At 45.4% G+C, this 54,006-nt stretch overlaps 3 protein-coding genes across 4 annotated transcripts; all 3 read right to left on the reverse strand.

The window, feature by feature from the left end:
- Positions 1 to 2,570: 2,570 nt before the first annotated feature.
- LOC108930352 (OTU domain-containing protein 7B-like) lies at positions 2,571 to 26,924 on the reverse strand. The gene is made up of 12 exons (XM_018745564.2): positions 26,720 to 26,924; positions 8,821 to 9,054; positions 8,195 to 8,365; positions 7,817 to 8,038; positions 7,592 to 7,693; positions 7,071 to 7,198; positions 6,571 to 6,686; positions 6,117 to 6,244; positions 5,586 to 5,735; positions 5,372 to 5,486; positions 4,662 to 4,746; positions 2,571 to 4,294 (listed from the first exon to the last, which is right to left on the reverse strand). Exons 2-12 carry the CDS (start codon positions 8,903 to 8,905, stop codon positions 2,804 to 2,806), a joined length of 2,793 nt encoding a protein of 930 aa, XP_018601080.1. The 5' UTR covers positions 8,906 to 9,054; positions 26,720 to 26,924; the 3' UTR covers positions 2,571 to 2,803.
- Positions 26,925 to 28,437: 1,513 nt separating this feature from the next.
- Positions 28,438 to 31,970, reverse strand: LOC108930384 (RNA-binding protein 8A). Of its 2 annotated transcripts, none has more exons than XM_018745593.2 (6): positions 31,851 to 31,970; positions 31,245 to 31,304; positions 30,837 to 30,914; positions 29,969 to 30,105; positions 29,399 to 29,535; positions 28,438 to 29,178 (listed from the first exon to the last, which is right to left on the reverse strand). In XM_018745593.2, the coding sequence occupies exons 1-6, from the start codon at positions 31,915 to 31,917 to the stop codon at positions 29,133 to 29,135; spliced, it is 525 nt and encodes a 174-aa protein (XP_018601109.1). In that variant the 5' UTR covers positions 31,918 to 31,970; the 3' UTR covers positions 28,438 to 29,132. The 2 variants fall into 2 exon arrangements, with proteins under 2 accessions (XP_018601109.1, XP_018601110.1); XM_018745594.2 differs by having other exon boundaries at positions 31,857 to 31,969.
- Positions 31,971 to 32,867: 897 nt separating this feature from the next.
- Positions 32,868 to 46,926, reverse strand: lix1l (limb and CNS expressed 1 like). Its single transcript, XM_029248527.1, has 6 exons — positions 46,129 to 46,926; positions 43,850 to 44,013; positions 40,141 to 40,281; positions 39,896 to 39,991; positions 38,661 to 38,738; positions 32,868 to 34,064 (listed from the first exon to the last, which is right to left on the reverse strand). The coding sequence occupies exons 1-6, from the start codon at positions 46,478 to 46,480 to the stop codon at positions 33,810 to 33,812; spliced, it is 1,086 nt and encodes a 361-aa protein (XP_029104360.1). The 5' UTR covers positions 46,481 to 46,926; the 3' UTR covers positions 32,868 to 33,809.
- Between the last annotated feature and the right edge of the window lie 7,080 nt (positions 46,927 to 54,006).

The following is a 54,006-nucleotide window of genomic DNA, read 5'->3' on the forward strand; positions in this document are numbered from 1 at the left end:
AGATCTGATTTCATCTTACCCAGCACGTACTTAAATTTGAGAAACTCTCAAATGCAAAAAAGAGGCCTTTCAGCACAGCCTCCTCATGTCCCAGGCTTAAAAACATGAGCCTGTCCTGCACAGACATAGCCACCTGTCCACCCTGTCCAAATGGCTTCAGACATTTGATTGATCTAGTAGGTTTGAGGGGGGAAACAGGACCTCATTAATCTGATGGGGGGGATGGGGTGTCCACAATGTAGAGCCCACACAATAGCGAAACACTGCGACAAGTCTCAGATTGGTCACATCTCTCTCTCTCTCTCACTCTCTCACTCACACACACACACACACACACACACACACACACACACACACACACGAACTACAGCAACAGCTTTATCATGCATCACATACGGCTGGTCGCACGCCAACTGTTCCTCCGAATTTCTGTCCAGCTGAATCAGATTTCCCAGCCAGCAGGCAACTCGAGAGACATCCATAACATACCATCAGGACCTGTACAGCTTCTCAAAGACGCCCCGCCATATATTTGACGTGACAGATTCCTCATGGGCTGGATACAGGTTCACCAGGACAAAACAAAAACTAGTTTAAAAATTAAATAAAGTAATAAATAAAAAAAAAAAAGGTGTGGGGCAACTATTCATGGATTTGGGGCTAATTAGAGAAGTACAGGTCTAATGTCAAACTCTTGATGTCTCCATTGACACATTTTGGGAGTAACAACTTGTATTTAAACTCCGCCCTGTGAAACACACTGGGATTTTCAGTGTAGAGTTGCAACAATAGGAGGGGCTGGGATTACATCAGCGGCATCCAGTGCGGATTAGGATTACATGGCTACAAAAAAAGGGGCGAGTTGCTAGGTAGGTAAAACCCGACACCCTACGCCTTGTGAGGAATTCGACCCAGCTGTGCGGGAACCAGCAGGTACGCATCTAAGACCACACACACATTCAACATTAATGTTCACGCAATGCAGAGCCTGCGAAGAGCGTTAGTCAGCTGCTGAGAATTAGTGTCTCTTAACCGGCACTTGTTCATCTACAAGTTATGTCTCGAACGCAGAATACAGTAGAGATCCTGAACATGATCCACATCAGTTTCACACAGAGAAACAAAGCAAAACCAAAAACTGTCACAAAGGCGTCTTGTGTGAGGAAAAACACAAAGGAGACCTCGATGCACAACGACAGAACCGTGCTTTATCCTGAAGTTCGACTTACAAGTTTGTTCAAAATGCATTGTTTGTCTTTAAATTGCAAAATGTTTCACAGGATAGTACAAAATGCAAAACATGAGGTTAAGCCTGACCCCCCCCCACCCCGTGAGTAATCACTTAGGAAATGTTTATTAGCGATCCTGATAGCTCTGATACTCATTCCTCAGTTACTCTTCCTCCTCCAGCTCCTCCCCTTTGTTACACCTTGAATAGAGCTGCAGTTGTACCTTAAACAGAAAGGAACCCAAACCCCAGATGAAATGAACACCCTTCCCTCCCTGCTGAGCACAGACTGAGGAAAGTGAAATACTGCCTCCACATACCAAGAGAAACACTATGCATTTGTTAAGATGGGGGGGTGGGGAGAGGGGGGGAGGAAGAAAAAAAAAAAAAAAAAAAAAAGTAGAAACTGGTTTGTTTAAAGTGGATATTTAAAAGAAAAGAAAAAGGAAAAAAAAATTTAGCAATCCAGACCAAGACCAATAAAAAGGGTCAATGACCAAAGGCTTGAAATGAGGTTACCTATTGTGCTTTGAATTAATTCACTCCATTTTCCATTAAGAATGGAGTTGCAGTTTTTGTTGACAGGTCTGAGAAAGGAAATCACACAACTCTTCTCAGCAGATGAGACGCAGGGTGCCGACACTGACAGCAGCCCACCTGACATATTAAGACTTACAGTAATGCTGGGGATTGGAATTACTATTCGGCACAGGAAAATGAAAATGTGAGTTCCCTGGGCTGAAACTGCGTGATAGCAGAATATTCAAGACCGGTAATGCGATTCCACATGGTTTACCTCAGCAGGTAATCATACTGTACACCTATGGAGTTGTATGGGAAGGGTTGGGGGGTAATCTAATTTACAGTGTTTGTACATTACACTGACTGCACTTTATTTTTCTGCTTTACAGAAATCCCAACATGATGATTTCAGCACCATCTTGTCTTTAATACTGTGCTTTAAAATATTGGAACCCTGTTTGATTTCTGAAAAGTTTTGAATGTTTCGGTATGCAAGTACGTGGAGTGCGTGTGTCGTGTCTGACATGTCTGCAATTAACATTTCCTTCCACAAGATGGGGCATGTAGCACACCTCAGAGGATTAAAAAAAGCCTTTCGAAAAACACAAAAAATGAAAACATGGAGAGAGCTTTAGGCTGAAATGTTAGAGGCCATCTCAGTTAAGAACTTGTACCGAGTGAGAATCACGAAGGGGGTTCAAAAAAAAAAAAAAAACACTTTAGCTCATTACAGAGATGTTTAACTACCAAGAAGCTTACTGATTTTAAAGGGCCCAAGGTTACCACTGAATAACAAAAAAAAAAAAAAAAAAAAAAAAAAAAAAAAAAAAAAAAAAGCTGCCCAGGAATTGTGCAACAGGGGTGCAGGCCTCTCTGTTTTCACCAGCCCCACCTCCTCCTGGACAAAAGACCCTTTAATTATTACATTGTTATTGCATTCCAATAAAAACATTGCAATGATCTTTCTTCCTTTATGTTTTTAACTGGATGGGGGGTACAGAGGGAGGAGTTCAGGCAAGGGGAACCACCCCGAGAGAGAGCGGGCCCATCCACTCAGAACCTGTGGATGGCGCTCTCCTCCCTCCTCTTCAGCTCCTCCCGGTAGCAGTAGGAGCAGTAGTGGCCTGTCTCTGGGTGCCCGTAGTAGCTGCAGCCTGGCGTTTTGCACTTGGTGGGCTGCAGCGCTGCCAGGCCCCCGGCACTGCCCAGGGAATAGTGGCGCACGGGATGCGGCACACAGCGGCTGTCCGAGCCCGAGCGGGTCTCCCGGAACCCGTTGCAGTAGACTCCTATCTCGCCCGGAGACTCCCCCAGGAAGTCTGGGAGATCCCGGTCGGACGGGTAAGGGGAAAAGCAGCGGCCGCCACGGGAGGGGCTGCCCAGGGAGGGCAGGGCGTGGAGTGGAGGGTTTGGAGGACCCTGTGACAGAGGGCAGTGGCGAGGGAGGGTGGCATAAGAGGGCAGCCCAGGGTAGGTGGAAGGGGAGCCCCCAGCTAGCTGCCGTCGTGATTCCAGGTAGGAGGGAGGCGGCAGATGTGTCGGCAGCGGAGCAGGACCAGGGTCAATGAGAGTGGGCCGGGGAATGGTGTAGGGGGAGGGGGCAAAGGCCGAAGGTGTGAGGTGGGTGAAAGATGGCGGTGGTGATGCATCACCGGGCTCCTCCTTAGCCTCATAAGCTCGGTAACCGAGCTCTGGCCCCTCTTTCTTGACGGGTGTCCCGTTGGACGTTGGCAGCCCCATACTGCCCTTGCGCTCTGCCTCCCGTCGCTGCTCTTGTTCAGCCCGGAAGCGTTCCTCAGCGTCAGCCAGATACCGCTGGATCATCTCCTCCTGGAAGGGCTGTCGGTTGCTGGTGGTGAGGAGGCTGGCAAAGATGAACTTCCTCTCACCTTGCATGGCAGCACGCAGGATGCCAAGACTTAGCTTCACATCTGTACCATACTTATAGGACTCACCGACACCTCCCCCATTCTGCCGCTCGCTGCCCGAGGATGGGGAACCCTTCCCGGAGTCTCCGCTCCCTGCTGGGCCAGAGGGCGAGCCGTCCTTGCTGCCCTTGCGTCCTTTCAGGGAGCCCTTCTTCTTCTTCTCCTGACCCTCCCCACTTTGCTTTCCCCCACCAGTGGTCTTGCCTGTCATCAGTCCACCCATGTTCTTCTTCAGCTTGCTTCCCAGGTTCTTGCCAAAGCTGCCCAGCTTGTTGGCCACAGAATCAGCCCGCTTCTTGTCCTTGTCCTTCTCCTTTTCCCTCTCCTTCTCTTTGTCCTTGTCCTTGCTGGACTTCTCCTTTCCACCCATGCTCCCACCCTCCTTCCCAGAGCTGGAGCTTGATGAACTAGAAGAGGAACTTGAGGAACTGGAAGAGCCACCGCCAGTCTTGGAAGACCCTCCCCCGTTGCCACTAGTCCCACCTCCTCCTCCCCCAGCACCCACCCCATTGGAGCTGCTGCAGACAGACTCCTTGTCAGACTCGCCTGAGTCCGGGGGGGTGCGGGCATCGTCTCCGGGTGACGCGGTGGGAGACTCTGGCTGCGCTAGTGGAGCCTGCAGGGCAGAGAGATGGACCATGAGGAAGGCTCAATGGCAGAGCAAGACCAGAGTCACTGTGACCTTTTACTGATAGTCTGTCCAGGACACAACCAGTAGAAGCATTTTAACTTTGCGCGACCAATGTGATCATTGCGTTTCTGGCATGTGCTGTCGATCACTAGACAGGGACACCGAACTGCATCAGATAGTCAAAAACAACCATTCAAAATGCAGTGATCAGAAGCTTGAGGCACTCTGGAGGGTAAAGTAGATGTCTATGGGAATGGGACAGGACAAGTCAGGTCGCAGTGACTGCACTCCTTCGGGAACAGGATCGGACAGCCCTTCTCCAGTGACCATGAAGGCATGTACTGCAGCTGACCTGTGCGTCACATGGCAGCGGCAACCAGGTGACGGTCATGTAGCTATGCAGCAGATGTAGCTTTGCCTCTAGGGATAGGGTGACACTAACAAAAAGGAACAAGAGACAAATTCAAAACAATGACATTAGCCTTTCCATTTTACATCACACCAAACCAACAGGTTCCTTTTTGTAACCAGACTACAGTCACACAGTGAGCTCAATGGCATGAGTACCTTTTACATTTGTGCTGAGAGCTGAGACACTTGAACATGTAAACAGTCACTCATGTATTATATTCAAATATTTAGTACTTGGGGGGAAAAAAAAAAATCTGTAATCATGTATGACTTATGAGAAACAAAGATGTTTCGTGTTATTTAAAACAAGCGAGACTGGTCGTTTCTAGAATGGTCCAGAATACACCAGGATCAGATTTAAAAAAAAAACTAAAATCCTCTTTTCCACCCACTGATCAGAGTTATATTTAGCCTGGCGTCCATTCACAAAGCTCAATTAGCGATAATCCCCCGATCGTTATCGGACATCAACAGGGCTAATCTGACAGGGCGGGTCTGTCCTAACCAACAGCACTGAACCCTTGTACAGTTACTGAAAAGCTGTATGTAGGGCCACTAACAGTAAGTGACAGACTGGGCATGCTCAGTGGAGCTGCTCACAGCTACAGAGAACGAGTCTTATCTTGAAGGGCTGACCATGTAACAGTGTACCTGGCTAGCTTCACATTGTCTGTGTCGTCTTTCCCCCACTCCCAGTCTCGACCTGGATCCACGGCGAAATGGACAGGAAGCAGCTTGTGCTCCGAGTCAGTCAAGGGGATCACAGCTGGCGAGAGGACAGAGGTCACCGGTGCTTGGCACACTAATTCCTGACACTAGGTTTTAAAATTGTATTGAACTCCTAAAAAGTTGAGTTGAGCCTCACCTTGTTCTTTAGAACTGTCCTGCTGCTCCATAGACACCAGGGCTGAAAAGTGGGCCTGGTCGTAGGCCAGCACCAGGGGTGAGCGGTGGCACTTGACAGCTGGCACTTCCAGGGGGAGGTAGATCCCCCCAAATGGGATGGGTGCAAATGCTGGGGAGGAGGAGGTAAATTACAAGGCTATCTGTACCAGCTTTCCTTATTTGAGTAAAGTCCCTCAGCTCAGTTCATTTGCTTGTACATATTGAGCACTGAATACATGAAATTTAAGCACTTGAAGTGTCTCACTCTGAACATTTTATACTGTCGTCATAAATTAGACTGGTCAGACCCATGGACAGAGCTGGACTTGTGACTGGGAGGTAATGGGGTCTCAGAAGAACCAGAGCTCTTGTACATTTACTGTATGCCATCAGTATAGGACTTCACCAAAAAATCTGCAGTGCATTGAGTTCCAAGGCATCAAACTCAGAAACTTTTGCAACTGCTAAGGACACAGACAGCCAATGACTGAAGTCAGTAGCAGAGTCTCACCTTCCCCTCCAGAATCCCTCAGCATGGTGTCAGCTACCACCACAATGGGCCTCCTCAGGACATGGGCCAGCACAAACACATGGAACTCCTCCAGGCTCTCATACACAGGCTCCTCTGAGGTCTCCAGCCTGCATTTACAACATATACAGACCAACTTAAGGCCAGGAACCCTGGTCCATGTTAACTCCTCTTCTGGCTGTGTTGCTTCTTGCCATGTACAAGAACTTGAACTCCGAAATAATCAAGTCTGCATCATGCTGCCCCTGCTGAGGCTTCTATATCCTGGATTTAGATCCTTGAAAGAGCTCTGCTCCATGCGAGGACATAGCTCACATTACACACTAATAGTAAACAGTTTGTATATGTTGATAATAAGCACTAAGTACAAAACTGTATCACTAAGAGCCGAAAATGGCAGTAGGTTGTGTAGGAAATTCTCCCCGACCCTCTGTACCCAGAGCTGCCGTTGCTACTGTTGGTGCTGTAGTGTATCCTGGGTTCACTGGAAGCCAGCTTCAGCAGCTCGTTCCATTCCTTCTGCCACTCATCCTCAGTGTAGACAAGGCCAGACTGTGGACACAAACACATGCCCAGGCATTCACATTTATTCATTTAGCAGACACTTTTCTCCAAAGTGACATAGAGCTCAGAGAAAATACAATTCGCACATTACATTAGGAGAAAGAGACAGTTGCAGACATGTGATTAAGTAAGCCAGGTTTGTTTCTTTCCACTTTATGCACCGATGTTCATCGCTCGAGTAGGTGAACAAAACTCAGGATAGACTAATCCTGATCACCTTCCTGCAATTTTTTTTTTTTTTTTTAAACATACAATACAGAACTAGCAGCTAAAACACACAGATAAGCAGCCAGTGAGCTTATGTGCAGCTGAACCAAACCTGAAAGGCTGCTCTGAGATGCTTTCCTGGATTGGTGCCACCACACCTCTTACCTCTTTGTTCTGCTGGGTCTGCTGCCACCTCCACCTACGCATCAGAGCTTCTCGCTCCTGACCATGGTCCATAAGGGCATAAAGGGACTTCCGCAACATCAGGTCTCGGTCATGGAAACCCCACATGCCTGCAGAGATAACCCGGAGAATAGGGATATAGATCAGAGACTTAGAGCAGAGTGCAGGGTACAGCTGTCCCGTCCATCTCTTGCCCATTTCATAACTTTGATATAACTGATCAGCAAAGGAGAAGCTTTCACAGGGGGGACAACACTACAAGCTACTTGTGCCCTAAGGTTCGATCTATACAAAACACTTAACAAAACCTTACTGCTGTTACCAGTAGAGTGAAATTGACTTGCTGTACATTATCTACCAAAGGAACCTTTTAACGCTGCAGGACATGCCATTATTCCAAAGAACTCAAGGACTTGATGTAGCAGAAATTGTTTCGACTGACCACCCGCATTTGAGGCCCACAGTCTAATAGATGCCTAGGAGAGAGGGACTTTGTGACTCACCCAGTGAGGCTGCATGCAACAGGCAGTTTCCATCCCCACTCGTTGCTAGGGGCAACAGACTCTGGCAGCTGGCTCCCACCCGGGTCCACCAGTTCAGTCGGCCTGAATGGAGCAGAAAACAGCATTGCATATAAATACGCACATCCCTAAGTTTCTGAACATAATGGGGTCAACGGACTGTAAAAGTCCTATCTTGTTGCCAGAAAGGGGATTAACCAAACACACCTGCATGTTCCAGGGCCACCATCATGGACTGCTCGATGAGGTCCCTTTCAATGAAGCTGCGGAAGTCGTCACGGTACACGGTGAGGTCAGGCAGCTGGAAGGTGCAGAGCGGGGTGTCCAGGAGAGGCTCTGTGCTGCCTGACCCTGTGCTGGAGACATGGGAGCGGGCCAGGGATACAATGGTGGAGCTAGCATGGGAGATGCCTCGCGAGAGACGCTTTTCTGCAGGATGTGGGGAGGATAAAGTACAAAGAAATGGAAAGGGATGTTAGAAACGGGGACTAGGCAAAGGAGAACAACTGAAAAGACACCGTAAACATGTGTGGGGTAGACAATACTGACTTAATATGAGCCCTTAGTTCATCCAGTCTCTCCTACCTTGTACCACATCATCTTGTCGGTGCAGGAGGGGACGTCCCACCCTGGCCATCTCTTTCTCCGGGGTACGAAATTCCCTCTCATCTCCAAAAGTGTATGACAAGTTCCCAGCATGCACCTGCCGTAGCTGTTCAAAGTCACTCAAAGCAGCAGTGAGATCCCAGTTCTTCCCTATAAACCAAAAGGTAAGTCATACATGAGTCAAATACATATAAAACCAGCAATATGACTACGGTTAACATGCTTGTAATAAATATCCCTCATTCTGCTACAGGTTTAAAGCTCTTGAACTTAAAATTTTGGGATATTATGGTAAATGCTACTGAGGTGACATTTACCCTTGGCAATCACCCATGCAGTTTTCAAGGTTGAGGAGGATACAGAAGTGGTTTACCATTCCTTTGTTCCATACATGTCTTTGGAATGCAGGAGGAAACTCAAACACAAGGGAGAACACGCAAACTCCACACAGACAGAACCAGATTCAAACCCAGGTCCAAAACCACAACCAAGGACCAACGAGACATGAGCGCTACCAACTGAGCCACCACATACTTAATGGTGTATCAGTTAAAAATTAAGTTGTGTCGCTTCGTTTACCTAGAAATCACACTGTTCAGACTCACCCTCTAGCAGGTCTCTGGCCAGACCTGGTTCGGCCCCAGTGGAGCGGACAAAGTCGGACAGGACTGCGTCCATATCCACGGTCATGTGATCATGAATTCACGAAGTGGTGGGGGCAGCAGGACAGAGAAAAACACAGGGACTCAAATTTCCCTGACAAACCTGAGAAGGAAAAAGGGGGTGGGGAAGGGGACGAAGAGATTGCCTCCTCTTGGGGTCAGTCGTCACAGCCACACCTGCAGAAAGGGGGGGGGAATCATATCCCTTAATAAAAGGCTACATTACATACACACAATCAATCCACAAAACCATCCCTAATCAACAACCGTGGTGTTCAGTTCTGTGCCGGTTTTTAAAAAGGATCTCTTGAGCACCCATGTCCAGTCTCCTCACCCCAAAGCGACGTGACCCCGGTGGTCACACATCAACCCTCGTGACCACAGTAAATTGAGGAAAGTGCTATGAATCATTTGGTGACGACTGCAGCGAAGAACAGTGCCCTGTGTCGGAAGAGCACAACTTTGGATGATTGCTCTGGTTTCAGGGGCCTCGCTCTAATAACACTGCAGTGAAAAGTGCACATTATAGTAACTGGCTTTAATACGTTTTGACCAGGGTAATGTTTTCAGGAGAACCCACTGTGAACCATGCATACGTCACAACTGAAAAACATACATTTGAAAGACTTAAAAAAAAAAAAAAAAAACTGACATCACGACAAGTTCCTTAATGTTGCTAAATCGACAGATTGATCAGCTCATTGCTCATAACTTTTGTGCACCTTGGTGAGGCAGAAAAGTATAATTAAAACAGCCATTCCTAATGGGACCAATTATCAAGTAAATAAATTTGTTCATGAAACAAATTTTCTTGGACACCATTCAACACTCTTGAGAGCTCAGAATTAGGTCTTTATGGGAAGTAATTAAAATTGAGCGGCTCCTGTAAATCACTCTGTCGAACTCCTAAATTTGGCATGAACTGCCATATCATTTCATGGCCAATTCAATGAACTATACTCTAAAGGATGTTGTAGTCACCTATTCCACCTGTCGGTCAAACTAAAGCAAAATCAGGTTTCAGCAAAACACACTCGGGGGGGGGGGGGGGGGGGGGGGGAGGAAGGGGGAGGGAGAAAAAAAAAAATAATCAATAATCATCCTTTTGTTCAAGAACATGCGTTGCTCCTTGACAAACCTGTCAAACGTCAATCAGCTTTCAGATTTCACAAACACTCTCACAAATACTTCTACCATGGTACAAAAGAAATGTGTGTACATTACTGGCTGAGGACCAAAGTCTTATTAGTTATGTAACTGACAATGATCAACAATGCGAGTTATTCAATGCGATCCCAGTCTATTTATTTAATGAGTGTGGTTACAGCAAGTAAGTGTGTTCTTGTCAAGGCACAACTGGCCAGTCTCACGAACAGCTTGTTTCTCTCAAAAGTGAGGGCCAAGACAGGCAAAACAAATTCATTACTAAAATGAGCAGCTAATACATCCCTAAATGTACATGTGGAACCACACACTCAGACATGCACACACAGTCCAGATATTTATACTTTTTTGGGAGATGTTTTGCCAGTTCCGTTTTTGACTCAATTCACAATTATTGAAAGACCAAATAAATTTATCACTGCAAAAATTTGAATTACAAAAATACAAGGCCAATAAAATGACAGAAATAATCTGAATCCCCTTTGTCAAATCTGAGCTGATGCTCCAGCGAAGTCCCAAATGAATGCCAATTGTTATACTCGTGCCTCAAGACCCAGAGACCAGATCAGGTGATCCTCTGCATGGACGCACCTCCAAACTCATCACTTTGAGCCACGTCGAACTGAGATCATCAGTCAAGGTGTGACACTAAGAGTTACAACATACATCTTGATAACGCCCCTTTATAGAGACGAACAAGAAATAATGGAACTCAAGTCATCCAGCTCTGACTCAGCTCTTCTAGTCTTGTTCTTTAGGTGTCATATAGCAGGGAGTGTGTACTCAGAGCTTGGCGACCAGTGTAGTTCGCAATCCCAGTTAGAGTTCGCATTTAAAAAAAAATAAATAATAATAAAAAAAGACTACTCTGAAGGAATGACCAGAGATTGCTGGAGTATTTAGCACAGACACCTTACATTCAAAGCCCATTTGGACAAAAGGGTGAGTTAAAGCTCAGTTAACTTCGACCCGGCGGTTTCGTCATCCTCTGCATCTGCCCCAAGGCATTAAAGGTGATGTTTGCATAGAACATTAGAACTTCTCCCGCTGCTGAATATCAGCAATGTCAGCACGAAGGGAAATGCACAACTGCGTTACCTTCACACGTTACACGCTGGCACTGCATGTGTCAGCTTTAGAGTCACCGCTATTTGAATGTGGGTCTCTCTCTCTCTCGCCACACTCTGCCCCTTACTGCAGCTTTCATTTTCTCTTTAATTCACACTTCTCCTCGATGTGGGCACTGGAAACGTCTGCGTTGTGTATCACTGCCGGATGGCCTGCGAACGACTTTCCTGTGCGGGGCTCAGGCCAGCTCATCACACCCCCGTGCCCGTTCACCAGCATGAGTGAACCCCCTCCGCTAGCCCACCCGCACATCCGAGCCACTCCTTCACAGCAGCATATCGAGTGAACCTCAGTCAAAGTGAATTTCTCACCTCGCTCCGTGCACTTTTGCGGAACTGAAGCTAGTGTTAATCATTTTACAGTAGCTTTTCTCGGAGTTTAATGAATAAGAACATACCTACCTGGGATAAGTGCAAAGGTGACTGAGTCAAGTGAGAAATCTCATCCCCAGAGTTGGTTAAATGTTGATTTTTGTACGCAGTCCAGTTTAAGTCTGATCTCAGGCTTTTCTGTAGCTGGAATTCTTACAGCAGGATCCTGCAATAAATAGGACTGGTACTGGCAGAACCGGCCCGGGTAGAAGAGGGATCCTCCTTGAGCTCCGCAGCACAATAGCACTCTGTGGAACTCTATGGGTCACAAGACTGGACCAGCATTGGCAGGGCCTCTGCCACGCTTTGGCCCATGGGACAGTGTCGTTGGGGGGCTGGGGGGGGGGGTCACCCACATCTCCATAGCCCTGTGAATGCCAGTGCCACATGGCAGCTACATCAGCTGCATCTCACCTAAGCCTTCAGACATTAAAATCGTAACAGTGATCATTTGTTGCTTATTCAACATTTTGATTCAAAGAGTTTAAGAATTCATAAAAATGTGCACTTTACTGGAACATTCATTCATTATTAATAAGCACTTGTCACTGCAGGGTCGCTGTGGGTACACATTTATTCGTCAAATTTACAATAAATCATTTATTACAAATACCTTTGTATTTCCTGTATACAATGACACTCATGCAATGCTGTTCACATTACCCGCTTTATAATTTTGTACTCCGCTATACGCAGCGGACAATGTGCTGTGGGCTGCTTTGAATGGTGAATTCAGACAATCTGACTACTTTGAGAATCATCATGTGTCTGTACCTGTGTCTGTCTTTTGGTGAAATGCATTTTTTGTTTTTGATGAACTGCATGTTGCTTTCAATAACACGACTATAACGAAATGAAAAGGGAGAGAGCTGAGGTAAAGTGTGCAAACATCCCAAACAGGGCCTCAGCACATCTCAGCGGCGAGGATAAAACAGTGAGGAGACTAAAGCGCGACCCAGCACGAACACATCATTAGCCATCAGTACTGGTAAGTCCCAGCTTTCACACAATCCCCTGCTAATCCACCCAACAGCCAACATGGAGAGCGCAGCTCCCATCTAAATAAACCAGCGATAGTGAGTCAGAGTTACATCATCCTCAGAGTATAACCACTGCCCACGGAGCCCATCTCTCCAGCCATCCCCAGACACACCCTGACCTCCACACTCATCTCATCCCCAGCAAGTCTCACAGTCCGGCACAGTTCCAATGGCCTTGAGAACAAGTCTTATCCAGAAGTTTTTCTTTTTATTTTTTCCTTTAAACAAGGTGTATATATATATATATATATGATACATGGTTGGTGCATTGTGCAAGAAAATGAGAAAGCCATTGATGGGAGAAGACACTGCTGCATGCAGATGCTGGACAGATGTCATTTACATTTACAGTTTTTACATTAAAATGGGTGTTACAGTGTTTAAGGGGCAGCATGGGCAGTAGCAAGCAGACTTGTGTAAACAGTGTGGGCTGATTTTTTTCCCTTCTTTTTCAGGCACAGCTACAGCAGCATGGTTGCATACAGTAGCACGTGGATGCAGAGATAGGCCACTCATCTGTGCCTTAGGCGTATCTGCACAGCTGTGAACTGCTGTGCTCTGTGGTGCTTGACACAGAGTAGTGTTAGATGAACAGTGCATGATCTGCACGCCGTTTTACAACACTCCGGAGGAATGCTGGGGAACACATACATAGACAGGAAGCATTTCACCTATGATGGTAGAATATGAGGCCATACTGGAAAATGATTTTTTTTTTTTTTTTTTTTTTTTTTTTAAACAAACTAGTGATCAAAATCAGGCTTGTGAACAAGACTCCAAGTCCATTTCCCAGAGACCCAACTGATCACAGTCATTTGCCCATTGCTAAAATGGATCATGACCAGGGAACAAGGGCAGCAGTAAAAGTGGAACTGTGCTGTTGGAGCAACGGCACTAAATTGGCTTAGTTTCAGCTCGCTGCTATAAAGCGGCTTTGTTAGCTTGACAGTTACCTAAAAATTACTTGCTGCAAGGGGCAAGAGTCACGCGCCTTCTCCAGTAGACCCTTAATACTCCTGCATGACAACAGGCCATTTGCCGAGTGTGAAGACGGAACAAGAGGAGGAACTCCCGAGATGTGAAATGGTGCAGACAGCCACAGTCAGCGTCAGCGTCTCCTGGCAAACGGAGAACTGCAGCAGACAGGCCCATTAGATACCAACACAGCTGATGCTGAGGAGATGAATTGTAGCAGGGAGCACTGCAGGAGAAAATGCTGAAGTGGAGGCTAGAAAACTGTTTAATGGATGGAGACGCAGAGACAAGTTACACACACTGCCAAAGGAAGGAGGCTATTTGAAGCCTGATGCCTAATTAAAAACCCTTTACTGAAGTCCAGAGATATTTATATTATACATCCTCCACCTGTTCTCAGCCAGCACATGAAACTGCAGTGGTAACACTGAAATGCAGACTCATTGCACTCAGGGCTGCCAAATTACCTCACTTTCTAGTATTGCACAATGACAGGAGTGACCTAGCAGCCAGGAAGACAGGGGCACGGGTCACTCGCACATATTTGCGGACCTGTTGCGCCACCCTGGACTTGCAATATCATTCGGTAACCTGAAATGTGGTGCAAAAAGTCCAAAAAAAAAAAAATTAATGACCCGATGCAGAAAAAGAAAAGGTGTGACAATCACAGAATGAGACTGGCTACATTTTTGAAGTGCAGTATGGAGACACCTTGAGCTCCTCGTGAAAACTACACTCACTTGTGACTTATTTTAAATGTTTATCTGAAACTTACCCAAATCAACTTATAAATTAACACCTACGTAGCTGACTATTTGACTGGATCAAGCCAAGTTTTGGTTATGACTCAAGGGGTCTCTCTTTGACCCAGACTAGCAACCTTACAGCTACAAATCCTTTGCCAATTATCACCATGCTACCTGCTTTCTCAAAGGTTACATTTCAGACTGCTGATCTCATTTTAGATGGTTATTACATTTCATAAATGAACTCTAAATGCATATCAAGCATTTAAAATAACAGAATATTTAATAAAAACTAGAGAGAACCACAGGAAGATGAGGAGGAGAACCTGATGAGGGCCTTGCAGAGCACTGCCACGTGCATCTGGGACAGTGTCACCCTCCTTGATTCTCCTCAGACTAGTCAATGTATGAGCACACCTTCATGCTGAACCCACAGGTCAACAGGTAGACATAAAACATGAGCCAGAGAGTAAACATGGGGAGAAGTGTGAGCATATTAGAAAGGAAATACAACTAAATGTCACCAAACTTATAAAAAAGTTAGTGCAACGCCTCCCAGTTACTAAACGGCATATCCGATACCCTTGGGATAAACCTTTTTGAAATATAACAGCGACATGGTAAAAATAGCTAAACAGTTTCATTTAACACTGAAAAAGGAAGCAAAGAAAACCAAATGCAATAATGTCTTTTCAACTGTGTGGAACAGCCAACGCCTTCATTAATTGCTAGGCCTGTAGATGCATAAAAGCAGTGCAGTGCAGTGCAGCACAGCTATGAAGGACTCCATCAGGGTTTCCCTACCACTGGTAGCGTACAGCCCCAGCTGCACCATTCTCATAGAAGAGATCGTAATAAAGTTCGAAATCTGAAAAGGCAGGTGCTGGAAGCCTATAATACCTACTGCTCACAAACACAAATGGTTAATTACATAGGATGTTGACAAAACACCAAGATCACAGTTCAGCACTGCAGCTGTGACACTAAGGTCCTTCAAAGAACAATAGATTATTTGTTTCAGACCCTCTCCAGGAGGACTTACAGTATTGAATTGAAAACTAAGCTACTTATAAGTATTTACCCATTTATATAGCTGTTTAATCTTTACTGGAGCAACTCACTAAGTCCCTTGATGAAGGGTACTAGAGTAGGAGTGAGATTTGATATTAGTTTGAAGGGTGACTAACAGAGTACTTGCTGGCTGAAACAAAATACATCTTAAAAGTTTGAAAGAAAAAAGTTAAAGGAGGCCTGAAACACAGACTTCCACAGTAAGACCCTTGCAGAATGCAGAGCTTTTCTGTGTCCTTATGTATCCTGCCTCTGATCTCAAGGTTTTCTGCAAGACTGCAATGTAATAAGAGAAAACCAGTGTTTGAAAGACTAAAATAGTCTCATGTAGCCAGGATCTCATAACACTGCATAATCAAAGCTTTGAAAAGAATAGGAAATGGGGGATAAAAATGCCCAAAAAATAAAATATGCATCTAAAAATAAAAACTTGGTACCAGGATAGAAATCACCTAATCGCACCCCACTGGGGATCATGTGAATAAGCTGCTGATCTCAGGTCAGGTCCAAAGCCCAGTTTGCTGGCACACCCCAGTATCACATGGCATTTGAAATTAGCGTGCCTACGAGAGCCGCATTCCTTCAGCATCGCTGCATTAATTCATGCTGCTTCCGTAGCCTCTCCACCAAAGCGCGAGCGCGAACTTGGGTGATGAAGCAGAGTAGTCTGAATGGATGGTGGGGTCATAAGGCCAAAGAAGTGCAAATGTGACCTCTCCCTGCCACTCGGCCACTTCCTCTCACTGGCATTTTATGGTACAAGTATGTAGTGGGGGAGAGAGCTGAACCAAAAAAGTATAAACACAACTAAAGATACCAAACCCAGATCACCTCCATCAACGCACCTGGAGATGATTTTGGAAAACAAGAACCCAGCTTTACAACGAGAAGCTGATAAGTTAGGTGAGAAGGTCGATCCAGGACGCTTGGCTAAGGATTTGTGGACCTTCTACTAGTCAAGTAGAGGCAGGGACATGTCCTATGACTGGAGAGCCACCACCCTCTAAGTCAGCATATGCTAGTTGTGCCGACAGGATGTCAGTCAGGGCAAAGCATTGCATTACTGTACACAATAATGATAGCCAGGAAATCTGCACGTGTTAAACACAAATGGCACTTCAATGTGCTCATGGGCTTCACCAATACACCCAGCAAAATTGAGAGCTTCACCGCAACTTCTGCCAAATGATGGAGAATGCACCAGGGAACTCTTACTGTATATAGATAAAATTACGACAACATCAAGTGTGTTTCCCAAAACAAAGAATCAAATCTCAGTGTTAAAAACCTAACCTGGTACTTTCATTGTTCTGCTGACTTCATTGTTTACTTTGGATGGATCACATTACACGCTCAGTACTCCTGTTCCGATTTCCCTTTCGCAAGTGCACAAATATGTTAGCCAAACACAGCCAATTAAATTTGTATACATTTTTTGCAAACATGAAACAGAATGCATGATCATTTCAATAAATCCAAACGTTTTCAGGGTAATCTAGCTGGAGATGAGGATGAAGAAAGAGCGGTGCAAACTTAGCATGTACACACAACCGATAGCAGGACATGACGCAGACAGCAGAACGGTGGGTTTGTTTTCGTCAGCCGCTGCACACAATCTGCAGCAGGTTTCAGGACCGCAAGCAAGTGCCAACTGCAGCTTCTGTCTCAACGTGGGCGAGCTCTCCTGTGGGCACAAGCTGCCTTAAATCAATTCCTTTCCAAAGGGGATAGCGCCATAAGCTCCACAAAGTTCACACTCCTGCTCACCCAATTGAAACAGTGCTAAATACACTTCAGAAGAGAGGATTAGAGCAACAAAAGTGAAACAGCTCTAGGAAGACACCTGAGTCCAGTCAGTCAACATTCATTTGGTACATTCAACAGGTCATCTAAAACTTTGCAGAACTCAGGAGTCCATCACATTGCAGGTTCCCACTAACAATTGAAAGTTTGACTTTGAGAACCAACAAATTGGCCAGGAGATCAGCAAGAGTCTAATGCAAGTTACCATGCAGACCCAGATCACAGGAAGAGCAAAATTAAATGCATATATTCCACCTAATGGTTGAACAGGAATGGACTGGTTTAAAGGAAACATCTAAAAATCTTAAGCTAATGCTCATTAAACCATGTAAAGCATAGTCTGCATCAGAGGAATAGAGAGGGGGGGGAGAGGGAAAAAAAAAAAAAAAAAAAAAAAACCGCGCTCCCTCTTTGGTGGAGGACACCACTCACTCAAAAGGCTAATATGTCCTAACAGTCTGGGTGTTACACCTCACTGCTTGCTTTCTACACACATGGAAACTGACTCCACATAATGGAGTAGGCTGTGGATGACAGTGGAAACCAGCCACCTCACCCCTCTACAGTCTGCTTCCCTTTGGACATCTGAGCTCCCAAAACATTTTAAACCACTGGTATTTTCAAGGGTGGGAGAAATCACAATGTGAACTGTGCAGCACACAAGGCAAGGACTCACCTAAACATGTGGAACTTCAGAAGACTATATTAAGAAAAACTGAATGAGTTAACGTGAGTTTAACATTTTTGACAGAACCTGTTAAAATTCTCCAGCAAGGACTTCTCACAAATTCATCTTCATTCATTTATTATCAATAACTACTTGTCCACTGCAGGGTCACAGTGGTCTAGAGCCTATCCTGGATGCACAGGGTGTGAAGGAGGGTATAGTCTGGAAGTAACACCAGTGCATCACAGGACAATCCCGAAAAGATTCATTCACACAAAGTCTCAATTCACCTGACACACACATCTCGGGACTGTGGGAAGACACAGGAGCACCTGGGGTTAATGCTTAACACTGGTAAAACATGGGAACTACACAGACTGAGCCAGATTCTAATATACATTCAAACCTACTGCCAAGGGAGGCACAAGCACTACCTGCTGTGCAACCACACTGCCCTCTCCTCACTGAAACATCCTTTGAAACTTTTAAAGGTTTAGCGTAGGCTTGTATTATATTCTGACTATCTCTACCCACCTAGTTATTCATCTCCATTTACAACTATATATATAGAGACATACAGGTATAAAACATGGCTCTGCACAAAACACTGTCCTTGATGGGCTGATCGTCCCGAGGGGCAGACATAATGCTCGTCGTTACATAAGTGCCATCTAGGCAAGGCTGAACTTTATGTTGGTTTTTCTACAAGCTCTTCAGACATTCCTCAGAAATGAGCGTTGTGCCAACCCTGGAGCGAGAACGCCAGATGAAGCCATTTGAAAAACAAACTCATCACGCGTGGGTATCCATCTGTGTACACAGGCTCACGTAAACTGAATGTATTCGACCATTTTGTTGGAAGCTCATGTACCAATAATTAAAAAAATGGGTCTGAGATCAGTGGGCATGTTTCCATGCCCTCAAGAACTTTAGATCAACTGGACCAGACGCCTTCAGAAAAATATGAATTATCATTCAACTATATGATACAATGCCCATTACTTGCTAAAACTGAAAAGCTAAATCCCCTCCTTCATACTTTATTCTAGCGCCACACACTTCTAAACTCCTTCTCAGAAAATCTCAGTTTACACATTGACTAATTTTGTCTATAAGCATGACAACCTAGTCAGTTGGTTCCTAACTTAATACTATGTCTACAAACATTTACCCTGAATTTCTGGGCACCCAGGAGGAAATCACTATGACCTGGTCTAAGACTTAAACTCCAGTGTTATAGAGAAAATGAGAGGAATGAAGTGGCAAAAACTTCCAAACAAAGTCATACTTCTGCAAAAGCCCTCTAAGGCAAGGATTGCCACAAATACCCTACAGGAAACCACTGCATGGCCCTTAGTGCTCCTATCCCATGATTCTGTGCATGCTAGCCTGTATTTCCTGCCACAGTAGCCACTGTTCCACTCAGCACTGGCGGGCCATGCACAGGAATGTAAGCTAATCTCCAAAAACATTTCCGGTGGGCCTCGCTGATGCGCAGCCCACGAGCATAGGCCCAACAAAAACAGGCTGTGCGACTTTACAGTGAACCTCTCAACATGAAAGTTGCAGAAAGCTCCTCTGCTGGGATATCCATCAACAAGCAAATTTAAGACAGCGTTGAGATTTTTACGCTAATTGAAAGAACCGTGGGAACTTTTACACGAAAAAAAAAAAGTGGACTTCAAGATGACAGATGACACACTGAGGTGGCTCAAGCTCACGCGGGCAGTAGATTCCAAGGTTCCAGCTACAAAAAACAGGCTGAACTACACTAGCAAATAAGCTGAAGCTCAGTGTAAGGAAGAGCAGATAGCACAGTGGTGCAAGGACCCCACTGAAAAGTGCAGGGCTAGGTATGGGGGGGCAGCTGAACTGCTGCGACTGTCAAAGATGTGACCTCTGTGTGATGGAGGGACTGGCTACTGATGACACTTCCACCGATACTTGTGTAGCTTCTCAACTTCACTTTTCCAGAATTTAGATGCAGAAGGGATTTGAGCATGTGAGTCCATTTCAAGGCTCCAAGCCAGGATTCCCCTAAAAACTCACCAACAGAACAGCGTATGACTTTTCCAGTACTTTTCCAGAAAACGAGACTAGGCCAAGTCGATTAGATAACTGATTGACTCAAGTTCTTCTTTAATGACAAGGGGGCAGAAACATTGAACCTTAAACAGACTGTGTGCAAAACAATCCTTTTCCAAGGCCCGAGAAGTGACAATATGGACACATTCAACAAGACTAGTCCTAGTCTTTTGGGCAAAGAAAATAGGTAGAAGAAAGTGGGGCATGTGCAATTTGCTGAGTCACCCAGCTGAAAAAAAGCAGAACATATCAGGAGATGCGTTACAGCAAGAGCCCACCTTATCGACTCAGTCTGGCCACAGAAAAAGTAGTCTCAAAAATATGTAGCCACACATATAGAAAGTTCCAGAAAACCTAAATAGGGGAACAGTATGTACAGTACCAACTGTTGTGGATGATATCAAATATGAGTAATCAAGCAAAGGAAGACTTGTTATGCAACGACAGTGCCAAGCAGACTGGTCATGTAAAGCAGCCATGTAAGATACCACCTCCAGCACCTCCCGGTGAGCCACAGCCGAGGGTGGCAAGGACCATAATGAAGAAAGGCACAGTCTTGAGGAGTATTCCTCTCTGAATTTCCCAGGTAGCTGGATTTCAGGTACTTCATCAGCTGTCCTCTCTGCTAAAGTACAGTTCAGTTTCATCTAATCTAAAAGTGGGACCTACCCTTGAATCTGTTTTACCAAACATGGATCAGAGATGAGGCTTCGCCTCTGGCTTCTGCAGCAAAACAGGAAAACAAATATTCAGTCTGCTTTTACAAACTGAGCATGTTCACACCATCTCAGTGATAACTGCTTTTACAGCTGCTCATCACTTAGTGTTGATAGCTGGTACTGACCATCATAGAACAGTTCAAATGACCTGACAACAGAAATTCTGATGGTTTGCAAAAAACGTCATGGTTTCATGTAAAATGTAAATACCAGTCTGGCAGTCTGTGCAATGGAAAAATCTCCAAAGGCTGCAGGTTCAAATACCAGTTTTAAAACATTGGACTATGCCTAAGGAAAGAAACACAAAGTTTCAAAAAATAATAAGGATCAGGTTTAAGTACAATTAAACAGTTATTCATACTTATTGCACAAATTCACAGCATAGAGATAAAAGATTAATTCCAAAAAGGTAATGCATGTGTAAACACAGAACTGGGGGCTGACAACTTATGTATTGTTTGAGTATGACTTGCAGAGGAGGAGAATAGGGAATCATACAGTTCTATTCTAAAGCTATTAAAATGCATCATAACAAATGAACCCTGAAAAAATTTACATATACCACTCACCAGAAGTGCAACTTCTGCTGCTGCAATTTGTAGGAGCAAAAATAACATTGTCATGTGTCTAAGCGCTATGTACATAATCCTAGCAGCCAAAGCTGTTTGATCAAGCATGTTTGCATTAAAAAAAAAAAAAAAAAAAGAATTAGGTTACAGAGGTGAAAACCAGGACTGACAGCTATGACTAACAGCCTCTGTCCCCCTCGATGAACCATGACTCTGCACAGCAGGAGAGAGGTGTGTTTTGCCGACTCACCAAGTCGTTCATGAAAACGAGCATATGACCCCTGCTTTGCTTTGGGGTCATCAAATACCCTGGCCTTAATTCACCCAACAACTGTGAAGACTAGTGTGATGTTCCTAGACCTCAACTGACAGTAATTTCATACCAATGGCCAACTAAAGTACTACCGCCATTTCTGAAATTGCATATAATATGCCCAACTTCTTAACTTCCTCGACCTGATACTCATTTTCAAAAACCTTTACTTATAAAACAAAATGCATCAGATGGACAATTCTATCAGAACAAGCACTAGTAGTGCAAGTATGTCATAAATGAAGCTAAGGTTAAGAAATCTTAGGGTTGCTGACTAAAGGCCAGGGAGGGGTTCTGCAGTAGTTATAATTACAGTACCATTAAAAACTTGAATCTCACACACAAGAAAAACAAGAGTTACTCAGGAAACACCTGTTCGGCTTACAAATAAATAAGTTCAATGACCTCAACTAGCCAAGGTGTGGGGACACAGATGGAGTGTAAATCACCGTAAACAGCAGTGTCTTCAGCCTACACTCATGGGCTCTGGAATGAGCGTCAGCTTGAGAAACATCAAAATTAAATGGATCAGTGAGGTCAGCCCCACTCCTATTTCCTGGATGATTGCTATTCCTCTGCTTTCTCCCAACCTTCTCCCACCTGCCTGCTTCTGATGCCCAATGCAGTCCACTTCAAGGTGGTTTGTTCATGTTCCAGAAAGCCCTGCAGCAGTACACTTAAGTTCCAATCCAAATTGTTCCAATAAAATTATACAGCAGTATGAATGGGTAAAATTTTAGGTCATGCTGGATAAAGGATGGTTACAATTTCACTCAGTAATCATGACATCAAGAGCACTGCACACTGAATTCCATGTTGGTTGAACAAACTCAGATGGAAAGGTGTCATCTCTAGCCTGGTTACTGCAAACAAGCAGGTAGGTCAAAACAATTTATGGCCAAGGACTCATCCAAGCAACTTACATAACCCAATGACTCACAGTACCTTTTTATGTTGAGGTCTGCAGAGCGCAAGGACCTACTTTCTAGCATTGCTGATCATCAAGTTCAGGTGACGTGAAGAAGGACACTAAACAACATCATCATAGCAAGATGACTAAGAAGTTTATGAAGAATCAGTAAATTTAGCTAAGGGGTAAACCTAAACTAATGGCAAAAATATCTTATTTTGGAAATTCATCAAAAAAAAAACCCTTTGTGACAATTTCCTGGGGACAAAAGAAATTCCAGAAAAGTCACCATTAATTTATCCTTCATTCAGCCACCCCCCTTTTCTCCATACATTTACTACATTACTGATTAATTGCAAACAAAATCTTTATTGCATATAGCATCACTAACACCATGGACACCATCTCCTGGGATCCAGCTGTTGAGATCAACGATGCATGTGAAAATCCATTACGGCAGTACAACAACAGAGCCAAGTCTTTTATTTGCATATTGCCAACATGTGCCAGCACAACCTTCACCTTGGAAATGGATCTACTTTTTCTCCACCCTAGACCACACAACTTATCCCACAGGATGAGTTTTCATTTGCCAAGGACTTGATGTGTAGGAGGGGAGAGATAAGAAAATGAACTGCAGGGCATGCCCAAAGCATTACACCTGACAAGTACACTATGTCCGTGTTATTTCTTACTCTGGGTGCTGCGTGACTCACTTTTCAGTTCAAGATGCCTGGATACACCTGGTTCAGGTGGGCCTCACTGGAGTCTACACACAGAGAGAAGCACACGGGGGCCGTGTGTCTGCCTAGAACACAGACCCTGAGCCTATAAAAACATGCACCAGCCTGGTGCCTGGATGGACCCCAGTTATCCACCATCATTTTGCCAACACCCACCCTAACTATGACTCAGTTCACCATGAGGGCTTGCTTTGATGAAGCTCTGATGGCTGGAAAATTTTTGTCCTTTGCAAGTGACCAAAAGCCTGACAGCCAGCCTAGTCAGAACACTAGGGCTTGCCACATATAACAGGAGAAAAGTGGTGAGCAGAAATTGAATCTGAACATGTCAGCACCAGGTCCCATTAAGTGCAAATTTCAAGCTGTCACACAAACAAATAGCCAGAAGCAGACAATTTCACAAATAAAACGTCACACAAGTTTGTTTTCAGCCACTACTCAACTTAAATGCAGTGACTGTACCATGGAAACAAGCCTTGCGGGGGGGAAAAAAAAAAAAAAAAAAAAAAAAAAAAAAAAAAAAAAAAAACTTTGACCGCACAGTTGCAAGACCAACCAAGGCATCAACATGCATCATCATCATCATCATCATCTACTGAAGGAACAGTTGCAAACAACACAAAATGACATAAGGAAATGCTCCGATCTGCTTCGGACTCATCAACATCCACCAGCGCGAGTCGAACAGAGTATCCCCCAGTTTCCAGGTCACAGCAGCTTTAGCACATTCCTCAAAGAAACACATTTACGCAATGCCCGATGGTACGTACCAGGTCTTGCACAAATACTCATACAACATCCATTTTGCCAGCATCTACATTGCTGAGCCATCCACACTTCCACCACACCACGTCTTCTGACAGACATCAGTGCCACTTCAGAGGACACGCAAAGACCAAGAGAAACAGCAATGGAAGGTGAACTATCTGCTCAGTTCTTCAGAATGCCACTGCTACAGAGCACAGTAAACTACAACCCGAAAGGCTGTTTTACACATTTCCTAGAATGCGCTTGTCCAGTGCAAAGTTGCAGTGGTCCAGAACCTATCCCAGAAGCACAGGGCCTGAGACAGGGGTGCACCGTATGGATCAGTCCATCAGAGGAAAACCAATCACATTCACTGACACATATACACAATAGGGACAATTTAGTTATTAATTCACCTGAAACACACTTTTGGAAAGGAAACTGAAGCACCCAAAGGAAACCCACATCAAAATGGAGGAGCATACAAATTCCACACACACTGAGCTGACATAAAACCCATAACCTGCAAAGCACCAAAACTACCTGCAACCACAAGTTTGCTGCCATTAGCAAATTTTCTGTTGGGAAACTAAGAAAGCGCAGTCTTTAAACTGGACCAAAGCTGCCTTCCAACTCTGTTCAGTTGAACAAGCACTTCATTGAGTACATCCAAAAACATCTGACCACTATGCGATCAGTAGCATCTGTGGGAAACTGCTACCTAATGAATACTTTCTGAAGTCAAGTCTGGTGTAAGGGTCCAAAAGAAAGCTCATGTTTGGTTTTCAAGAGCTGCCTACATGTGTACATCATGCTGCCCCTTCACATTGCATTAACTACTCAGCTAATCTATACAGCATCACACACTTTATAATCAAAACTGGGACAGAGCATTTTCCACTGAATGCAGTGGAAAAAATTAAGTTCACACACACACACACACACACACACACACAAAATCTTAAATCAAACAAGCTAGGCAACCAGGAAAATGAAGTTAGCGCATAGCAAGAAATTGCTGCAGAAACACCAGCACCCCACACCTCTGACCACTGTTTTCCCCATTCCTAACTTGTCCCAGTTTCTCATTTCAGGGTGGCTGCCCACATGGGACAGTGGGCTGACAAAAGGCCTGGTAAATAAAAGGGTGAATAATTAAAGACCGGGAGTAAAGCTACACCGGAGCCGTGGCCGTGCTGGCTGCAGTGTGTGAAAAGGCCGAGCCGCTGGCCTGCCTGCATGCGGGAAATCTATACCTTCTGCATCATGGCCTAATTAAATGGTTCTGATCGCAGACACTGCGCTGTAAGACCCACGTGGCTCCTTCACGTGCCTCCAGCAGTCCTTATCTACGAAACGCTTATACAAAGAGGAGCTCAGAACGTCCATGAGACTTGCCAGTGTGAGAGAGAGCGAGGAGCCGAATGGGGGAATAAAAGAGACTAATCGGTGTGTGTGTGTGAGGGAGAGAGAGATGTCCATTTCTGGTACATGAAGTTCCCAGATTATCAAAACCACCTCACCATCATACGGACGACCACGGCACTAATTGACTAATTCTTGAAAAGGATTAGAACCAAAGCTTTCTAGCACCCTTTGCTTGAGACACCCATCATACTGGAACACACAAGATCCACACCTGGTTATGGACAGCAAGTGCAGTCATGCCCTTTTACTAAATACCAGCAATTAATTAATTCATGGCAATGTATAACCTGCCAATCACATGCCAGCAGCTATTAAGTAAGGCTTTTAGTCAGAGACACAGTCTGAGTCTTGGTTGGAGCTGCTGCCTTTGGACCCAACGGTTGCAGGTTCAAATCCCACCATCCCAGTATATTAAAAAAAAAAAAAAAAAAAAATTCTCATGAGTAGGTAATCGTAGGTGAACACTTACACTGTGAGTCGCTTTGGAGAAGCGCATCAGCTAAACGAATAATAAAAATGTGAGGAAAGATCACCGTCTCCATTGCGGATCTAATATATAATATATAAATATTATAAACACTCAATTCAACATTTCCGACGAGTTACATCACCTATTCAAAAGCAAGCAGAATTTTTTTCAAGCAGCAAATCGAGATGTGACAGAGAAAGAGGTCAGACACAAAGTTCCTAATTTTAAAATAAGAGACACATCATAACAATTAATATTAAATACACCCGGCCGAACTCAGAACTGTAGCTCCTCGTCCCACTCCCACCACGAAAACGGGCTAAGACTAAGTGTCTATATTAAGCAAAGCTCGAAGGAAGGAAAAAAAAAAAAAAAGCTTAACTCATTGGGACTTTGTTCGGAATTTTTAATCGTAATTTTTTTCGTCAGAAAGTGAACTTGACTGACGCGGTGCTGCTGCTACAACCAGCGACGGGAGGCTTAACCAGCTAACTAGCAGTGTGTGGACAAGCGGCCAGCAGCGCGAGCTGATTTAGTTCACGACCTGCTCAGTCAGTGAGCGCCACACTCATTAGCTGCCTGGCCGCCTCTGCCGGTTGGCTAGTACTAGTAGCAGGGTGGCTAGTAGCAGTAGCAGAGAGAGAGTAGCTCAGGACAATGCGCTCGCTGAGCCCCGCTACTAGCCGTTAGCCACCTATCCATCGCTCTCCGTATCACCTCGCGCTCCACAACCGCCACGGTCCGGCGCGAGCCAGAGCTTTTCCCGCCCTCGCCTCAGCCGAGCCAGCAGCGAGCCTCCAACACACCGCCCTCTCTCTCCGGGGCTGGGCAACCGGGAGCTGGCAGAACTCTGCTCGAGGACACACGGTCGGTGCACGAACCGTCGCTTCTTACCTCGAACGGCCTCGCCGTTCTCATTCCCCCATCCCGCTGGCGGCTACTCCTCGGACCGCTCACTGTAACGTCCACAAGGCTTTTGACCACCGACTCCCACCACGAAACGGACCGCGGGCGCTGGAAGTCACACACTTCACACCCAAAACGACCTAAAGTGTTTTCTTACTTACTTACAATAACAACAATGTCAACCAGGCGCAGTTTAGACCCTCCCACCTGAGGGAGCCACTATTTTCTAGCTTGCCAATCACCGAAAAGGTATGACTGCCACTCAAAACAACCAATAGGCGTTTAGAGCAGGTCGACATTTTGCCTTTCTATTGGCGAACCTACAACAAGAGGAGCAGCTATTCGTTAAGCTTCTTCTAAATACTGGCCTGTCGATTGGTAAACACGCATACGGGTAGAAGGTGGGCGACTGTCCTTTTTTTTAACCACAAACTCAACACAATCATCAATGATTGGTCGATATGTCGATTTAACTTTTCTTAACCAATTAGAGCCGAATACGCCGAGGAGGTCGCTGAATCCGTAAGGCTCAAGTACCTCCAGGAGCAAGTAACCAATAAAAAATGAAGAACAATTAACTATGTGCCCGGCGATTGGCCACAGAAAAAGAGAGACGTAATCTTTGGTTCCAGGACCCTATGGGCTGGGTCTTATGATCTTGATTGATAGCCGACGCCATAACACGAATGAGCTTGCTAAAAGATGACGTCATCGTTAGCGGAAAGTTGTTTGAAGCGACTTCTTTTTTTTTTGTCGGATTCTGTGCTTGCATTCCTATAGACTCGTGTATGGTGTGTAATTCTTGCATGCTGGCGTTCGTTTGCACAACATAAAGCACCCTCCTGTTTAGTTTGTCCTCTCCAGGCTCATGTCCTTTTACTGCCCAGATCTCTTCTTTGGCTCCCTCTGCCTCTCCCCTTCGAGCTCCGTTTCTGCTGCTGCATCCAACCACTCAGCTTTTGATCTTCCATCCATCATTTTGCTCCAACACTCCCACCCTAGAGGTCTCTAGGGAACTTTACAATGTACAAGTCTGCAAGTTTTTTGTTCCGTTTTCCCAACTTGGAAAGTGTGTCATGCTGCCAAGACCTGGATTTTCCGCTAAAATGTTGCATTTGCAAGGATGGTCTGTTCCCCTCTTTACAGCCAAAGGAAGTGTTGCACGTGTGATCATGCAGTAGGTAACAAAAACTCACACAGTTGAAACAGTTACATGGTCTAAATAACGGCATCCCGGAGATTTTGGAGCATTTCAGCGGCACCGGGCTATAAGAACCTACACGCTATGTGTTCCAATGATGAATAAGCACGAGGTGGATAATTAATTGTCAGTGTTTCTCGACAACGCCTTAAAAAATATTATCCGTTGTCTCCCCCTGCTGGATAGACTTTGAATTACAGCGCAGTAATTAAAGCGTAAAAATTAAACTAAATGTCTAAACTCTTCCTTCTCTAAAATAACATTCTTTTAGGAATCCAACCTCGATGACCCAAGAGAAGCATTTGGCAGTTGCGGCTGAGCTGCTCACAAAAAAACCCTATACATGAAACACCTGAATGAAAGTACCTCTCTACCACTCGTCTTTTACACTGAAATGTACTGAATAATTAATCACAGTGAATTCTGAAGTGTAGGATAGATCAAAATATTTTGAAAGTGTTGTACATTGTAAACAAGTACAAATAATTGGTTCCTGGAAACTTTCGACCTCCAAACTAATTTATTCACACTGAGAAAAAAGTAACATCATTTATTCATGTACAGAAAAAAAAAGAATCAAGCCGTTTCAAATTAGCTTAAGCTGCTTGGTGGTTTAGAGCAGTAATGAGCTACCAGACAAAACTCCAAATTCAAAGTCATTTCATTCATGAACCCAAATAAAATTTTGCATTTTACAAAAAGCCACAATGATTGGAGAATTTGCCATAAAAATGATATTTGAAAAATGAACAGCTTAACAGGCCAATTTCAATACAGAAATAAACTGATGAACTGCAGCACTTTTCAGCCTGTATGCACTCTGTATCGAAGAAGCTGTAATGTGTTTCTTTTGGTCCTAAACTGCTTTATTTTATTAGTGAGGAAGAATGGCAGGTAACGTTAAAAAAAAAAATAAACAATCCTTCTCTGATAAACAATAAGGCAAGATTTGATCCTGCTCTGATATCTAACATCAGGCAAGGACATGTTCTTTTTTAAAAAAAAGAAACTCAGATGAACTAGAAAATTCCCTCTATACAACACAGCATGACAGCAAGAACACAAAAAACATACTAAAAACCATTTTGGAAAAAAGGCAACTTTACTGCCTAGTGAAAATATACACTGTCCTTTCCCACACTCCCACTGGATGGAGGACGTGTCTGTAGCGGACATGTAGCAAACAGCGGTCCGACTGAATCAGCGCCGCCTCCTGTCCGGGCTTCTGCTGCGTCTCCGACCACCTCTGTCAAAACAAGTTAAGAGTCTGTTTAAAACACCGACGTTTGACATTTCTAAATCTAAATGCCATCTGAAAAATTATGTTCAAGAACACAGCGGAAAAGCAACTTTCAGATACGGAAGGATCACTGACCCACAACCACAGCTTTCGAAAGTGGTTGATTTTATCCAGCCCGTTTGCCCTAGAAGGCTGAGATTACACCATTTGCTGCAGTACTGCTCACCTTCTCTTGCTTTTTGGCGGCCCCCTGACAAAGCACCAGTCCACACTGATTGGCTGGCCCATCAGGTCCTGACCGTTGAGGCCCTCCATAGCAGCCTGGGCCTCTTTGTAGGTCTCATACTCCACCAGTGCATATCCCTGCACAGAGAACGTGTGGTTCTTGAGAACTGCGACCACTAGAATGTCCAGTCAGTATCAACAGGCCAGTGTTACGCAAAAATTTTGTCATAGCTTTAGAACAACAACAGAAAGGTCACCTTAGTTCACACAAAGGAGTGCCACAACAGAACTCTACACTGTAGCAGCCTCAGATGTATAGTCATTTTCCAATTACTTGTAAAGTCATCAGTCTCTTGGGGATTAAAGTAGATCTAAATTTACATGCATGAAACATGACAACACTTCCCGCAGCAGCTAGAGGCACAAGTGGTGCAATACTGCCACCTTCCGTTGAAACACAGACACAGCAGTGTAGGCGAGGCCATTCAAGCTGGAGCCCAGAAACACCCGAACAAGTGCTGTCACTGTCCAAACCCCAGGTACCCTTCTCTCAGTCACCCGAAGGCATCACCTTGAGGTACCCCGTCCTCCGGTCCAGGTTCAAATGCAGGTTCTTGATCTCGCCAAACTCTGCAAACTTGTCATGAATATCTTCTTCTGTGGCTTCCTCGTGAACCCCGGTCACAAACAGGATCCAGCCCTCTACAGCTGAGAGGACAAGACGACAAATTAACGTAGTGAAAACTTTTCCTCACCAAGTTACCCACCTGTTAAGAGTAAAAAAGGAGCCTTATGAACAACTATCATTGTTCTTTAGCATGAAAGCAGATCTCTGGAAGGAGGAACCTTGATTACTCACTACTTCTGAGCAGCAGCCACACTTCAAAAATGAACACCATGAGAAATATTATGGTAATAACAAGATCTGTGCTATCAAGCTACTATTTCAGGAAGTACTTTTAAATTACTGGGAAATTTTATTTGATATGACTGAGACCAGCCAATCAGAGCACTGAACTCTGTACAAGAAAAATATTTGAATTTTTGAAATATACTTCTAACTGGGTGACTTAACTGAAAGTCCTTATATACAAGTTTATTATTTCATGGTAATTTTGACAATTTTTTCCTCACTGTAGGGCTTTGAAGATTTTCTCTTTTTAAAATCAGGAACTCATCAGATTGAACTACATAAATGTAATTACTCTATGCAAATAAGTGTGGTACACAGCCTAACACTAATTACAATTCAAAGCACTGTACATAAATCAGCACCCAGAAATCCCATGTGAGCACTTTGGCTTTTATCTTCACACCAGACGGCACTGATGCAACTTCTCCAAAAAGACTTCTCTACACTTCAGTGCAAAGGAAGCCGTTTTGAGGAAACGTGTTTGATCATTAGATCCATCGACAGCTCCGGAGGGACCAAACCGTACATCTCTGTGGGCCTGGCTCGTCTCCATCCTGCTCCACTGTGTCGTAGTCCTCCCGCACTCTCGATCTGGCACCTTCATCTGTTGGGGGGTTCAAGACCTTTAGATATATTATATTTTTTACATTTATATATGTAAACTGATGATGGGACAGCTGGCAACGTAGTGGATAGAAGTGCTGCCTTTGCATCAGGCTGCATACTTGATCTCTCCCTTTGGCTGTAGCACCCTTGAGCAAGGTACTTACCCTAAATTACTCCAGTAAAATTATCCAGCTGTATAAATGGATATTTAAGTAGATTTACAGTGTAAGTCACTTTGGAGAAAAACATCAGGTAAATGAATGAATGGAAAGTGATGATCAGCAAGCTCTAGAATTGAGAGAACCCCCGATGGTGTGGTAAAACTTACCAGATCCAAAACCTCGCCCTTTTCTCCGTTTTGCCTTTTCTTTCAACTTATGGATGCTCTCTGAAAACGAAAAAGTGGACAAAAAGTCAGCAAAACCCCCCCCACATCTGTGCACCCAGTCACCAGTGCTCTTCACTGTTTTCGTGCCTCATCACAAGAACAACCCAAACCTTTAAAAAGCATAACTCGATACATAAAAAGAGTCACTCCACCTACAAGCTGTAATTAAATTTAAAATAGTAAATAAACGCAGTTTTGCTTTGCGCTATTTTAGCTAGCCGTGCGCTAGCAGGAAAATAACGGAAAAAACTCCAAAAGCATCGAAATGTAGACGACGAAACCACATACTTATTTACATAATAAATTACTTATATTGATGGGTTATAATCTGGAGTGTAACCCATACAAGGAAAGGTTAGTAGTTAATAAAACACATCAACTCCATTCATACACTACTAGCAGCAGTGGCTAAGGAGCCGACAGGCCCAGACCACTGCGTGAGCTACGACACACAGCAAAGAGAATGACTGAAAAGCCCTTTTACTCTACAAACAGATCGCTCGACGCTTCAAACTACACACAGTTTCTTTATGTATGAAATTTTACCATCACCATCCTCATCCATAGGAAAATCTTCGCCCCCCGCTTCGTGTAAATCGAGCACGTCAGCCATGTTGTCCGCCTGTATCAACGAGAGTGTAGCAGGCTGCTCGAGCGAAAGGAATTGTGGGACACCGGAGATCCGCGTCGTGGCGCCAAAAAGGGAGGCGACGCGGGAAGGCGGCCATTTTGAGAAGGTCGAGTACACGCTTCAGAAGCATTAACGTGTCTCTTCATTGCAGAAAAAAAATCCATTTAACTGAAATATCAGTAATATATCTCCAAAACACTCTCAAAATAAATGAGGGAGTCAAGAAGTAACCAAAGATCCGACCATTTTGTTAACTGCTTTATTGTACTTTTCAAATCTAAGTATAAACTACTTTGAGTAAAAAAAGTTATACTTCAAAAATCATATAAAATGCATAAAACAAAAAATGTGGTACACGTAACTGTTTTGTATAAAGAGCTGTATCAGTCAGACATGCAGTTAAATCCATTACAAATCGCAGGGAGCGAAAGCTGAAGAATTCCATCGTCTTTTCTCAGCTTTTTAAAACAGACTTGGTCTGAACTTTGCAACGAAGCGCCGAACATGAGAGCGGTATCGATACATTTTTAATCAACCTTCACATTTGTAAAAAAGAAAACTGTCTTGTCTGATTATATGAAATAAAAAAAATTCCGCCAAAACTGTATCTAAATATACGAATATATCACAAAGAGAAGCAGCTTGATGTGGAAAGTTGGCAGAAAGAAAATGAGTACAGCCATTCAAGGCCAGTTTCTTAAAGAACCACTGCTGATACAAAACAAGAACACAAGATTGTTTCGTCAATTTTTTTCAAGAAGGCATTAAAACAACACTGAATATATATGTTGCGTTTTCAAAAAGCCTTCGCCCAGGTTGTTCTCTCCCAAACAAATCATTATGTATTGCACATAACGTCAATATGGCTTTTCTATCATATCGTATATATATTTATCACCAAAATCTGGAGACACTGGGACAATGTTGCTCTGTTTATTTGGACTGGGCAACACTGCCCAAAATATTTCCTCAAATTGCATCTAACCTCTGCAAATTGGCTTCAGGTTAGTCCTCCTAATATTGTAGTTCTCTAAGCTAAACGAAGAGCGACGGCATCTGTAAAAACTTCTAAAAAGTGTGACATTCTGTGCTTCGTGAAAAACTCGTGGCAAAGTCGGTGGTGATGTTACACGTCGAGTCAAACATCTGAGGACGGAAGTAGTAAAAATGCACACGTAAAAGCTTATTTAAAAATATAGAAAATGTCCCAATATCCTCCTGTAAACGGAATATTTTGACGCACATTTTTATATTTCATCCGCAGGCCCACCGCATGTCCCACAATCGTGACGTCGTGCCTGCGTGTGTGAATCTGCATCGGTTTCTGGCCACGCCGAAGAAGCACATTCGGCGGGAAGATTTCCTAACGTACTGAACAGTTATAGGGAAAGGCATCTGACAAAACATCCTGGATGTTGATGGATTATTCATCTAGAGGAATTAAACATGATTAATTTCAGTTCTAAATGGAAACCGATGCTGATTAGGAGCGACGCTTCACTCCGGGTGGGGGGGGGGTCACTGGGGATTAACCCGGCTGAGCTTGGTTCTGCAAACGTTTGGATCTCGTTTCAGATCTAAGGCAGGTGAATATTCAGAGACAGAGCACAGCATCTGAGGTACGCATTTAAAATGTGCATTAAAGTGTCCGCACTCCGAAAAAAACACTCGAATGCACAAACATCACAATCCGACAAGTAATCGAAATACATATTTCAAACGTATCTACTCGGCATGTGACAGGCTCAACCTGTTGAAGCGTCTTTTTGTTTTTTTTTTGGATCTGTCTGTGCCTACAGCGCTGTCCTGTACAATCATGAACGAAGGTGGGGGCGCGTCCTCGGCTCCTCCTCGGCTCCTCCCTCGGGCCCGGTCTAGCAGCCGGAGGGCAGGGTGGCGGCGTTGGCGTTGCCCAGCTGCCCCACGGCCAGCATCAGGATGTCCTTCTTCTCCTTGTAGAAGCGCAGCTCCCGGCCCGCCAGCCGCGCCTCCTCCAGCTCGCGCTCGGTGGCGGCCAGCTCCCGCGCGATGGTGCCCGCCACACTCTGCTCTCGGTTCACCCAGTCAGCCGCCATCTGAGTGCGCATGTCGTCATCCAGGGCTCGGTGGGAGTAGTGAGCCAGCACTTCCTAAGGAGCGAAGGACAAAAAAAAAAAAAAAAAAAAAGTACAACAGAAAACTTTTTGGCCCTTAATCTAGGAGAGGTTAAAAAAGGCAGCTGTACCGTAACTTTCTTCTTTAGACCCGACAGCCAACTCAGTATGAAATACTTTAAAACACTTTTTAGAATTGTGTATTACACTTGAAGACACATTAAAATTACAGTTACTGATAATTTATGGCTTATGTAAATGTCACTCGGGTAAACTGAGACATACGTTTAAAAAAAAAAAAAAAAAAAGACAAATTCCAAGCAATCGGAAATTTAAATTACTCCCAGAAATAAATTTTTCTAATTTAGTTTGAATGGTCTGCAAACAGTATACTTTGGGGGGGGTGGGCAGAGCAATATTCTCTCCTGGCTGCACACTCCTGTATGTTACTGATTTGAAAACACTCAATAGAAAGTAGACATCCAGTCAATATCCAGCACGACATGCATGCATATAACTCCTTATACAGTCATCAAATAAAAATACACATTAATAATTGTACACAACTATTAACAACAGATTCGATCAACTGTGCTAGCGGATCCGTAGAAGCTACGCTGCCAACGGAAAGCGGGCGATTCGGGAAGTTGCGTGTTAAGCGGCTCTAGAAAGACGACATGGTAGAAGGTGACCACTAGGGCTTCATGGCACCACGGACAAAAAACGAGGAAAAACAAACACCTTTTGCAATCAGTGGAAGCCAACAGTCAAGGTAGACCGGGTACGGCGGGAGGGGTTTCGGGTTTCCTGTGCGACTCCGAGCGCAAACCACGGTACAAGTCATTAGCCGCGCCGCAGAGCGCTCAGCCCCGATGGACTCCAGGAGCGGCCGGCCTCCCTGCGGCCAACCGCAGATGAAAGCCACGCGGTCGGATGAAAGAGAATGACTAATGAGCCGGGGAGGCCGCGAAGGAGGCTCGCCATCCTCCGTGTGAGAAACAGCATCGTAGAAAAACCAGTGAGAAAAATCCCGATTGCTGTGTCATTTACCCCGAGATGGAACCGCACATCATGTCAAGGAGACATCGGGGCATGTCGATAACAGTGATACAGCGCACACACACACACACACACACACACACACACACACACACACACAATTTGTACTTGAGACTTTTAATGTCATTAACATATCTCACACTCTTATCCACATGGGTGAAATGTAAAACACTCTAAGACCAGAACCACACACACACACACACACACACACACACACACACACACATTTTCAGAACTGCTTGTCCCAGACAGGGTCGCAGGGAACTGGAGCCTACCCAGTAACACAGGGCGTAAGGCCAGAGGGGGAGGGGACACACCCAGGACGGGACGCCAGTCCGTCGCAAGGCACCCCAAGCAGGACTCGAACCCCAGACCCACCGGAGAGCAGGACCCGGTCCAACCCACTGCGCCACTGCGCCCCCCTAGACCAGAACCAGATAATGGCAAAATGAAATATATTTACATTTATTTATTGAGCAGATGCTTTTTTCCAAAGCGACTTCCAGTGAACTCTATGTAGTGTTATGAGCCCACACACTTTATTCACCGCGGTGACTTACACTGCTAGATACACTACTTACACTGGGTCACTCATCCATAGATCAGTGGAACAGACTCCCTCTGTCACTCACACACTATGGGGGAACCTGAACAGCATGTATTTGGAATGTGGGAGGAAACCAGAGCACCCGAAGACTTCCACTGCTAGATACGCTACTTACAATGGGTCACTCATCCATAGACCAGTGGAACACACTCTCTCTGTTACTCGCACACTATGGGTGTATCACACACTAAATATAACATCATCATCCAGGAAGCAAGTGCCTTCACAAGCAGCGATGTGATGTATTTGTTCACTTATTTTGTTTATAATATAAAGTGCAGTCAGAGGCTCTACAATGAGCTGAAACACTTGTTCTGGAACGGTGGAATTAAGAGGAGATCCAGCTGCTGTCTCAACCATCCTCCCCATCTTTATGGGGAAGGTTCAGGAACGCAGAGGAGCTCCTTCTTCCACGGCCGAAGCAATGCAGGGCAATAAGCATTCCAGAGACGGCACGAAATTGCTTTTAAATTTTAAATGAACCTCATCTGTTTATAGTATAAGAATAAGAAAGGATGGAATCAAGGGCATTGTTTTAATAACTTTTTTGGACCCAACAATAGTGGGTTTGTATAATAAATGTCGAAATCCTTTCAAATAAATACAGAAAAAACATGACGTGACCTTAAAATATTGTAAAAATTGGCGACTCGTACTTTACTGTGAGCCTCTAAGGCCAGCGGAGCAAACAAGACGTGACAAACCAAAGCAACACGCACTTTGACACAAAATCAGCGGTAAACACTTTGCGAGACGGACGAGATTCCGTATACGTTGCCCCGCGAGAAGGAAGTCGGAGGGACGAGAACATAAACAGCGGGACACGGTCGTGATTGAATCAAACTGTTTCATGCAATGTGGTCTAGAACAATCTTTCAGCATGACACTACTCGCGAGCGCGAGCCAAACGCAGGCCGTTCCAAATCCGGCTCCATTAAATGCCGTTGCATCATGTCCAAAAGCTAGAAGTTCCAGCCCCGTGGAGGAAAAACAATATATTGTCTATTGACACATAACCCATTTTAAACGTGTACTATTTACTAATACTTTATGATGTCGATTTTTTTTTGCATTTTCCGTTCAGTTTTGTTGGATTAAACAAACTTTAGGTGTTAGTTTGTACTAAATATCAGTTTTTAGAAAAATATTCCACATTCTGGAAATTAGCAAATTTTGGCGAATTTTTGCACCACGTTTCAAGCACCGAATATTCCAGTACCTTTTAGGATCTGATGGTTTCTAGAATGTTCTGGTGCCTCCTAGAGTCTTCCAATGGCTGCAAGATTCTGTGGCTAAAACAGACACTCTAGAAGAACTAGCGGTATTTTTGTAATCAATAAACTTTAATCACGGAGTTGCGGTGGTGCAGTGGATCCTGCACTCCAGTGGGTCAGGGGTTCGAGTCCTGCTTGGGGTGCCTTGCGACGGACTGGCGTCCCGTCCTGGGTCTGTCCCCTCCCTCTCCACCCTTACGCCCTGTGTTGCCGGGTTAGGCTCCGACTCCCCACGACCCCATATAGGACAAGCGGTTCAGAGAGTGAGTGTGTGTGTGTGTGTAAACTTTAATCATAATCAACGCAAAAATGGACATAACTAAGAACTTTGAAAAATTCTGTTACATTGTGTTATAAACAAAATTTCCGCCCGCACAAAATAACAGCTTACAAAGGGACTACAGAACAATCCGAGCGTGTTTAGTTTTAGTCCGACAAATATTTATAAGCGCTACTATTTCTAAAGTTTCAGAATTTATGGTTACATCTTTAGTACTAATAGGGTTATTTTCCCTGCAGCAACAAGGAAATGAGAATAAACATCAAGCTTCTCTTTGAAATATTTAAAACGAAGCAGTATAGAAGGGTTTTTAAGAAAGCTGAACATGCCCCCGGTTCTGGTTTTGCAGAGCTCTTTCTTGAGAATAATCAGAATAATGCAAGGGGTCATTTCCCTCGCAGCTCCCGTAGCCTTAAATGGAGGTAAAAATCAGAGTCTTGCGGTCGGTGGTCCGATAACTTGTTTTGACATCGGTGTGACTGGCCGCTCCGGAGCGGGTTTTAAGACCCTCGTGCCGAGCCTTTCCCCACACTTTAATAGCTCGGCTGCTTGGAAGGCCCCCCCCCCCCCACCGGTGCGTGCCAGGAAACTATGAAGACGGGGGTCTGTGCTTTATCAGTTCCCAGCCCCCCCCCCTTTTTTTAGCAGTGCTGGACACCGGACAACGTGAGCACAGAGGAACTGAACCTGTCACTGCAGACCATGGACACCTCGTGGGTATGGGTCACACCCGCTTGTGCGATATAGTCTGTAGACACAGATAGTCTGGGCTAAAGTACGGAAGTTTGAGTACAGCCGGGCAAACTCGAAAATAGCTGTATGGGATGAACTGGACAGAAGAGCGAAAGCAAAGCAACCAAGAGGTCTCCTACATCTCAGGGCCCTGCTGCAGAGGGGCTGGGAAGACAAGGCACCTCCTTTCCTGTTCAAATTTGTTGACTGAGTAGAGAAGTATGTTTACATTTATTGATTTAGCTGACACTTTTCTCCAAAGTGACTTACAGTTTTAAAGCAACGACAATTATTTACCCATTTATACAGCTGGGTAATTTTACTCAAGCAATTTAGGATATGCACCTTGCTCAAAGGTACAGACCTGGAGGTGGGATTTGAACCTGCAACCTTTGGGTCCAAAGACAACAACTCTATCCACTATGCTACCAGCTGTCCAAGAACATGCAAGCAAACTAGTTTGCAGCAAGTGAACTCAAACTTCACACACGACAGCATAGTCTCCACTGAACGAAACTGGACCACAAGTAATTCTGCTGCTAGTATGCAGTCAAGATTCTTTTAGAATATAAATTTTGGCCCTTGGAAACGTCGGACCATGGATGTGACTTGTGGAAACTCTGGCAGTTACCGCAGTCCAAGGCGGTAACTCTATCCGAGGTTCTGGAGGTAGGCCTTACCTGGCGAGAGCACTGCCTCTCTCTCATTGCCTTCAGGCTCCCGTTCCAATGGAGCAACTGGAAGACCGTCATGAGCTCCTAGAAAAGATGAGCGATCCAGTTACAACGTTACATAGCCAACTGTACAGTGATTTACACAACTGGGTAATTTTACGCCAGGAGTTATTGCAGCAACTGGAAAGACTGCTCAGACAATGAAACACATCTCCATCGTAATGTTATTTCACAGATGTCCCATACAGCTTATTTCATACGACAAAGAAAAACTGGAATCCCAGAAAGAACCAAGATATACATTCAACGTGTGGGCCGAACATGCTGCTTTTAAACTCTTGGATGACAAACAATGAAGAAACAGGTGCCAAACATAGAATGCTGAGCGTGGGCCAGTTCCACATGCTGTCCTAGACAGTTTTTTCATTCAAGTCGCGTCCCGTTCCCGATATTCATATCTCATACACGGCTCTGACCGCCAACTTTCCGAAGCCGATTAAAACTCCCGTAACTTTTGCAAAAGATAAAGATGTCAGATTCAGATTCATAAATCTCAGCTCAGACGGTCATATTACGGGCTGGTATACCTTCCTTGCAGGGTAGTACCCTGGCATGTTGTGCATTGACATTCAAGCTACGATTTTTCGAAGGTATAAGTATTCTATGGTTATTTAAATTGTCTTACAAAGAATTTTTATATATTATTTGGTATATATTAAAAAAAATAACAGAATCTAACACTTCAATAAATGGAGGCGGATCCGTATAATGCAGGCTTCATTGATTGTAACTCAGTGACTTCGGAATTATGAACACATCAAGTTACGAATATCTTTCCAGTCCCAGTTGTGTTCGTAAGTTGAAGAGCCGAAGCGATCGATGTACACCGACTTTCACAAACGCCAAAAACGCACCTTCTACTGCTAAAACTTCCTTTTTAGGAGTAAAAGCTAACAGTTGTGCACACGGTTTAAGGCTCTATCCATATTTTGGCACAACGTAGTTGTTGCTGTCAGATGAAACTCCCCCATGTAAATCACAAGAAGTGGTCTGGCTCCCACCCATGACCTCAGCACCAGTGGATTTCTCCTCTTTCCTTCTTCTGCCTAAATGCAGCTTTGGAAGAGAATGGCTGAGCGCAGGCCCAGTGCAGGACTGAGCTCCTCTTCAACAGTAGAACGGTTTTATTTGTTCATTGTGATCCACAGTTGGGTCTCTGTGGTGGGAGTGCACCCATCTACCTGGAACTCCAGCATGGACTTGCCCTTGTTGGACTCCAGCATGAAGCGGAAGGCTCCGATGCCCGTGCTCGGATTGTCTGCCTCCTCCCTGTTACCCTACGAGCAGGAAAACAATCATTCTTCTCAACATCTCAACTGCTTCCAAAGGACAAGCTGAAATGAACGTGCCAGAGTTGGCTAAAGAGTCAGGCAACAATGTGTGGCGTTGCAGAGCCAGCTGGAGCGTGTGGTGCCGGGGTACTCACGTTGAAGGAGGCCAGCGCCTCGCTCACACTCTTCTCGATGAAGTCATCGGTGATGCGCCGCGAAGGATGCTCGTTGAAGACGGAGTTCATGAGTGCGATCTTTGCGGCACTGCGTCTTGCCTCCGCCTTCGTCGGACAGAACTGAAAGCGGCAGGCACCCACACACACACACACACACACACACACACAGATCCACCCAAGACGGGCTTCACGTCACTTACTTGCTTAGCAGATGTCATTTTAATACTTCACAAGTTCTTAGATCCATCAGTGATAGGGTTGGAATATCAGAGCAGGGTTGTAGTGGTCCAGAGTCTACACTAGAAACACAGGGTGTGAAGAGGAGTGACCCCCAGGACGGGACACCAGTCTATCACATGCCAGTCCTTACACACTGATATTAACCAAAGGAGCTGACATCCACTAGCAGCTGAATTACTGAACTTGTTTAGGTCTGCATCTTAGGATCCGAACCTATTGCGCACTGGCTTCGTGGGATCCATTACCCAAAAAAGGGACAGTTATCGAGGTGCACAGCTTTCTCCTTCCTCAGCATGTGAAATAGCCAGCAGCCAAAAAGGTTGGAGCGAACATGTAGAATATGACTTTCGGAAAGCCGGAGGAGACGATATGGCTCTGTAGTGCGCGGCTTGGGGGGGGGCTGGGGTTGGGGCTGCTTGTTGGCTGCGCTATTTCATGTCGACCTCTCAATGCTTCTCTCTAATCACTAGCAGATGAAAGGCCATATGAATTTCCAACCACACTGTACGGTACTGGCACGTCAGTTCGCCACACAGAAAAATCTAAATAAACCTGGTCCCCAAACATTCACATTTCTCTCTTCCCATATTCGCACTCACAGCAGGACTCAATCTAAAGGGGAGGGGGGGTGACCGCAGGATGGAAAAGATGCGTTCTCAAAACCACCTCCTGCATTCACACACCAAACACAGCTGAGGTCTGAAGAGGCAGCTTAGACACTCGATGGAGCCGCCACGGGTTGGGAGCAGCGAACGAAGCCCACGTCTCCGAGGCTGCTTGGGGACAAGGTCTGAATCAAAATCATCCACTTCCTTCGGGTCACTTCCTGTATCTGGTGAGATACGGGATGAGCGTGACAAGATGTGGAAGAGCTGCTCAATCTGTTTGCATGAGAAATAAGAAGGAAATTCACAATTCGTGCATGCAGTGGACCTACATCGTATGTTTGCGGCACAGGCTCCATACCACCAAAACCCAGCACTGGACAAGTGGTTATTGATAATGGATGGAGGTACGGTCACTGAAACTCATGCTATGGAGACCTAAGCAGCCTTAGCAAACCACATGCTGGTCAAGGAGATCCATCCATCCATCGTCAACAACCGCTTGTCCCGAGTGGGGCTGCAGCGAGTTGGGACTTTACTCGCCAAGGCAGGGCGCAGGGTCGAGGGGGGGAGGGGACGCTAGTTTGTTGCAGGGCACCCCAAGCAGGGGCTGAACCCCAGACCTGCCACACAGCGGGCACCGAGTGAACCTGCCGCACCACCATGGTGAAGAGATACCTTAATGCTGAGAGTAACAACTGTCTGCTGAGAGTAACAACTGTCTGCTCACTGGTGCCAGAGGAAGCGAAAGCTGAGTACATACTGTGGACTACCCTCCATGGGATGTCGCCGGGCCTCTCCACCAGTCTACTGACATCTACGTCCATTCCAAAGGACCGCAAATGGTTTCATACTTAAGAGAGTCCATTGAAGAAAACTCAGCATCGGAAGCTTCCACCATCCCAGGAAGACTCTAGTCATGGGCTGGTTCAGTCCAATTTTTTTTTCCCCATTTTGCTCTACATACAAAGGGCTTTTATTTAATTCTCTATGTGGTCAAACGGAGAGATGTCTCTCTGGAAGTGAGCGGCAGAATAATCATGAACTGGAAGACACAACTGGCTTAAACAATTCTTCATTTATTCCAAGGAAACCGCAAAGCTACACGATACTTTCCATGCAAACACGGTCGACTTGGACCCAACAATCAGAAACCAAGTTACATGTCTGTACAGATATGGGCTTTCAGGGACGAGACATGACTGCTGGTCTGTAGCGGGTCCGAAAAAAGGCTTTTCTTAAGGGACCCTGGAGAAGTGGGGGGTACGGAGTTATGGCAGCCCGGTGCTGCTGGATGTCGAGCGAGTAAGAAGGATGAGATCCGGACACAGCGGACACAACAAGAAGCCCAATGAACAGAACTTTGTCAGTTAGCAGAGAATATATCAAATTGGAGGAAAGATCCTCCATCCATCCAATATCAATAAACCACAAGGAGAACACGCAAAACTTCACACACACGCAGAGCTGGAGTCAAACCCACATCCAAACCCACAGGCCCGGAACGAAATTGAACTCTTCTGAATGAAATGTCACATCGACGGCCGCGCCTAAGCCAGCCAGCGGTGTTACATTAAGAGGTTTACATCTCGTTTTCTGCTTCCTGACAGCGTTTGAAACGTTAACATACTGGGGATCACATTTCCAGCCGGTTGGAAACGCAAACCGTGTTCGAGACTCGGAACGAGCAAAGGGGAAAAACCCTTGACAGACCTAATGCTCGCAAATGACATGTCTGCTCCGAACCATACACTTCCAACTGGTCAGACAGCTTAACATCTTACCTCAGTGGGAAACCACCGTCCACAACAGGGTCAGAAAATTCGGATTAGCAGCCTGCTTGAAGGTTCCCTCTAATCCCTTCTTTGTAATCTAGTCTAATCTCCGCAGCAGACAGTAAAGAGAAGCAGTTGTGAAAACCCACCGTGTGTAATATCGAGCCCTGTGGCACGTTTCCAGATGTGCTCAGCTCAAATGCAGCACAAATGTTATATATTTTCTCGCTTAATTTCACGTGGTGCTGTATAATAAAGCGGTGCAGAATTCCCCTCTGTAGCTCCTATTTGCTCTCCGCGGCTGATGACGGGGGTCCCTCCGTGAGCCTCTCCAACCACACCCTCCCCCTCCTCACACACGCGGGCTCTTCTCGGGGCTCTTTGACAATGACTTCCAGACGTAACCACATCCCCCCCGACTCGCGCCACAAAAGCGGCGGAATTGGGGCCGCCTTCGGAGGCGCGGCCCGCCATGCCGAAGCGGTCCGTACGGCGTCCTGCAGCCACCTGAAGCCCAACACCTCACTGAGCCACAACACCACCAACCCCCCTCAACACACACCCACCAGCATAAATGTACATGTTCTTGTGGAGCGGACTGACGTCTGATGATCTCACACCACTGTGACATCAGTTCATGTCCGAAAGCAACTCTACAGGAGCCAGTTTCTTTATTGGCTTCTCAACAGGCCATCGGATCAAAACCCTTTTTGCTACACATTGAGGTCTTTCTTCATACATTAAACTTAGAAATATTTCTCTCCGATATTGGAGAGTCAATGACAAGGCAAAGCTGTACGCAGTCCTTTGGAGCAGGTCAACGAACTGAAGCATGGCTACTTGTGGAGGCCTACAGGACAATCAAGACTTGAACTAGTTGTGAAAACTGAAAGCTTTACCCAAAATGTTGACTCTACCCACGATCAGGCTAGACACACAGGGCGTCCATTCAACGTGCTTAATATCAGGAAAAACCCTGAACTTCTACTTTTTGTACTGACGCGTAACCTTGACCAGCACTGACAGCAGAAGGTCCAGGATGAAGATCCAGAGGTGGACAGGACTGACCTGGAAGCTGCCGAAACAGCTGCCCCCGGGCAGGCTCACGTAGCACACGTAGGGCGGGTTGTTGGAGGGCACCATCTCGTAGACCACCAGGGCTCCGTTCCTCAGGTCGGCGCCCCGTGACTGCTTCATCTGCCAGAACTCCTGCAGGGCCTCCACCACGTTCACTGGGAACGGCAGCAAGGGACACATCGGGGGTGAGCTGCAGCGCCAATGGGCCGCAAAGACAACAGGCACGACGGGGAGGCGCGCACTGTGAGAATCAGGAAGGACTCCTGCGGACACGACAAGGAGCTGTCCGCCTGAAAGGGATGCCCTTCAGTTGCCACGGCGATGGGCTGAAAACAGAGACTGAGCAGTGTCACCGCTGCGCTGACTTGGAAACAAAGCCATGGGTTCCTTCCGATGGCAGGAATGTGAAGAAAACATGCTATTGTGGGTAATTCAACGGCACACATGACTGGCAAGGAGCCAACGACCCGTAGGGTCTCTTTGCGCTGGGCTTAAAATGCCTGAAGCCAGGCTGAGAGGTCTTTGGATGAATGAGGCATTGTTGGTCCCAAAGACACCGATGGGCCCGTCGGAGGCCCACGTCTATCAGGAACCAGGAGGACGGAGTGGCTTCGTACCCAGTCGGCAGCCGCAGTCTTGCAGGAAGCCCACTCTTGTACGTGAGACTTGAAACCCAAGCTCTTGAGAAAGGTCTTGCTCAACTGTATGTACCACAGTGCTTTAACCATATGAGCTCTTCTGCTGACACCCCCGATATAGCCATTAAATACCCCCAGTAACCCTGACGTGAAGTAATGGAAGCTATTCTCCTCCAAAGGTGGTAAAGCCGCCTGCTATTAATTTTTCAGTGCCTTAAGCAAGCTTTTATTTGCACCCCCACCCCCACCAACCTCCCGCACGCCGACTGTGTCGCTATATGACTTAAACCCAGAGCAAACCCTGCAGGAAAGTCAAACATCCCTGTGCTGCACAATAGTTCTGTTAAACGCTTTGAAAATCTTCTTGGGCGGGAATATTAATTCATGTAATTTCTTCGCAGCGAAGAGGCTTCAGAGCTCATCCGTAGTGAGGAACGAGGAATTTCTGGGCACAGGGAGGGACACGAAGGCAGGCCGAGACCAGGACGCCTGCTGCGGACGGTACAGCTCCTTCCCCTCAATGTAGCGAGAGCCAGTGTATCACTCCTTTGAAGTGCTTTGACACTTAAGCGTGGTGTTTAACCGAGGATTTCCCAAAATCATATTGTAAGAAGCTTTAAATATAAGATTAACTTCTGTTGTAATGTTCTTATATCTAAAACCAATTTGTTGGAAAGAATACATTTATGAGGATGGGTTCACGCCTTGGCTGAGGACACGGAGATGGTCCTTGATGGAGAAAAGCGACATTTTTCATAGCGGAACCTGGGAGGTTCCGGGCGACGTTAAGCCGTCCATGGTGACGCGTCTTATTTCGCTGTGATTTTTGGAGGGGTTCAAGTCAAGGTGTAATCCGAATGGCCCTGGAGAGGTAGGCTGCAGTCTTGCCGGCACTCGTCTCGTAGTTACAGGGCGCCAGCGAGAGCCGCAAAATGAGGGCCCGTCTCCTCGCCGTTTGTAAACAGCCTCCCCTGCAAACCTCACGGCGCCTGTTTACTCGGCCGGATAAACAGCAGGTCGGAACATCCCGGAACGGTGCAGCGAAGAGCTGCAATTTCCACAGGGATGCTGCACTGATGGGCGACGCGGGGCTGCGGTGTGACGCTGGGGTCGCTCCGGTCACCGTGCGATGATGGCTCTCACAGGGCCATCACCCCGAGAAACATTCAATTTTAAGGTGAAACAGGGGACCATGTTACACATAGTAAAACACGCAGTAAAGGTGGGAAATGGAAGCAGAAAGGTGCGAGCTTCCAGGACACAGACACACTGAGAGACTGACACACACTTTTGAGTCTCCAAATCTAAAAAGCTAGAGCTCCTCAAAGAAATGAAATCTAGCCGGGACATTACTCCTCAAAAGCACAGTAAAAGCAGGGTGAAGATGTCAAAGTGGAGTTTTGAGAAGGAAACAAAGTGTTAGTGCAGCGACACCAATTTGAATTTCCTGCGTTTTTTGTTTTATTCTACCACTTGCGACGTGGGAGCAGACGATCCTCGGGCGCAGACTGAGAGAGACGCGGTAAAAGTGGAAGTGCGGTAAAGTGTGGTGGAGCTGCGGAGGGAGGGAAGCGCGGCGCGGCGCGGCTCGGCTCGGCTCGGCTCGGTTCGGCTCGGCTCGGCTCGGCTCACCTCTGCCGTAGCCCTGCGTGTGCTTCGCGAAGCTCCGCACCACCGCCTCCACCGCCTCGCGCAGCACCGCCGGGTTCCCCGGACCGCAGAGCCCGATCGCGCCGCCGCCGCCGGAGCCGAGCCCCGCCGCCGCCCCCAGGCCGCCCATCCCCAGGCTGTGCAGCTGCAGCGGCGGAGGCGGCGGCGGCGGCCCCGAGGACGCGGACACGGACATGGACACGCAGGCCGGGGGCGGCTGGGGCGGCGCCGTGGGGACGGTGACCCCGGGCCGGAGCGACGAGCGCAGCGTCCCGGTGGAGGCAGCGCCGAAGCCGATGCCCGGCTGGAGCCGCTGCGGTCGGAGGGACTCCATTGTTCGGGAGAACCGGGGCAGAACCAGAAGCGGGAGCGGAGCGAAGTCCGGCGGCGAAACTGAGCAATACAAAGAAAGTTCCGAGGAATGAAACAATAAAACGGGACGCGACAAAAGAGCCCCGAGCTCGAGAGCAGCGGTAATTAAAAATAACGGGATTCTCCCGACAGTGGCTTAACGCAGCTGTCAGTCACGGCACGCTTCGCAGGGATTGGATGACGCGGCTGTCAATCAGAGCGAGGGGGCGGGATTTGAGCGTTCGCAGAGCTGTCTGAGCGCTCCGAGATTTAGTGACAGTAAAACTGTCTCTCGAAAGACACAGCAAGATACGCTGGAAATGCATTTAAATATTTAATAAAAGCCTATTAACTCTACTCACTTAATCAACACTTTCGATTGTTGTTCCTTAAAACTTAATTCCAGTAATTTGGCAATTCATGCGAATCGGCACAAAACGACGACGGGTAAATTAATGAGAAAACGGTGAAAGTAGCGAGCAGAAATAATGAAAAGATGCTGTGAGGTTAAAATCCTGCTTATTTAAAATCCGCAAAATTTAAAGTAATTCTCAAAATAAGCTGCTGTCAAAAAACGGTTTGCCTTTTTTCAGCAGTTGCATTACACAATTAAATGAAATTAAATGAACAAGAAAAAAATTCTTGCACCATTGATATTTCAATAAACAGATACATGTAAAGTCAAATCCCCCAACGAAACATTTCCTCTGCTTCACCATTACTCCCTCTAGTGTAGCACAATGGAACTGCAAATGTAATTGAAAAGTCCCCACCGTTCATGTCAAAATGCAGACAGTGGAAGGTGAGCAGAATCCCTGATGTTGTCCAACTGCTCTCATGTCTTATATCTGAGTGGCTTATTCAAGTGCTTGGGTGACAAAAAACAGGCTTTATTCCTCTGCCACTCATGGCAGTACCAGGGAGCGCAGCGGTTAAAGACAAAGCCATTGTAACCGAAGGTTGCCGAGCTGTAAGGTAAAGATGTGGTACATTTTTGTAAAGCAGTGAAACATCTCTTATTTTATTTGTACTCCAGTTAAACTAGCCATCAAAAAGTGGTCGATGAGGAATAACTGCCTCTTCTGGGCCGGTTACCACTTTTTACCACTTTTTACAGCCTACCGAAGCATTTCGCCCATAAACACCTGTTTATTGCTAACCAGAGGAGCTCGTTTTGACAGACAGGCAGGGGGTGTTCGAAGTAGAGTGGCAATTCCATTTTGCGTCACTAGGGGGACTCGTGGTAAAACACAGCACCTGCTCAGGTTACACTGTAAGTGAGAAGGATCTCAGCGACAAGCCCGTAGTTAGCTGACCATGACTGGTGCAGTTAATCACCCAAGAATGACCTTATTATTTCCAATTTCTGACACCCTGAGGTCCAAGTAACTGGGGATGAGGGAGAAATATGGAATAGGATTATAATATCACCACAAAGCCTACTTTGTGAATATGTTTTGGTTGCTGCTGCCCTCCACCAAACAGTGGATCTAAGGGCATCTTTGACTGGTCCTGACCTCCCACTTCTGCTCCCCTGACTCTCCAAAAGCAGCTTCGGCTCCTTTCACACTTATACTTACACACTTGAAATTTAATGTTTTCCATTTAGCATAAAATATTAAGTATGCATATAGGGGGTGCGGTGGCGCAGTAGGTTGAACCACAGTCCTGCTCTCCGGTGGGTCTGGGGTTCGAGTCCCACTTGGGGTGCCTTGCGACGGACTGGCGTCCCGTCCTGGGTGTGTCCCCTTCCCCCTCCGGCCTTACGCCCTGTGTTACCGGGTGGGCTCCGGTTCCCCGTGACCCCGTATGGGACAAGCGGTTCTGAAAATGTGTGTGTGTGTGTGTGTGTATTAAGTATGCAAATAGCTCAAATGGCATAGGATGTACAAGCTACATATATAATAATAATAGTAATAATAAAAATAATAATAATAATAATAATATAATCATTATCTTATTTATTCATTTATTATATTAATCTTTTCAATTTAGCGTAAAATAATAATTATGCAAATAACTCAAATGGTGTAGAATGTACAAGTTACATATCTAATCATCATCATGATCCTAATAATAATAATAATACACACACACATTTTCAGAACTGCTTGTCCTATAGCCTACCCGGTAACACAGGGCGTAAGGCCGGAGGAGGAGGGGACACACCCAGGACGGGACGCCAGTCCGTCGCAAGGCACCCCAAGCGGGACTCGAACCCCAGACCCACTGGAGAGCAGGACTGTGGTCCAACCCACTGCGCCACCGCGCCCCCCCATAATAATAATAATAATAATAATAATAATAATAATATCTTATTTATTTATTGTATTAATCGTTTCAATTTAGCATAAAATAATAAGTATGCAAATAACTCAAATGGTGTAGAATGTATAAGCTACATATCCAATCATCATCCTCATTATTATTATTATTCTTATTATTATTATATTAATCGTTTCAATTTAGCATAAAATAATAAGTATGCAAATAACTCAAATGGCATAGAATGTATAAGATACGTATGTTATCATCATCATCATCATCATAATCATTATTATTATATTATTATCATTATCTTTATTTATTTATTCATTTATTTTATTATCTTAATATTTTTCATTTAGCATAAAATAATAAGTATCAAATGACATAGAATGTATAAGATACATATGTTGATATTATTATTATTATTATTATTATTATTATTGAAAGAGTGACAATTTTCCATGACCCTCTGTCTAAGAAGCACTTACATATGTGTGTGTGGGTGTGTCTCTGTCTGTGTGAGTGTGTGTTTGTCTTTGTGCTTCTGTAAAATGAACATCCCCGGACACGCATGAACGTCCACACCCACGGGCTCCTCTGAGACAAACTGGTAAGTAATTTCCTGACCTTGTTCTTGTCCTGTCCAGCCCTTGTCACTGTACAGTGAGTGCTCTGCACTTTTGAGAAGCTAAAATTTGGGTTGCCATGGAAACAGCTGCTGACTGAGGCTTGTCTAGAAGCTTTCAGCCGCTGTTTTAAATAGAACCGGACTTCAGGTCTCACTTCAGTTCTCGTTCTGTTGTACAGTGATTATTGTTACTTTCACACATCCATTTAGATTGAAATGATATATGAATTTACAACGTAACAATGACATGTTTATTGATATCACAGTTAGTGTGTTTATATGAAGAACAAGATGGGGTTAGATTAGTTGAACTATCTCGTCTTTGCTGCTTAGATTTTCCTTAATAGTCTCATTAAGGTTCCTGCATTAAACAGACTTCCGTTCCTGGACTTCATAAAAATTGCCATGAAATTAATGTAATATTTAACAGCTATGTAGTGCTGAGTAAAGAAGAAAATCCCTCAGTCATTAATAATTTGTGAAATAATTCTTGAAATGTGCATATCTTGCCTTTCGGTTTAAACGCCACTGTGATGACGGATTATGGACAAGCGCTCCGTTTCCTGCGGCCAGTGAAACCAAGGCTAATGTCCCTCTTAGGTGTGAATATTAGTTAAAGTGTCATGGTAATTTGTGAAAAGCAATCTTGCATGCGAAGCAGTTCATCAGAGACGTATCCATGGCAACGAAACTTTAACCTTTCACTGTGTCGTTGTGTGAGATGATTTACTCATTGTACCCTACAGATGGACTTCTTTTGCATTCATTACCATGATTCATTACCATAATGTAAACACATGTCACCGGGCAGTGGGTGGCTTCTTGTGCTTAGAACTGCTGCCTTGGACTCTGAGGATCCTGGGTTCTCATCCAGGATCCTGCTGTTGTACCCTGGAGGAAGGTAAATGGCCTGCATTACTCCAGTCAAAATGACCCCATCGAATGAATTATTATAATAATATTGTGAATGGGGGGGGGCATGGTGGTGCGGCAGGTTTGGCTGGTGCCTGCTGTGTGGCGGGTCTGGGGTTCGAGTCCTGCTTGGGGTGCCCTGTGGGAGACTGGCATCCCACCCTGGGTTTGTGTGTCCCCCCCCCCCCGGCCTTGCTCCCTGCGTCTCTGGGATAGGCTCCGGCTCGCCGCGACCCCGCTCGGGGCAAGCGGTTGCTGACACTGGTTGGCTGGTGCTATATTGTAAATTTACAATAATATTGTAAATTATGGGTAAAGTACTTTATCAGTGTAAGTCACCTTGGACACAGGTGTGAGCTGCAGTGACACTGATTGGACACTAGGGGGCGGAACCGCCCTCATAATGAACAGGAAGTCGCACTGAGTTTGTAAGGACACTGTTTCCTCTGGAAGCAACATAACCGCTTTCGCCAACTATTATTCTTCGACAGCTACGCTTTACTGGCGTCTTACCTCACATATCACTTAGTAGTATTAGTGTGTAGCTGTTCGGGTTATGTACCTTCCCCAAGGGTTCAATATCAGGGCCTCGACCTCAACTCAGTACCTGCGGGCCGGTAGTTTCCGTATTTTCCTGCCATCTTCATCCATAGAGGCTTTAAATTCTATGAAACAAAAAGGGAATTATGAGGGCAGGGTATAAGGGAGGCGCTGATGTTTCATACGTGCGTTCATAAGTGTTTACACGCTGGTCTGCGTAACAGTCACGGAGTACATCAGCAAATGACGGAAGGAAAACAAACATTCGGATTAAAAACGTGGGCTCTTTCAAGTGGATACCAAAACAGTGAGAAAAATCCATAAATCCATAAATCCGTCGAGCACGCTTAAAAGCGGGAGACTAATTATCGACAGGGACCAGCAGACGAGAAGAAAAAGGGTGGTTTTGGACAGACAGATAAGAGGAGACGAACACAAGCGGGAGAAAGGACACGTTTTATGCTGTGCTGTGGTGTTTTCGGACTGTAAATCTCCACGGATGACGCTGGATTTGCAACGTGTCAGCACTGAGGGCTCGGTGTTTACCGCCCGCCCACTGTCTGTTCCCCCGGCCGAGTGGGGGGGGGAGGGGGTGTTTGTGTTTGCACCCGTGTCCCACCTGGCCTGTGTGTCCTGTGCAGATCCGTTAAAATAAACAGGGAGGACACATGCGGGCCTGGTGGGGCAAAAGAGGATAAAAGTGGAGGATAAATGCGGACGAGAAGGTCGGGGCCGGCGGACCACGCGGAGACACTCCTCAACCTTTACGTCCATGTGGCCCCTGCGCTTATTCTGGCACTTTATGCTTATGGGGCCACATAGCAGCATACTGACTCATCATAATTTCAGCTCTTCTGGCTGTGGTCACAGTGAAGTCCCAAAACATCTGAAACAAGCGATGATGCCGCTGTAATGAAATCCCCACTGTGGAGGTAAAATGGCCACATAATGGGTAAAAACACTGGCTTTACTGAATCATAAGACATAAAAGAAGAGCACTGTATATATTTTCATTAGCCGTTGTAGTGTTTTTATTTATACTGCACTATTGAATTTGTTCCCATTTTCAATCCTGACTGTAATTTTCCTTTTCATTCAATATACAGTAATATTGTTCTCACACACACACGCACACACAGTCTGAACCGCTTGTCCCATAGGGGGTCGGGGGGAATGGGAGCCGAACCCAGCGACACAGGGCGTAAGGCTGGAGAGGGAGGGGACAGACCCAGGACAGGACGCCACCCTGTTGCAAGGCACCCCCTAGCGGGACTTGAACCCCAGACCCACCGGAGAGCAGGACCCACCCCACCCACCATATTCACATACTCAAGTACATTTTTTTCAAGGTAATACTTTGCTTATTCCACAGTAATTTGCTATTGCAAAATATTGCTGTTATTATAAGACCTTTAGTTTTGCTGGGGTTTAGGAGAGTACGTATATTGGACGCATGGCCCCGAATGGGAGGTGGATAAGTGACCAGGCGTTACGTACCTTGGATATTACGTATTGTTCTTTGCCCTTTAGTGAGTTGGACCCACAGTCGCAGTGCTATAAATACTCAGCGATGGAGGTAAGTATGAACATTGACCCGTTTGGTTGGTGATCTAACACGTTTCTCACATGCTAACCCTGCGAAGGGATCGGAGGAGATTGGCATAGCTGCTAAGGCAACCCGTAGAGATGCACAGCAGCGCAGATGGAGGAAAAGAGAAAGGACAGTCCCAAAGCTGAAGCTGTTCTGACCCTAACCCTAACCGAACATGGGGTATATCACAAAAGAATCACCGTTTCATAGCTGGCAGGAATATATATTGGGAGCACTGATATATGTGTTCCATTTATCCCGTTCTCAGATGGTTTACCCCAATTCCAGGTAAACAGAAATGTGTTTCAGAACAGATGAAGAACTTTAGATGAAGACGCTGGAGTACTGAAGCACAGTTTATTGGAACACAGCTCCTTTGACGCCACTATTTCTTTCTGAGACCCGTTATATCGACTCATTTAGCTGACAGTTCTCTCCAAAGCAACTTGCAATTATTTACCCATTATACAGCTGGGTCATTTTACTAGAGTAATTTAAGGTAAGTACCTTGCTCACAGGTACTGTACCTAGAGGTTGTATCTGAACCTATAACCTTTGGGTCCAAAGACAGCAGAACCACAACACTGTCTGCTGCCATGACTTGAGAAGCTGCCTATAGGACTGAGAGATCCATAGGAAAGACGGGCATGACAGGTGTGATAATAAGTCAACAAAATGTTCAAAGTTCTTAGTTATGTTGTTTTTTTGCGTTGATTATGATTAAAGTTTATCGATGACAAAAATACCACTAGCTCTTCTAGAATGTCGGTTCAGTTTGGTACTTTATAGCCATTGGAAGATTCTAGAAAGCATCAGATCCTAAAAGTTACTATTCGGCACTTGGAACCGGGTTCCAAAATTCACCAGAATTTGTTAATTTCAAGAATATGGAATATTTTCCTAAAAACTGATATGTAGTGCGAACTAACGCCAACAGTATGTTTATGTTGAATGGAAAATGGAAAAAAAAAACAGACATAATAAAATTTCTGTTACATTGTGTGACTTATGTAGCTGTTAAGAGACAAGGAAATAAGTGGATCTGAGAGAGACACCCTTAGATGCCTTTCCTGACTCATAGAAGGATTTCAGCAGTTCCAAGGGATAGAGGGAGCTTATTCCAAATCCAAGAATTGTGTGTATATATATATATATATATATATATACTGTATGTATACATATATATAATAAAATAAATGCTGCATATTTACCAAGGAAATGTGAGTGGGGGGGCAAGTACACAGACTTGGTGTTGTTTTCTGCCGTACGTAAGACAGTACTGTACTCTACTCTACGGTGACTTCTCAAGAGCTGGTTTTATCTTACTGTCCGTTTAATCTAGTGACGCCAGCTGAATGTGGGTTCTAGGGGAAGACTGCTTTGGGGAGGTCATGGCGATTCAGTATCATGTGGCATTTTATCTTCTCTCGGTTCGGGTGGTGGCTGTGCTGTACAGTATCGGCATTCGCTCCCCCGCTTGACACTCCTCAAAGCAGAACAGCAAAGGGCAAAAGGCACCGAGTGAGGACACACAGCCACGATTAACCAGTTAATCTGCAAACGTGCCTTA

Source organism: Scleropages formosus, chromosome 23, assembly GCF_900964775.1.
Source record: "Scleropages formosus chromosome 23, fSclFor1.1, whole genome shotgun sequence".
Taxonomy (NCBI): Eukaryota; Metazoa; Chordata; class Actinopteri; order Osteoglossiformes; family Osteoglossidae; genus Scleropages; species Scleropages formosus.

Excerpts from the sequence above, each read along its gene's own strand:
- LOC108930352 (XM_018745564.2), bottom strand. The coding sequence starts at position 8,905 with ATGACCGTGGATATGGACGCAGTCCTGTCCGACTTTGTCCGCTCCACT. Across the intron at positions 6,687-7,070 it reads AGACCCAGCAGAACAAAGAG|TCTGGCCTTGTCTACACTGA; the intron begins GTAAGAGGTGTG and ends TTGTGTCCACAG. Across the intron at positions 5,736-6,116 it reads GAGGGATTCTGGAGGGGAAG|CATTTGCACCCATCCCATTT; the intron begins GTGAGACTCTGC and ends CCTCCTCCCCAG.
- lix1l (XM_029248527.1), bottom strand. The coding sequence starts at position 46,480 with ATGGAGTCCCTCCGACCGCAGCGGCTCCAGCCGGGCATCGGCTTCGGC. Across the intron at positions 44,014-46,128 it reads CACGCAGGGCTACGGCAGAG|TGAACGTGGTGGAGGCCCTG; the intron begins GTGAGCCGAGCC and ends TGCCGTTCCCAG. Across the intron at positions 34,065-38,660 it reads AGAGGCAGTGCTCTCGCCAG|GAAGTGCTGGCTCACTACTC; the intron begins GTAAGGCCTACC and ends TTCGCTCCTTAG.
- LOC108930384 (XM_018745593.2), bottom strand. The coding sequence starts at position 31,917 with ATGGCTGACGTGCTCGATTTACACGAAGCGGGGGGCGAAGATTTTCCT. Across the intron at positions 31,305-31,850 it reads TATGGATGAGGATGGTGATG|AGAGCATCCATAAGTTGAAA; the intron begins GTAAAATTTCAT and ends TTTCGTTTTCAG. Across the intron at positions 29,536-29,968 it reads GGAGGACGGGGTACCTCAAG|GGATATGCACTGGTGGAGTA; the intron begins GTGATGCCTTCG and ends TTCTCTGTGCAG.